Here is a 72,089-nt window from a genome sequence, read left to right as displayed (position 1 = left end):
TAGAAGATCCGCAGCGTTCCTTGGCATTCCATGCAAACTAGTGTTTCCAGACCATTTCTATGGCATTTGGATGGCAACGAGGCGTTCTGCAGCTTTTCATGGCATTCCATGGAAACTAGAAATTCCAGAGCGTTCCATACCAATCAAGAGCAAGTAGTAGTTAAAGAGCTTTTTATGGTGTTAGGTGGCAACCAGTAGTTCCAGAGCCTTGCTATGGAATTCCATTGCAACTAGGAGTTCCGGAGCGTTCCATAGCATTCCATAGCAACTAGTAATTACAGAGCGTTTCTATGGCATTACATGGCAACTATTATTTGCGAAGTGTTTCCATGACATTCCATGGCAACTAGAAGATCTGCAGCGTTCTGTGACACTCCATGCCAACTAGTATTTCCAGAGTATTTCTATGGCATTTGGATGGCAACGAGGAGTTCCGCAGCGTTCCATGTCATTCCATGGGAACTAGAAGTTCCAGAGCGTTCCATAGCCTTCCATGGAAACTAGTAGTTCCAGAGCGTTTCTATGGCACTCCGTGGCAACTAGGAGATCCAGAGCGTTCCATGGCGTTCCATGGCATTCCATGGGAAGTAGAAGTTCCAGAGTGTTTCTATGGCATTCCATGGCAACTCTTATTTGCGATGTGTTTCCATGACATTCCATTAGATTTAGAAGTTCTGGATCGTTCCAGTGCATTCCATGGTAAGTCGGAGTTGCAAAGCATTACATGGCATTACATTGCATTTAGAATTTCTGCAGCATTCCATGGCATTCCATGGGAACTAGTACTTCCAGAGAGTTTCTATGGCATTCCATGGCAACTAGGAGTTCCAGAGCGATTCTATCGCATACCATGGTAACTAGAAGTTTTGAAGCATTCCATTCATTCCAAGGCAACTAGAAATTCCAGAGCCTTGCATACCATTTCAATGGCAAGTAGACGTTTCAGATCTTTCTATGGTACTAGGTGGCAACTAGAAATTCCAGAAAGTTTCCATTGCGTTCCATGGCAACTACAATTTCCAGTGCCTTCCATAGCATTCCATGGCAACTTGTAGCTCCAGAGCATTTCTATGGCATTGAATGGCACCTAGTAGTTCCAGAGCGTTTCTATGGCATTCCATGGCAAATAGGACTTTCAATGCGTTTCTAACGCATACCATGGTAACTAGAATTCCAGAGCGTTCCGTTGCATTCCATGGCAACTATAAATTCCAGAGCGTTCAATACCAATGAAGGGCAAGCAGTAGTTCCAGAGCTTTTTATAATATTAGGTGGCAACTAGAAGTTCCAGAGAGTTTCTATATGGCGTTCCATGGCAACTAGAAGTTCCGGAGCGTTCCAATGCATTCCATGGCACCTAGAAGTTCCAGTGTCTTCCATAGCGTTCCATGGCAACTTGTATTTCCAGAGCGTTTGTATGGCATTCCATGGTAACTAGAATTTGCAGAGAATTCCACAGCGTTTCCTGGCAACTTGTAGTTCCAGAGCGTTTCTATGGCATTCCATGGCAACTCTTATTTGAGATGTGTTTCCAAGACATTCCATTAGAATTAGAAGTTCTGGATCATTCCTTTGCATTCTGTGGTAAGTAGGAGTTCCAAAGCATTACATGGCATTCGATGGCAACTGCCATTTTGAGAGGGTTTCTGTGTCATTCATCAGCAACTATTATTTTCGATGCTTTTCGTGGCATTCCATGGCAACGAGTAGTTCTAGAGAATTTATATGGCCTTCCATGGCTACTAGAATTTCCAGAGGGTTCCGTGGCAAGTAGAAGTTCCAGTGTATTCCATAGCATTCCATGGCAACTAGTAGTTCCAGAGACTTTCTATGGCATTCCATGGCAACTAGTAGTTTCAGAGCGTTTCTATCGCATTCCATGGCAACTAGAAGATCCAGAGCGTTCCATGGCATTGTATGGCAAATAGTAGTTATGGACAGTTTATATGGCATTCCATGGCTTCTAGGAATTCCAGAGGGTTCCGTGGCAAGTAGAAGTTCCATTGTGTTCCATAGCATTTTATGGCAACTAGTAGTTCCAGAGCGTTTCTATGGCTCTCCATGGCAACCAGGAGCTCCAGAGCGTTCCATGGCATTCCATGACAACTAGAAGTTCTGGAGCGCTCCATTGATTCCATGGCAAATAGTAGTTCGGAGACTTTCTATGGCATTCCATGGCAACTAGGAGTTCCAGTGCACTTCTATCGCATACTATAGGAAGTAGAAGTTTTGGAGCGTTCCATTGCATTCCATGGCAACTAGAAATGCCAGAGCGTTCCATACCAATCCAGGGCAAGCAGTAGTTCCAGAGCTTGGGATGGTATTACGTGGCAAGTAGAAGTTCCAGAGAGTTTCTATGGCACTCCATGGAAACCAGGTGTTCCAGAACATTCCATGGCATTCCATGGCAACTAGAAGTTCCAGAGCGTTCCATAGCCTTCCATTGAAACTAGTAGTTCCAGAGCGTTTCTATGGCACTCCATTGCAAATAGAAGTTCCAGAGCGTTCCATGGCATTCCATGGCAATTAGAAGATCCGCAGCATTCCGTGGCATTCCACGCCAACTAGTATTTCCAGAGCATTTCTATGGCATTTTGATGGCAATGAGGAATTCCGCAGCGTTTCATGTCATTCCATGGCAACTAGAATTTCCAGAGAGTTGCATAGCCTTCCATATAAACTAGTAGTTCCAGAGCATTTCATGGCATTGCATGGCAACTTGTAGCTCTCGACAGTTTATATGGCATTCCATGGCTTCTAGAAATGCCAGAGGGTTGCGTGGCAATTAGATGTTCCAGTGTGTTCCATAGCATTCCATGGCAACTAGTAGTTCCAGAGCATTTCTATGGCACTCCATGGCAACCAGGAGTTCCAGAGCGTTCCATGGCATTCCATGGCAACTAGAAGTTCTCGAGCGTTCCATTGCATTCCATGGCAAATAATAGTTCCAGAGCGTTTCTATGGCATTCCATGGCAACTAGGAATTCCAGAGCGTTCCATACCAATCAAGGGCAAGAAGTAGTTCCAGAGCTTTTGATGGTATTAGGTGGCAACTAGAAGTTCCAGAGAGTTTCTATGGCGTTCCATGGCAAGTAGAAGTTCCAAAGCATTCCATAGCGTTTCAAGGCAACTTGTAGTTCCAAAGCGTTTCTATGGCTTTTGATGGCAACTAGAAGTTCTGGAGCATTCCATAGGCTTCCGTGGCAACTTGCAGTTCCAGAGCGTTTCTATGTGATTATACGGCAACTAGGAGTTCCAGAGCCTTTCTACGGCACTCCATAGGAACCAGATGTTCCAGAGCGTTTCTATGGCATTCCATGGCACCTCTTATTTGCGATGTGTTTCCATGACATTCCATTAGAATTAGAAGTTCTGGATCGTTCCATTGCATTCCATGGTAAGTAGGAGTTCCAAAGGATGACATGTCATTCCATGGCAACTACAATTTTGAGAGCGTTTCTGTGTCATTTATCGACAACTATTATTTTCGATGTGTTTCATGGCATTCCATGGCAACGAGTAGTTCCAGAGCCTTTCTATGACATTGCATGGTAACTAGTAACTACAGAGCGGTTTTATGGCATTCCATAGCAACTATTATTTGCCATGTGCTTCCATGACATTCCATGGCAACTAGAAGATCCACCGCATTCCGTGGCATTCCACGCCAACTAGTATTTCCAGAGCATTTCTATGGCATTTTGATGGCAATGAGGAATTCCGCAGCGTTTCATGTCATTCCATGGCAACTAGAATTTCCAGAGCGTTCCATAGCCTTCCATATAAACTAGTAGTTCCAGAGCGTTTCTATGGCATTCCATGGCAACTAGAATTTTCAGAGCATTCCATGGCATTGCATGGCAACTTGTACTTCTCGACAGTTTATATGGCATTCCATGGCTTCTAGAAATGCCAGAGGGTTCCATGGCAACTAGAATTTCCAGTGCCTTCCATAGCATTCCATGGCAACTAGTAGTTCCAGAGCGTTTCTATGGCACTCCATGGCAACCAGGAGTTCCAGTGCACTTCTATCGCACACCATGGGAACTAGAAGTTCCGGAGCGTTCCATTGCATTCCATGGCAACAGAACTTCCAGAGCTTTTCTATGGCATTCCATGTCAACTCTTATTTGCGATGTGTTTCCATGATATTCCATTAGAATTAGAAGTTCTGAATCGTTCCATTCCATTCCATGGTAAGTAGGAGTTCCAAAGCATTACGTGGCATTCCAAGGCAACTACAATTTTGAGAGGGTTTCTGTGGCATTCATCAGCAACTATTATTTGCGATGTGTTTCATAGCACTCCATGGCAACTAGTAATTCCAGAGACTTTCTATAACATTCCATGGCAACTAGTAGTTCCAGAGCGTTTCTACGGTATTACACGGTAACTATTATTTGCCATGTGTTTCCATGACATTCCGTGGCAACTAGAAGATCCGCAGCGTTCCTTGGCATTCCATGCAAACTAGTGTTTCCAGACCATTTCTATGGCATTTGGATGGCAACGAGGCGTTCTGCAGCTTTTCATGGCATTCCATGGAAACTAGAAATTCCAGAGCGTTCCATACCAATCAAGAGCAAGTAGTAGTTAAAGAGCTTTTTATGGTGTTAGGTGGCAACCAGTAGTTCCAGAGCCTTGCTATGGAATTCCATTGCAACTAGGAGTTCCGGAGCGTTCCATAGCATTCCATAGCAACTAGTAATTACAGAGCGTTTCTATGGCATTACATGGCAACTATTATTTGCGAAGTGTTTCCATGACATTCCATGGCAACTAGAAGATCTGCAGCGTTCTGTGACACTCCATGCCAACTAGTATTTCCAGAGTATTTCTATGGCATTTGGATGGCAACGAGGAGTTCCGCAGCGTTCCATGTCATTCCATGGGAACTAGAAGTTCCAGAGCGTTCCATAGCCTTCCATGGAAACTAGTAGTTCCAGAGCGTTTTTATGGCACTCCGTGGCAACTAGGAGATCCAGAGCGTTCCATGGCGTTCCATGGCATTCCATGGGAAGTAGAAGTTCCAGAGTGTTTCTATGGCATTCCATGGCAACTCTTATTTGCGATGTGTTTCCATGACATTCCATTAGATTTAGAAGTTCTGGATCGTTCCAGTTCATTCCATGGTAAGTCGGAGTTCCAAAGCATTACATGGCATTACATTGCATTTAGAATTTCTGCAGCATTCCATGGCATTCCATGGGAACTAGTACTTCCAGAGAGTTTCTATGGCATTCCATGGCAACTAGGAGTTCCAGAGCGATTCTATCGCATACCATGGTAACTAGAAGTTTTGAAGCATTCCATTCATTCCAAGGCAACTAGAAATTCCAGAGCCTTGCATACCATTTCAATGGCAAGTAGACGTTTCAGATCTTTCTATGGTACTAGGTGGCAACTAGAAATTCCAGAAAGTTTCCATTGCGTTCCATGGCAACTACAATTTCCAGTGCCTTCCATAGCATTCCATGGCAACTTGTAGCTCCAGAGCATTTCTATGGCATTGAATGGCACCTAGTAGTTCCAGAGCGTTTCTATGGCATTCCATGGCAACTAGGACTTTCAATGCGTTTCTAACGCATACCGTGGTAACTAGAATTCCAGAGCGTTCCGTTGCATTCCATGGCAACTATAAATTCCAGAGCGTTCAATACCAATGAAGGGCAAGCAGTAGTTCCAGAGCTTTTTATAATATTAGGTGGCAACTAGAAGTTCCAGAGAGTTTCTATATGGCGTTCCATGGCAACTAGAAGTTCCGGAGCGTTCCAATGCATTCCATGGCACCTAGAAGTTCCAGTGTCTTCCATAGCGTTCCATGGCAACTTGTATTTCCAGAGCGTTTGTATGGCATTCCATGGTAACTAGAATTTGCAGAGAATTCCACAGCGTTTCCTGGCAACTAGTAGTTCCAGAGCGTTTCTATGGCATTCCATGGCAACTCTTATTTGAGATGTGTTTCCAAGACATTCCATTAGAATTAGAAGTTCTGGATCATTCCTTTGCATTCTATGGTAAGTAGGAGTTCCAAAGCATTACATGGCATTCGATGGCAACTGCCATTTTGAGAGGGTTTCTGTGTCATTCATCAGCAACTATTATTTTCGATGCTTTTCATGGCATTCCATGGCAACGAGTAGTTCTAGAGAATTTATATGGCCTTCCATGGCTACTAGAATTTCCAGAGGGTTCCGTGGCAAGTAGAAGTTCCAGTGTATTCCATAGCATTCCATGGCAACTAGTAGTTCCAGAGACTTTCTATGGCATTCCATGGCAACTAGTAGTTTCAGAGCGTTTCTATCACATTCCATGGCAACTAGAAGATCCAGAGCGTTCCATGGCATTGTATGGCAAATAGTAGTTATGGACAGTTTATATGGCATTCCATGGCTTCTAGGAATTCCAGAGGGTTCCGTGGCAAGTAGAAGTTCCATTGTGTTCCATAGCATTTTATGGCAACTAGTAGTTCCAGAGCGTTTCTATGGCACTCCATGGCAACCAGGAGCTCCAGAGCGTTCCATGGCATTCCATGACAACTAGAAGTTCTGGAGCGCTCCATTGATTCCATGGCAAATAGTAGTTCGGAGACTTTCTATGGCATTCCATGGCAACTAGGAGTTCCAGTGCACTTCTATCGCATACTATAGGAAGTAGAAGTTTTGGAGCGTTCCATTGCATTCCATGGCAACTAGAAATGCCAGAGCGTTCCATACCAATCCAGGGCAAGCAGTAGTTCCAGAGCTTGGGATGGTATTACATGGCAAGTAGAAGTTCCAGAGAGTTTCTATGGCACTCCATGGAAACCAGGTGTTCCAGAACATTCCATGGCATTCCATGGCAACTAGAAGTTCCAGAGCGTTCCATAGCCTTCCATTGAAACTAGTAGTTCCAGAGCGTTTCTATGGCACTCCATTACAAATAGAAGTTCCAGAGCGTTCCATGGCATTCCATGGCAACTAGAAGATCCGCAGCATTCCGTGGCATTCCACGCCAACTAGTATTTCCAGAGCATTTCTATGGCATTTTGATGGCAATGAGGAATTCCACAGCGTTTCATGTCATTCCATGGCAACTAGAATTTCCAGAGAGTTGCATAGCCTTCCATATAAACTAGTAGTTCCAGAGCGTTTCATGGCATTGCATGGCAACTTGTAGCTCTCGACAGTTTATATGGCATTCCATGGCTTCTAGAAATGCCAGAGGGTTGCGTGGCAATTAGAAGTTCCAGTGTGTTCCATAGCATTCCATGGCAACTAGTAGTTCCAGAGCGTTTCTATGGCTCTCCATGGCAACCAGGAGTTCCAGAGCGTTCCATGGCATTCCATGGCAACTAGAAGTTCTTGAGCGTTCCATTGCATTCCATGGCAAATAATAGTTCCAGAGCGTTTCTATGGCATTCCATGGCAACTAGGAATTCCAGAGCGTTCCATACCAATCAAGGGCAAGAAGTAGTTCCAGAGCTTTTGATGGTATTAGGTGGCAACTAGAAGTTCCAGAGAGTTTCTATGGCGTTCCATGGCAAGTAGAAGTTCCAAAGCATTCCATAGCGTTTCAAGGCAACTTGTAGTTCCAAAGCGTTTCTATGGCTTTTGATGGCAACTAGAAGTTCTGGAGCATTCCATAGGCTTCCGTGGCAACTTGCAGTTCCAGAGCGTTTCTATGTGATTATACGGCAACTAGGAGTTCCAGAGCCTTTCTACGGCACTCCATAGGAACCAGATGTTTCAGAGTGTTCCATGGCATTCCATGGCAACTAGAATTCCAGAGCGTTTCTATGGCATTCCATAGCAACTACTAGTTCCAGAGCGTTTCTATTGCATTTCATGGTAACTCGTAGTTCTAGACAGTTTATATGGCATTCCATGTCTACTAGAAATTCCAGAGGGTTCCATGGCAAGTAGAAGTTCCATTTTGTTCCTTTGCATTCCATGGCAACTAGTAGTTCCAGGGCCTTTCTATGGCATTCCATGGCAACTAGGAGTTCATTGCACTTCTATCGCATACCATCGGAACGAGAGTTTCCGGAGCATTCCATTGCATTCCATAGCAACTTGAAATTCCAGAGTGTTCCATACCAATCAAGGGCAAGGAGTAACTCCAGATCTTTTTATGGTATTAGGTGGCAACGTCAAGTTCCAAAAGGTTTCTATGACATTCCATGGCAACTTAAATTTCCAGAGCATTCCATTGCATTCCATGGCAACTAGTAGTTCCCGAGCGTTTTTATGGCATTCCATGGTAACTAGAAATTTCAGAGCGTTCCATACAAATCAAGGGCAAGTAGTAGTTCCAGAGCTTTTGAATGTATGAGCTGGCAACCAGACGTTTCATAGAGTTTCATGGCATTCCATGGCAACTAGAAGTTCCAGAGCATTCTAAAGCGTTTTGTGGAAACTTGTAGTTCCAGAGCTTTTCTATGTCATTCCACGGCAACCAGGAGTTCCAGAGTGTTTCTATGGCACTCCATGGCAACCAGTAGTTCCGGAGCGTTCCATTGCATTCAATTGCAACTAGAAATTCCAGAGCGTTCCATACTAATCAAGGGCAAGAAGTAGTTCCAGAGCTTTTGATGCTATTAGGAGGCAACTACCAGTTCCAGAGCATTTCTATGGCACTCCATCCAACCAGGAGTTCCAGAGCATTCCATGGCTTTCCATGGCAACTAGAAGTTCCAGAGTGTTTCTATGGCATTCCATGGCAACTCTTATTTGCGATGTGTTTCCATGACATTCCATTAGAATTAGAAGTTCTGGATCGTTCCATTGCATTCCATGGTAAGTAGGAGTTCCAAAGCGTTACATGGCATTCCATGGAAAGTACAATTTTGAGAGGGTTCTGTGGCATTTATCGGCAACTGTTATTTGCAATGTGTTTCAATGGCATTCCATGGATACTAGCAGTTCTGCAGCGTTCCATGGCATTCTATGGCAACTAGTACTTCCAGAGCGTTTCTGTGGCATTCCATTACAACTGGTAGTTCAAAGGTTTTATTTAGCATTCCATAGTGACTAGAATTACCAGAGCATTCCATAGTATTCCATGTCAACCTGAAGTTCCGGAGCATTCTATTGCATTCCATGGAAACTAGAAATTCCAGAGCGTTCCATAACAATCCAGGGCAAGTAGTAGTTCCAGACCTTTTGATGGTATGAGGTGGCAACTAGAAGTTCCAGAGAGTTTCTATGGCACTCCATGGCAACCAGGTGTTCCAGAGCGTTCCATGGCATTCCATGGGAACTAGAATTTCCAGAGCATTTCTACGGCATTCCATGGCAACTATTATTTGTGATGTGTTTCCGTGACATTCCATGGCAACTGGAAGATCCGCAGCATTCCGTGGCATTCCATGACAACTACTGTTTCCAGACCCTTTCTATGGCATTTTGATGGCTACGAGGGGTTCCGCAGCATTTCATGGCATTCCATGGCAACTAGAAGTTCCAGAGCGTTGCATAGCCTTCCATGGAAACGAATACTTCCAGAGAGTTTCTATGGCATTCCATAGCAACTCCTTGTTCTAGACAGTTTATATGGCATTCCATGGCTACTAGAAATGCCAGAAGGTTCTATGGCAAGTAGAAGTTCCAGTGTTTTCCATAGCATTCCATGGCAACTAGTAATTACAGAGTGTTGCTATGGCATTCCATGGCAACTATTATTTGCAATGTGTTTCCATGACATTGCATAGCAACTAGAAGATCTGCAGCGTTCCTTGGCATTCCATGCTAACCTGTATTTCCAGAGCATTTCTATGGCATTTTGATGGCAAAGAAAAGTTCCGCAGTGTTTCATGGCATTCCATGGACACTAAAAGTTCCAGAGCGTTTCTATGGCTTTCAATGGCAACTAGAATTTCTGCAACATCCCATGGCATTCCATGGCAAGTCTAATTTGCGATGTGTTTCCATGACATTCCATTAAAATTAGAAGTTCTCGATCGTTCCTTTGCATTCCATGGCAATCAGGAGTTCCAAAGCATTACACGGCATTCCATAGCAACTAGAATTTTGAGAGGGTTTCTGTGGCATTCAACGGCAACTTTTTTTTCCGATGTGTTTCCATGGCATTCCATGGCAAGTAGAAGTTCTGCAGCATTCCATGGCATTTCATGGCAACTAGAAGTTCCGGAATGTTCCATTGCGTTCCATGGCAACTAGTAGTTCCAGAGGGTTTCTATGGCATTCCATGGCAACTAGGAGTTCCAGTGTGTTTCTATCACATACCATAGCAACTAGAAGTTTCGTAACGTTCCTTTGAATTCCATGGCAACTAAAATTTCCAGACCGTTCCATACCATTCAATGGCAAGTAGTAGTTCCAAAGGTTTTTATGGTGTTAGGTTGCAACTAGAAGTTTCACAGAGTTTCTATTGCATTCCATGGCAACTAGAAGTTCCAGTGTCTTCCATAGAGTTGCGTGGCAACTTGTAGTTCCAGAGCGTTTCTATGGCATTCCATTGCTACTATGATTTGTGATGTGTTTCCATGACATTCCATGGCAACTAGGAGTTCCAGAGCATTTCTATGGCATATCATGGCAACTATTATTTGCGATGTGTTTTCGTGACATTCCATGGCAACTAGGAGTTCCAGAGCATTCCATTGCATTCCGTGGCTACTAGTAGTTCCAGAGCGTTTCTATGCCATTCCATGGCAACCGGTAATTCCAGGCGATTTATTTGGCATTCGATGGCAACTATTATTTGCCATGTGTTTCCATGAAATTCCATTGCACCTAGGATTTCCAGTGCCTTTCTATCGAATACCACGGCAACTAGAAATTCCAGAGCGTTCCATACCAATCAAGAGCAAGTAGTAGTTACAGAGTTTATTATGGCATTAGGAGGCCAATATAAGTTCCAGAGACTTTCTATGGCGTTCCATGGCAAGTAGAAGTTCCAGTGTCTTCCATAGCGTTCCATGGCAATTAGTAGTTCCAGAGCATTTCTATGGCCTTCCATGGCAACTCTTATTTGCGATGGGTTTCCATGACATTGCATTAGAATTAGAAGTTCTGGATTGTTCCATTGCATTCCATGGTAAGTAGGAGTTCATAAGCATTACATGGCATTCCATGGCAACTACAATTTTGAGAGGCTTTCTGTGGCATTCTTCGGCAACTATTATTTGCAATGTGTTTCAATGGCATTCCATGGCATTCCATGGCAACTAGCAGCTCTGCAGCATTCCATGGCATTCTATGGAAACGAGTAGTTCCAGACAGTTTCTATTCCATTCCATGGCAACTAGGAGTTCCAGTGTGTTTCTGTCACATTCCATGGCAACTAGAATTTCAGGATCGTTCCATTGCATTCCTTGACAACTCGATATTCCAGAGCATTCCATACCAATCAAGGGCAAGTAGTAGTTCCAGAGCTTTTTATGGTATTAGGTAGCAACTAGTGGTTCCAGAGCCTTGCTATGGCATTCCATGGCAACTGGAGTTCCGGACCGTTCCATGCCAATCCATGGCAACTAGAAGTTCCAGAGCACTTCTATGGCATTTCATGGCAACTCTTATTTGCGATGGGTTTCCATGACATTGCATTAGAATTAGAAGTTCTGGATTGTTCCATTGCATTCCATGGTAAGTAGGAGTTCCAAGGCATTACATGGCATTGCATGGCAACTACAATTTGGAGAGGGTTTCTGTGGCATTCATCAGCAAATATTATTTTCGATGTGTTTCATGGCATTCCTTTGCAACTAGCATTTCCAGTGCATTTCTTTCACATACCATGAGAACTAGAAGTTCCGGAGCGTTCTATTGCAGTCCGTGGCAACTAGAAATTCCAGAGCATTCCATACCAATCAGGGACAAGTAATAGTTCCGTAGCTTTTTATGGTATTAGGTGGGAACTAGATGTTGCAGAGAGTTTCTATGGCATTCCACGCAAATACAAATTCCGGAGCATTCCGTTGGATTCCATGGTAACTAGAAATTCTGGACCGTTCCATAGCGTTCAATGGCAAGTAGTAGTTCCAGAGCTTTTTATGGTATTAGGCTGCAACTAGAAGTTCCAGAGAGTTTCCATTGCATTCCATGGCAACTAAAAGTTCCAGTGTCTTCCATAACGTTCCATGGCAACTTGTAGTTCCAGAGCGTTTCGAAGGCATTACACGGCAACTATTATTTGCAATGTTTTTCCGTGAAAGTCCATTTCAAGTAGAAGATCCTCAGCGTTCCGTGACATTTCATGCCAACTAGTATTTCCAGAGCATTTCTATGACATTTTGAGTGCAATGAGGAGGTCCAAAGCATTCCATGGCATTCCATGGTAAATAGAATTTCTTCAGCATCCCGTGGCATTCCATGGCAACTAGTAGTTCCAGGGAGTTTCTATGGCATTCCATGGCAACTCTTATTTGTGATGTGTTTCCATGACATTCCATTAGAATTAGAAGATCTGGATACTTCCATTGCATTCCATGGTAAGTAGGAGTTCCAAAGAATTACATGGCATTCCATGGCAAATAGAATTTTGAGAAAGTTTCTCTGGCATTCATCAGCAACTATTATTTGCGATGTGTTTTCATGGCATTCCGTGGCTACTAGAAGTTCCAGAGCCTTTCTATGGCATTCCATGGTAACTAGGAGTTCCGGAGCGTTCCGCAGCATTCCATGGCAACTAGTAATTAAGGGGCGTTTCTATGGCATTCCATGACAACTAGAAGTTCCAGAGCGTTCCATGGCATTCCATGGCAACTAGTATTTTCAGAGGGTTTATTTGGCATTCAATAGGTGCTAGAATTTGCAGAGTGCTCCATGGCATTCCATGGCAACTTGTGTATCTAGAGCGTTTCTATGGCATTCCATGGGAACTAATAGTTTCAGAGGGTTTATTTGGCATTCCATGGCAACTAAAAGTTCAAGAGCGTTCCATTCCATTCCATATCAACCAGTAGTGCCAAAGCGTTTCTATGGCACTACCTGGAAACTAGTAGTTCCAAAGTGTTTTTATGGCATTCTGTGGAAACTAGGACTTCCAGAGCGTTCCATGGCATTCCATGACAACTAGTAGTTCCAGAACATTTCTATGGCATTCCATGGCAACTAGAAGTTCCAGATCGATCCATGGCATTCCAAGCCAACTACAAGTTCCAGAGTGTTCCATGCCATTCCATGGCAACTAGTACTTACAGAGCGTTTCTATGGCATTCCTGGCAAATAGAATTTCCAGAGTGTTTCTACGTCATTCCATTTCAACTCTGAGTTCTGGAGGGTTCCATGGTATTTTAGGCCAACTAGAATTTTGAGAGCCTTTCTATGACGTTTAACAGCAGGTATTGTTTGCGATGTGTTTCCATGACATTCCGCAGCATCTAGAGGTTCTGAAGCGTTCCATGGCATTCCATGGCGACTAGAAGTTCCAGAGCGTTTTATAGAATTCCATGGCAACTAGTTGTTCCAGAGCCTTTATTTGGTATTCCATGGCAATTAGAAGTTTTATAGCGTTCGATAGCATTCCATGGCAACTAGTATTTCCAGAGCATTTTTACGATATTCCATGGCAACTAATATTTTCAGAGGGTTTATTTGGCATTCCATGGCAACTGGTATTTCCAGAGCATTTCTATGGGGTTCCATGGCAACTAGTATTTCCAGAGCGTTTCTATGGCATTCCATGGCAACTAGGAATTCCGGAGTGTCCCATGCATTCCATGGCAACTAGGAGTTCCAGAGCATTCCATGGCATTCCATGGCAACAAGAAGTTGCAGAGCATTTCTATGGCATTCCATGGCAACTATTATTTGCGATGTGTTTCCATGACATTCCATGGCAACTAGAAGATCCGCAGCGTTCCGTGGCATTCCATGCCAACTAGTATTTCCAGAGCATTTCTATGGCATTTTGATGGCAACGAGGAGTTCCGCAGTGTTCCATGGCATTCCACAGCAACTAGAAGTTCCAGAGGATTCCATAGCATTCCATGGACACTAGAAGTTCCAGAGTGTTTCTACGTTATTAAGTGGTAACTAGGAGTTTTGGAGGGTTCCACTGCATTCCATGGCAACTAGAATTTTGAGAGCGTTTCTATGTCATTCAATGCAACTATTATTTGCCATGTGTTTCCATGACTTTCCATGGCAACTAGGAGTTCCTGAGGGTTCCATGTCATTTCTTGGCAACTATTAATTCCAGAGCGTTTTTATGGTATTATATGACAACTAGAAGTTTTGCACCGTTTTATGGCATTGCATGGCAACTAGAAGTTCCAGTGTGTTCCATAAAATTACATGGTAACTAGTAGTTCCAGAGCGTTTCTATGGCATTCCATGGCAACTATTATTTGAGATGTGTTGCCATGATATTCCATTTCAACTAAAAGTTCTGCAGCATTTCATGATATTCAATGGCAACTAGAAATTCCATTGTGTTCCATGGCATTCCATGGAAACTCGATATTCCAGAACGTTCCATAGCATTACATGGTCAGTAGTAGTTCCAATGCGTTTCTATGCCATTCCGTGGCAACTACTATTTGTGGTGTGTTTCCATGACATTCCATTGCATCTACAAGTTCCACAGCCTTCCACTACATTCCATGGAAACTAGAATTTCCAGAGCGTTCCTGAGCATTCCATGGCAACTAATATTTCCGGAGTGTTTCTACGGCACTACCTCATAACTAGTACTTCCAGAGAGTTTCTATGACATTCCATGGCAACTAGAAGCTTCAGAGCGTTCCATAGCATTCCATGGCAACTAGAAGTTCCAGAGTGTTTCTCCGTCATTCCATGGCTACTAGGAGTTACGGAGGGTTCCATGGCATTTAACTGCAACTAGAATTTTCAGAGCGTTTCTATGGCATTTAACAGCAAGTATTACTTGCGATGTGTTTCCATGACATTCCATAGCATCTAGAAGTTCAAGAGCATACCATGGCATTGCATGGCAAATAGAAGTTCTGCACCGTTCTATGGAATGCCACGGCAACTATAGTTCCAGTGCGTTTCTAGGGCACTCCATGGCAAATAGGATTTCCAGAGCGTTCCATGGCATTCCATGGCACCTGCAATTTTGAGAACGTTTCCATGGTAAACAACGGCAACTATTATTTGCGACATGTTTCCATGGCAGTTACATTGTCAACCCAGCTTCATTTCTTAGTGGGAAGACTGGAGAACCAGTGGACCACGACTGCATCGAGACGATTGAGGCCACGTACTCTAGCCGCATCGACCTCAAAGATGCCCCCATGGATGGGGTAGAGCACTGCTTCACAGATATGAGCAACTATGTTCTGGGCAGAAAACAACATTCTGGCTACGCAATCATCATTACGGAAAAGGTAATAGAATCTGGACTACTACTGGCTGACACCTCAGCGCAAAAGGCCGAGATCATAGCCCTCACTCGGGCCCTGGAGAGGGCCGAAGGAAAGGCTGTGAATATTTGGACTGATTCTAAATACACCTTTGGAGTGATAGATGCCCACAGAGCAATTTAGAAGGAGCGAGGACTGTTGAACTCCCAAGGAAAGACTATCAAGCACGTGAAGGAAATTTTAAGACTTTTAAATGCAGTCCAACTTCCTGAAAAGGTGGCAATTATGCACATCAGGGCACACCAGAAAGTGAGCACCGAATTGGAAAGAGGAAATGAACTGGCGGACAGAGAGGCAAAACAGGCAGCTAAAGAAATGGTAAAGGTGGGGAGGGAGCACTAGTCCCAGATGGACAGATAACCCTAGAAGGTAAGCCAGAATACACTAAGGAGGATCAAAAGTTAATCACAGATTTGGAAGGAACATCCAATGAGGATGGGTGGGCTGTAACATCACATGGGAAACTCATAGTCCCCTCTTATATGGTTTGGCCATTGGTCCGGGAGGAACACAAGAAGGGACACTGGTGGGCGGAGGCATTACACAAATACCTTATCAGACACGTGACGGCTCGAAATTTATACACCACTGTCAGACAAGTGACTCAGCAATGCGACCTTTGCCTCCAGACTAATCCAAAAATTGTCCCCAAACCAGAAATGGGCCAAATTGGGAAAGGGAATTGTCCGGGACAACACTGGCAAACTGATTTTGCGGAACTTCCTAGAAAAGGAGGGTGTAAATACTTGCTTGTACTAACTGATACCTTTTCAGGCTGGCCAGAAGCCTTCCCATGCAGAACAGCCAAAGCTCGAGAGGTGACCAAGGTGTTGCTACAAGAAATCATATCCAGGTTTGGAGTCCCAGCAGTGACGTCCTCAGATAGAGGGCCGCACTTTATCTCCAAAATAGTGCAACAAATAAGCCACCATCTAGGGACAGACTGGCAGCTACACACTCCATACTGGCCACAATCCAGTGGCCAGGTGGAGAAAATGAATCACTTGATTAAACAACAGATTGTTAAATTAGGACAAGAAACCAATTGGGCCTGGCCACAATCTCTGCCCCTAGCAATGCTATGGATACGAACTAGACCCCGAGCTAAGGAAGGACTAAGCCCATTTGAAATTCGATATGGACGACCCTATGCGGTACAAAAGGGAACCTCTTCACAAATTGGTGAAGAACTGATGACTTCCTATATGGTGCCATTAGGGAAACAGCTTTGTAAAACTGGGGAACCACTGTTTGGAACCCGATGCAGGGGTTTGGATGGGCCAGTGCCTAACATACAGCCTGGAGACTATGAGTGTGTTAAGTTTCTTACAGAGAAAACTTTGGAGCCACAGTGGGAAGGACCATATCAAGTGCTCCTCACCTCTTTCACGGCAATTAGGATCAGAGAACAAAGCGCCTGGATTCACTACACCTGTGTGAAGAAAGCACCTCCTGGGATTTTTCTAAGGTGTGGGAAAAGCTAACCTCTTGGTTGTCAAATCTAACATGGTTAAAGCAATTGTTTGTCACAATGATAACAATTATCCTTTTGTTTATAGTCCTTTGTATAACAGTCTGATGTAGTTTATGGTGTTTTCAAAAGACAGGGGATTCCTACAATGAATTGAAAAAGAACCAATTACGACGGAAGCTTGAGTCTAATACGTATTTTTAAAATGTTAGATAGAGGAACATTATGTTCGGCTGTAGTAAAAGAATTCACTTAACAGAAAAGGGGGGAATTGATAGGGGGCCATATAGAAAATATATTTTATAACCAAAGATATATCGAAAATATTAATAGGGAGCTACATAGAAAAAGCTAAAACTATTAAAACTTGCTTCCCAGAACTAACATACAGGCAAGTAAGCAATTAGTCACTAACTCCTGCAAATTGCTTGAGAAAGAAGCTGATAAGGGAAATAGAAAGGACAGAAACAAGGACCCAATTCATGGTTCAAAAGCGTCAAAGGCAGGAGGAGCTAAGGGCTAAGGAGGGCTCGCTAACATCCATCTCTAACCAAGAACAAAGAGGAGATAGCCAGGTGTGCACACAGGGACAGACCAGGCTGAAACCGGTCTGGGACTGCAAGCTCAGCCAAATTAGAGATTCCAGGGGAGAGGCGAGGAGTACAGAGCGAGGAAGACCTACGGCCTTCATCCCTGAAGACCCCTGCCCACGACCACCAGGAGGAACTGTGCAAGCTCCACGAGGAGGAGTCCGAGGCGGAGATTATGGAAATGGTGTGACCAGAAGGAACTGCCTTTTCGGGGATAGATCACAAATATGTACAGGCGTTTCGAAATAGGTGATGTTTTAACTGTATAAATCCTGGACAAGCGGTCACGGTGGGTATGCCCGTGTGTGGTGGAGCGATCCCCCGTGCATCTGCGCGCAATAAACACACCTACTGTGTAACCTTGCAGGTTGTAGAGTCTTTTTCGCACGTCATGTGTCACTTTCCTTATTATCATTTAAAAAAACCCAAACCCAAACAGGACTTGCTTATTGGTGATCATGAAAGGGACTTAGCCCGGCATTGGCTACGAGCTGCCGTTCAGGACTGCCAGGAACTGCCCCCCCCCCCCCCCCCAAGCCCCTCCCAGCTGTGAGTGAGCGCAGGTCTCACTGCTGCAAGCTGGGGTGCCCCTGGGGTAACAATGCACGGGCCCAGTGAGGGCAGAGCTCGCTTGCCCCGAGGAGGAGCAGGACAAGGGGAAGGAAGCCAGTGCCTTCTGCCGGGTGAGAGGGTGGCATTTCCCAGCACCCACTGCACTGGAGAGCTGGAGCAGACACTGGCAGCAGCACTGAGCTTGTAGGTACTGCAGGAGTTCAGAAGACAGGTCAGCTTCAAAGTGCCCGTGAGGTGGAAGAAGGGTCTGAGCTGAGCTGTGCTGTGCTTCCTCCCCCGTTGCTGAGAAGCTCGGAGCATGAACCTGTCCCCCCGTCTCCCCTGTCCTGGCTCATGAACATAGAAGAGCGGTTGGCAGAGCAGACTTTGGGGGCTGCTAATGCTGCTGCCTCTGAACTTCGAGGGGGAGAGAAAATCAGATGAGGAGGGAAGAAGAATGGCCTGAGGCGAACTGCAGAGGAAGTCAAGCACCAAGTAAACCGACAGCCCCACTCTTAAAGCCAGCCCTCTGCTGTGTTTCACCACGGCAGGGATTCCAAAAGCACAACCTTTTACCTTGAAGACACTTTTTTCTTAGATGACTAAAATAAGGTAATCTACCTCAGCTGTTTGATGGATTTTTCACTGACAGCTGAGGATTTGAAACCCCCCTCTAAACTACAGAGCACTGAACTAATAAACTGCTGCTTGAAAGTGGAAATGGGAAAAAGATTAGAAAAGGCTCCGATCGATTAACACTGTGTTGTAGCGCGGTGCTCGACTGCCTTGAGTCACCCATGCCAAGGTGTGAGGCAATGGATGAAGGTTCACAAAGCCTGAATGCTGCCTACAGCAAGGAATCACAGAACTAATTCAGCTCTTTACAAGGTGCTTGTGCCTGGGGCAGCGACAGCCCCAGCCGAGCGCTCGCTTGGTGGGGGGGGGGGGGGCAGGAGTTTGGGGAGCACAAGGGGGACCCAGCATTCCCATGTCCTGGAGGTACCTACAAACCGGACGGAGCAGCCGCTCAGAACGGGGATTTATTCCCACCCCACGCAGCCAGCACTCCACCAGTGCAGTACAGCTCGGGGTCGGCTGGGAATATCACACTCCGCGGCTTGGCCCAAGAATGCCCAAGTTTCACCATCGATCCTTTCGGCACGATGACCCCACTCACAGAGGGGGAACTGGCCCACGCCCGGTGCCCCGACCCTGCAACCACTCACCGACGGGCGAGGGCTTGCTCACGGACAGAATCTGCGGGGTCTCCACTCACCCAAGGCCCCCGGGGGGTGAGGGCCCTCAGCCCCGGGCAGCGTCCTCGGGCACATCCCAGCCCCCGGGAGAGTCCCTGGCCGCAGCCCTGCTGCTCCCCGGAGGCCCGGAGTGGCTCCCAGCACCTCTTGGTTGGGCTCCGGCTGCGCCCCCTCGGCTCGGGCTGGGGTCAGCTCTCATGTGCTGGGGCCAAGTGCCAAAACCGTGAGGTAAACGCCATGATGAGATCTTACCGGCCGAACTCCGATCGTTGTCTTTGGCAAGTCCCTGTCAATGTTGGCTCTTTGCCAGGGCGGGTGCATCTGCCACAACCCACCCATGACCACAGCCATTACTCAACTGGTTTCCTGGGAGCGGTCGTGCAGCCACCTCTTGCCTCTAGCGTTAAAAGCGAGCGTGACCTCGGGGAGCTTTCGTGCTCGCTGTGGATCATCATTCCTCAATTATCCTTCTGTCCAACACGGACAGAACAAGTTTCAAGGGGGTGCACTCTACCGTTAACAGGTTTCAGTACTGCACGCCTACTCTGGCTTATTACAATACAAATTACAATAATCATAACTGCAGTCACCTAGTAAAATCCAAACATTCCAAAACTTTCCCCGACCCATTAGTCCCTGGTACAGCAACAACTGCCTCCCAGCCTTTTACCTCTTTCTTCATTTCGTTGCTCTGATCCCGAGGTGGCATCGACACATCTCGGATGTGGATGCAGCCCTGTTCCACACACTCCTTCTCCTTTGGTCACACAGCATTGTGTTCCACTGAGCACCACACTCGGCTGTTGCCCTGGGAATGTTGAAACGCAGGGTAGTGCCATTCCAGTCCCCACCCCACGGTGTCATGAGCAGGTAGGAAGGAATAAGTTCATCGCTCAGGTGAATCCCACTGGCATTTTTGCCACCACATGGTCATCCAGGTCCTGGTTGTCACCATGGCCAGCAGGGACACCAGGGCAATCGCTGTCCCTGTAAGACAACACGGCTGGCCTCAGCTTGGAAACTGGGCTTCAGGGTTAGAAGTCAGGGATTATCCACCGGCACCAATACGGTGGATTTCCCACTCCCATCCAGGGCTTCCCAGGCAAATATGCCTCTGGGCTTCGCCAGGGTCATGGGCACAATGCCGAGGGAGGGCAGCCTCACCATTACAGGTTGGCCCACGTATGTCCACAGTGTCCCTTTTATCATCTGGTACAGGGGCGATGCCCATTAATGGTCCCATAGGACAAAACGCTCAAATTTTGGGGTTTCCATGACGCCCCCAGCGGTTCTTGTCAATAAAGACCGCCTGTGGTGGCTGTACATCCCAGTTACGGTGTCAGACATCGGCACATCTTTCAATCAAACCACGGGTTCATTCGACTGCATGGTCAGCCTGAGTATGAGACCGTGGATGAACACCCACCTGATGCCCTCCCCTCGAGCCCAGTGCTGCACCGCTGTGGCCATAAAGTGTGGCCCATTGTCACTTTGGATGCACTCAGGAGTGGGTAAAATACCGTGCCTTGCCGGGCACATTCGATTGCGGCAGCGCAGGAGCGAGCTGCAGGGGCCTGATCCACCCCCAGTTCCCGAAACCCCAATGCTGAGAAAAAATGTGGATTAGAAGGAGAGATGTTAATGCCATGTGCGGAGGAAAAGGAGAAAAAGGAAAAGAAACATCTGCCTGGATGTTGGGGGGTGACAAACAAGAGGATGGGCAGTTGCGAGTCCCTTCTTCCCCTCCCCCGTGTGACCCCGGTCCAAAGGGGAAGGGAGGCAGGAAAACCCAGACAGAGCAGAAAGGACAGAGAAGAAATGGGGAGTTCGGGACTGTTTCAAGCGGCACTAGAGGGCACTCAGCACACACCCCCCCCCCCTCCACACACACACAGGTGCCGCTGAGCCAGGCTGTCGGGGTGGATGCTGTGGCATTTTTGTTTCTCCCATCCCTGCACCCCCAAATCTGGTTATATTCCCACCTGCACCCCCAAGTCCAGTTAAATCCCCCACCCTGCACCCCTAAATATGGTTAACTCCACAACTTGCACCCCCAAACCAGGGTGTATCTCTCATCCTGCACCCCCACGTCCATGGGTGCCTTGGTGCTGGGGGACCACCCAGGCAGGGTGAGACACAAAAGATGACGCGGAGGCCACGGCCTCACAGGACGCAGCGTTTATTTTTGGCAGGGGAAACTGAGGCACGGGGATGCAGACAGACCTGTGTCCCACCCCCTGCCACCCCAGCCCGGGGAATGCACTCGTGCCTCAGCAGGCAGGGCCACTGCCCCCTTGGGTTAAATAGCTTAAAAAACAAACAACCAAACCAAAACAAGCCCAAAGAGAAAAAAAAAAAAAAAGGAGATTTTAAGGGAAATAAAAGGGTGAGAAGCCCCAGAGCTCAGTGGGGACCAAGGCCGGGGCTCCCAGGAGCCTCGCAGGGGAAACTGAGGCACGTGGCGGTGTCACGGCCAGCACCCCAAGGGATGCGGTACCACACCTTCCCTGAGAGCCTGTTTAGTGTTAAACTGGGCAGACCGGAGGCTGCTGGCTGGACCTCCTCAGAACTAGCCCTTGGGGTGGGGTCTGCCCCACGGTCAAGGGGAAACTGAGGCACGGGGTGGGAGGAAAAGTCAGTCCCTCATCCCTGCAAATGGGATCCTACTTTGCTGTCAGCAGGGGAAACTGAGGCACGGACTCATCCTCCACCTCTCCAAGGTGCCCCAAACCAGCTCCCAACTGGAGAAACTGAGGCACGGACCCACTGGTGCTCCCCCTCCCAAAACCCCAGCCCTGCTCAGCAGGGGAAACCAAGTCACGGATCCACCTCCCCCTCACCTCCCCGCCCCCTCCCCCAACAACTCCAGCAGCCCCACTTCTCCCAGTCGCGCCTTGGAGTGCTCCCCCCAGCCCCGGCTGGTTTCGGGGCTTGGGCAGGGATGACCCCTCGCCGCGGAGGGCCGGGCCGGCGGCTGCCACTCGCCGTAACGCCCCCGCCCGCCCCCCGAACACCCCCGGCCCGGCCGCGTTGGGCGGGGGCAGGTTCGGGCCGCGGAGGCGAGCGGAGAGGCGGGGCGGGGGCCGCAGAAGGGGCGGTGCCGGCGGCGGGGGCGGTGGTCGCGGCAGAGGGTCTGGGCAGGGCGGGGCAGGGCCCGCACCGGGCGCTCGGGGGCGGCTTCTTCGCCCCGCGACGGCCCGCGGCCACCTCCGCGCGTGCCAGGCGCCGCCGGAGGGCACCGGCGGGACCGGGGGGGGGGCGGGGGGGCTGGTGGTCGCCCCCCCGGGCGCGGTTTCTCCTCCCTCACGAGCGGGGGGCAAGTGCCAAACGGGCTACTGAGCCCTGCGATCAGGCTTTTGCAGCCGAGGCCGGTTGGTGGGGGGTTGGCCGCGCTGGGATGACCTGATCTCTGCCACACTTTGGCAACCCCTGGCCGCTGCCGGGGCTTTTCAGGGCAGGGCCACGAGCCACAGCGGGGGATCGGTGAAACCCCCCACTCGATCGCTCTTCCCTTCCGACCAAAGCTCCGGTCATACCGCCGGGTGGGGGGCTGCTCCAGGCGCAGTGATTTGCCACAGGAGAGTAAAATCATTTTGGACGTTGATACAACGGGGAGGAGTCGGTGCAGCTCGGCAGTCAGGAGCGCTGACCAGGATGATGCTGGACTCCCAGTTCATGGGCAGCGTGTGAGCAACCACGCTCAGCTCAGTGTGGGCACTTGCATCATTTAAAGGTCAGGCTCGCTGAAACACTTCCCTGAACCGAAGCCGCACTGGGTTGTGCCCTAAAAACCCCCGGGACGGCCCCGCTGCACCAACCCCAGGCGTCTCCACCGGCGCGCCGTTCCTTGCAGGCTGGCCCGCTCCTGCCAGCGCAAGCCCCGATCCCTGCTGGCTCCTCGGGACGAGGCGGGTCACCCCGCTGCCGCCAGCAGCACCTGCCCCAGCAGCGGGGCCGTGTGCCCAAACCTGGTGTTTCCCTGGCCATGGAAGTGCAGCTGGAGTGAGGGCCGAGGGCCAGCGGGGACAGCCAGCGCTCACGACACCCCTCTCGTCCGAAGGGTCTTTGCTGGGGCAGTGCTGAGGGACAGGCTCTATTTAGACCATGCACAAGGTGTATTTATTTTTAATCAACTTCCTTGCTGACAGGTGCACATTTCAGTGAGAAAAGATCATTAAACAGCTTTCTGTACCACGGAAGTCTAACCATGCAAAAGAAAGATTATTCTGTTTTTCCCGGAAGAAAACATAAACTCCGAAAACAAGTCTCAGCACTGAAAGCAAATTATTAATTTAATAGCACTGTAAAACCAGATCACAAAACCACACATGCAAGACATACGATTAGGATGTCTAACTTGGAGCCTCTTTCCCTTGAGAATCAAGACAAAACCGATTTCACTAGAACGGATGGGTTATTTCTGTTACAGCAGCAGTATTTGGACAAGGCAGGTGTTACCATTCTTACAGCTACAAAAGCAGGGCCCTTCAGGCTTGACAGCTCCCCACTACTGTTAAGGCCAGAGGACAAGTTCATAGAAACCTCTAAATTGGGCATTACAAGAATTAAAAACCCTCAGATGTGTGATTTTCCCCCTATGCCTAGGCAGAAGAATTAAAGCCCAGACAACGACCATCAGAAACAGCAACCGCATTAAAACAAGATTTCGTGAGGAATTTGTGAAGTAAAATTTTTCATCTTTTTTTTTTTTTTCTTTTGGCAGTATACAAAGAGCCAAGCCAAACCAAACCCCAACAGACTTATTTTGAGACCTGACTCTAAGATCTTAAAGTAAAATCAATTATTTTTTCCATTCTCTTTTTTTTTCTTCTTTATTTTAATTTTGCAAGCAAAGGCCTGTAACGTTACACGAACAATCCCTTTTCGATGTGACATCACGTGGCTATGTACTTCCCAGACTAATGCTCAGGAGCAACCACAGCTCAAACACCACCCCGGGGTTTTGTTGGGTTGGTTTGTTTTCAAAAACATTTTATATTCCTCTCCGGTAAGAAAACAACAACAACTTGCCTGGGGTCCTGTGATCAAAACCCCCAAAATTCTGCCAGTGACACAGGGCTCGGAGCCAGGTATTCATCTGATGGCTGTTCCTGTCTCTTCCCTCGTCACTCCCTGCAACTGGAAGGAAAGGAGAACACTACTTGTGTTCCTGATCCCTTCACCACTCCTCCCAAGACCCTGAAGTCTCTCTTGATTGCCCTTGGACTTCTGGTTACAACTTCATCGCTGCCTACCTGGAAAATCAATCCCGGATAATGTACAGGGTACTAACGGATAGGCACACCCTAGGCCATCCCCCCCGCCCCCCCCAAATACTTATAGTCACGCGAATTGGTGGGGTGAATTTCTGTTAGGCCATGGTGCTGAATTTAAAGCAATCACTTAGACATAAAATACAACTGTAACAGGCAGAAAATGTTCACCTCACTCTACAATGTTCCAGTAATTTAACCTTTGAAGGACAAGGAAGAGATAAATCACCATTGTTCCACCAAGTGAAAATCCAATGACCTATTTTCTGATGATACAAGGTAAGCACCAGACTGCAGTACTGTAATTCTTAAAGTTACCTTTTCAGGGAAACGGTCAGTATTTCTCCGCCCTCACTGAAGAGGGTATTTCAAGCAAGAGTTCATGCAGACAGCTGCAGTGCACAACCATCTGCATCAACAACTCAGCAGCCTTTTGCCACCTTACCCACTGTTTTCTATCACCTAAAACTGTTAGCTGTCCCGCCCTTTTCACCAGCAGGGCGGGACTGCAACATTTCCTGACTGCAACAGATCCAAGATGTTCACAAAACGTACCTCCTCAGGGGACACCACGTGGGTGACTCTGACAGGAAAGGGATCTCCTGGACCAGGTAGCGGTGGCAACAGGTACGAAGGCAAACCAGGAACGTCTTCTTCGAGTAGCTCCTAGACCAAGAGAGGTTTTGGTCAGGCATCATGTTTAGTAACAAAATGGAAACTAGCTTTGGTACGATTCCTGGCACAAAGGAGTTATCTGAGAATGTAACCAGCATGTCTTTGACGAAAAAGATATTAATCAACATTTCCAACAAAAACTTAAGCTAAAAGATAACAGAAGAGAACTAGTTAATTAACACTTTTAAAATAGAAAGCATCTATCTTTGAAATGGTCCTAACACACTGACTTGCTAACTTGGCTGCTGTTAATTCAAAAGAATATGGCATTCCCTTTAAAGAGAGAAAATATTTAGAAAGAAAAACGAAGATAACAGCAATTTACCTGCACGGATTAACCCGAATGCCGTGCCCAAGGCTACTGCAGTTTGCCAGAGCAAGCTATCCCTTACGAGAAAGGCAAAGGATAATTTGACTCCTTAGCCGCCAGCATCATCCCACGTTCAAAACAGATCACAGACTTTGCAGGGTACAGATACCCATTGTCTGGGCAGCACAGCACGCTCCGGTCTGTCGTCTTCTAGACCCTCATATTGTACAGGTTCAGCTCTACGTGCCGTGCGCTCACTTGGCTCAGGACAAAATCAACCTTGGCACATTCCATTATGCCTTTAAAGTAAGGATGGATAGCACATAGCTCAGCTGGACCATAGCTCCGGGGTACAGCTCCTGTCCTCTCTCGTACTTTAATGTCATACGTAACAAAAGGCACAATTTCTCTGAAATAATTTATTTTTCAAACATCTACTTCTGCCCAAAACAAAAAGTGGAAGCAATCAGATACCGATAACTGCAAAATAAAACAGCTTAAAAAACCCAACAAACCCATCTTGATAAATACCGGTAAAGAAAGGACATCTAACTAGATCACAGACACACACAAAGTGCCAGATTTCTGCCAAACCACCAGGAATATTGTGACGGGCCACCTGACTGCACCTGGCTCTGACGATTCCTCTGAAATTCCTGCTTGTTCCCAACAGAGCACTGCACATCGCCCAGCCGGGCACCTTGGTCACCTCTCGTGCGCGTCTTTGAAAGAAAAACTGCCCTCGCAGCTCTGCTGTTGTGTTACCAGCCCTTCCTCGCTGCCAGCAGGGTGCTTACTGCCAGATCTGCCACACCGGGGCGTGGACAGCCCAGTTGCAAACACTGACCCTAAAAAGGTGTCCTGCCAAGACCTCTCAAGGAGCTACCCGTTTCAAACGGCTGTCCCTCTGCCTTTCCGCCTTTGTGCCTGTTCTTGAAACACCTGAAAAGGCCTCACATTCCTTAATGCATCTTTGAAGCCACAGCCAAACCCTGAATGTTTAATAGATAATTCACACATCACCTAACACTGCACACTTAATAAGGCAACACAGGAGCGCTTTTCAGCACGAGGAATTCAATCCAAAGAAAGCAAAGGGCAGGCTGCAGGGCAGCGTGTCACCTCGTACCTCCTTCACCACACGCAAAGCTTTGGCCATGAGCAGCCTACATGAGCCCAGCCAGTAGGCTGAGGCATTAAAGACGTCTTTAGGGTGAGGAAGATCGAAGTGACAGTCCGGCAAGTCTCAGATTCTGTACTTCCCCGACACGGACAGGTTACCGTAGACTTCCCTCTCCTGTTGACAAAAGGGAAGCAGAAAGGGCTTTCTACCCAGGTGTTTGCAGAACGCCTTTCCACTGGACTTGTTGCGAACATCAGCCACAGAACAGGTCTTCTTGGTGTCACAGATGGCGGGACCCACGACCCACACAGCTGGCCTTCAGCATACGGCCACAGTCACGTGACAGCCCCGTCCTTCATCCAGGCCTGGCCTGATAAATTTCTAACAAGGAAACAACAGCTCAGGGGATCGGGCAGGTCTTTCAGTCGTACAGATCACCGGTTCCAGAGGGAATTAACTGCCTGTGTAAAAGTGGGGAACAGAGACAGGAGGAATAAGCCTTCCTGCAAGCCGCAGGGCCCAACCACCTTGCAGTCCCAGTGCTGGGATCTGCAACGCTGCCGGCAGTGCTGCAACACCAACTGCAGCATCTGCTCTCCTACCGTGGAAGCCCACGTGGAATCAGAGGAGAAGGAACCAGCCCTTCGCACGCTGCTGCTTCTGCCTAAAGGGTTCTCCCTCTGCCTGAGGAGACGCTGGTCCCTCCTAGAACGGCTGGTGGCTGAACAGCTCCTGGTGAGGCTGGAAGCGCTCAGACGACTACAAGTCAGTCCCATCACAAACGGCTGTGCGTCAAGTCTGTTCAGCACGGCCTTGGCTGTCATTCAGAAGGCAGGGGCTCACTGAATGAACGTGCCCAGGGTGTCAACAGCAGTTTGAAGCGCAGCTCTCCTCCGACCCGAGCTGACGGACTGTTCCAAAAGCCAGCATTGCCATTTCCAGGGGCAGATTACAAGGGACCAGGCTGGCCAAGGGCTCGCTCAGATCATGAGCTTAAAACCTGCAGACCTCAAGTACCTCCCTACGGAGGGGCTGACAGGCAGCGCGGTTAAATACAAAAACAGGCCGTAGGAGGAACTGGGGACTTATTTTGGCTCAGACGCTTGGAAAGGGTTTGTTGTCAACTGCTGTAGAAAAAGTAATTCTAGAAATGACGGTTAGTTAAACCTCAGCTCAGAACAGAGATTAAAAACTCGTCTGTCAAATGAAGCAAGGTCACAGTCCCCCAGGCCTGAATCTAGGAGCACAAGGCAGCACCTGCACCTACGCGTATGCACACGAAGACACGTTCACGTGCACACGTTCACCGAGAATGAGACTCGCTGCCGTGAGCTCACCACGCCTGGGGTTCTGGGGTCCTCTCCAACACCCTACTGCCTGCCAGGGAATCTCCTGGCTAATGACTAAGCTGGGATGGTGCTACGGTAACAAAGACCAGCTCCTGAACTCGCCTGTCAGCTCAGCAGAAGCGCATCTCGCAGACAGGAACACACTCTGAAGCAAGACACCGGTGTAGCGGGCTCTGCATAAGCAGCTCATTACCACTGTTAACAGCACGACAACACTCCCAGAACAGACCACAGTCCTTACCAGGTTACCTACCCGAACACACGCATGTGAAGCAAGGAAGTAAAGTTACTATAAAATAATAACATGGGTAATGGCTGTACTTTACATAGTAACGGTATCCTTCAGCCAACGCAGCGTAGCAGCTGGCTTGTGAGGATGGAGGGCTGCTGAGCCTCTCTGCAGCTAAACCCAGAGCTGATCGCGGCTGAACGTTCTCAGAGCTGCAGGCTTCCCCCTTCTGCTGTTCCCGAGGCTCGGCTCCCGGAACCAGCTCGAGCTCTGGACGCCTTGCTCCTTTTCTGGTCCACAAATGAACACCTCCAACACTCATTTTCTTACACATTCTTCTGAACCGCTTATTTCTGGATCGGGTCTGCTTAATGCTACATGCCTTGCGGAGAGCATTCCGGGCTTTCCGAACGCTCCTTGCTTACAACCGCCTTACGCAGCTTGGTGTCTGTTTTCCAAATTTCATTTTTGTTCTAAGGGTACAATCCCATTTCAAGACAGTTTGCAGAAAGTCGCGTGTCACGTGCTGACTTTACCAAAACGCAACAAGAGACTGATTCACCATTGGGGTTTCACCGTTACTCAGTTCTAACGCACGCTGAGAGATTCTTCTAACTGCATCACTGCCATGCACGCCACGATTACATCAGCAGTGACAGCAGCGTCCTCTGAAGGGGAAAACGATCCTCTGAAGCAGAGACGAGCAACTGAGCAGTCTTTTTAATGTCAGAGGGACAGCAGCAAGAGACACACCTACACACACAAAAAAGCTCACCAGCTTTGTTATGTCCTGACCCTCTTCAGCAACACAGAACTTCTGACGTGCCATGAAGGAAGAAAGCGACGTTCCACCAAAACACAGGCTGACAGACAATTTGCCCCACGGGTTATCTGGTAATTCCTACTTAGACAGGACAAAATAAGATTAGAACAGGCACAGTGTGACTGAGGTTTTAGAAACAGCGACCCGCAAGTTCCAACCTGTCAGTCCTACGCGCGCCCCACTCATTCGTCAACAGGACGAAACCCCCAAGGATGGTCGTTAACGTCAGGTAACGACACAAATGGGAACGTGCCCGTCCCTGGAACGGCAGCCCCGACCACTCGGTCCAACACTGAAACACCATCCCACGTTCGCTCACTCAGCGATAAACCCTTCTCTTCCACAATATACCATTAGAAATTAAATTATCTGAAATTGCAGGTTTTCAGACAATACAGATTATCTGTTTCCCTGTAGTGTCATACATTAATTTAAGCATGTCCATACTCGATTACGCCCAATTTTAATAACTTAAAATTGAATTTACAAGAATTTATGCTGTTGGTAGGTAGGTTGCTTGTCAGAATGACAACACAGAATACAAACAGCACCAAAAAGCATTTTTGACCTCTAAAGGACGCGTTTCGGGCCTGAAAACTATAACAAAGGTAAAGTCACGGGAGAAAACTTTAGTTTGGGATTTTGATCTTTCTACGCAACACATTTACTGCTGTACTCCTTCACCTATTATTCCTGATGCAAGTTAAAAGGAAATTAAAGCAAGATAACAGAAAGTAAGCCTCATTCCACACCCGTGAATACATTAAGCTACCTGAACATGGATTTCAACCTCCTCATGTGTAAGTAGTTCTTGAAGGCAATCCACTGCACCTTGCTGCCAAAAACTGCTGATCTGTTGGGTGAAAGCAAGAAATCGCCACACGTTAAGACACTGACACTAAGCCCCACACCATCCTCAACACAGGGGCATGAAAATAGGCGACTATCATTGAAAAACTTGGTTGAAAACACCCATCACTGGTTTGAGTTGTCTACAACAGTTTAAACGTTACCTGCTCTTTGGGACACTAAAACTTTCCGTGTGACAAAGCCCACCAGCCAGTTCAGATGTTGAAGCGGCTTAGAAAGAGACGCTGCTTGCCAAGGCTGACCTTTACCCCAGGCCTAACAAGGTCTGTGCGCACAATCACCCAAAGCAGAACCCAAAGACACAGAATTACACTCGGAGATAACAGACAACAGGAAACACAGGACACTTTAAAGACTTCTGTGTTTCCCTGCAATATCTGTCTGCGTCCCAACCCGCAGGCCGATAAGCCTGTCTGTCTGAATCTATCCGTTGAACTGCTCCCAGCAATAAAAAGGTTTTCTTTAAGAACAAGTTCAAAAGTGACCCAGTCGTTTCAGTAATTCACTTTACTAAATGCACCATTCAAATGGGACTAAGGTGTGATGACACCCGAGAACATTGTTTACATACCAATTACCGACTAACAAAACCCCTAAACCACTCACTCCCATGAGCTGAGCAGCGGTAACAGAGGGTTTCCCTCACAGCTACCTGCAGAATGACAGAAACGCTTTTGCAGGACTTGAAGACTGACAATTTTCTGGCTATTTTGCATTAAGAAATCCAGGCCCCCCTTCTTCTCGCTGCTACTGCAAAACAAACTACCACTCCTGAGTATCATCCTGCCAACTACCGCAGCGTCCCCTCTCACAAAGATTTAATTCCAAGGACAGCTGCTTCTGAAGCACGGTCACTTCATAAAGCAATCCAGCAGCTCCTGGTAAAAGCCTCCCTTGCTGAAACCATCCTCCAGCTGCTCTCCCCATCCTCGCAGGCAAGAAAACATGCCAGCAACTAGCCTCAACCTTGGTGGGACTCAACAGCGTACCAGTTTGAGTAACTACCAGCTAAAACCTCTTCCAAGTCACTGTTGCTCACCGGTACTGTCTTGTGGAGCTCACAGGGTATGCAAAACGCAGGAACACCAGCATACAGTGCGGCTGGATACAGAAGACACGGAATAACCCTCTCCATGTAACCATGGTCTATGTACTGTACCTATAGGAAAAGAAAAGCTTTCCTGAAATAATTCAGTCAAGTTTACTCAGAGAACGCGTTCATTGACAGCATTCACTTCTCTGGGGGAAAAAATAACGGTCTGCTGAGAGCAGGTGATGTGATGAGGTGGAAATGAAGGAAAGGATTAAAAAACCGCTATGGCAGGTCAGAAGTTCACTTTCCAAACTTGTCTTGCAAGAGACCCCACGTGTTGTGCAATAACCCACAGCAGTTTAGAAGTGAAAGACATAAAGAATGCGTGAACCAGGCTGGAGTCAGACTTGCAAATCTACGTTGAAAGAGCGCAAGCAGACTCAAGAGTTTAGGTAGGATTAACTGCTCATTCGAAAAAGGAGCTCTGTACCTGTGCAGCAGAAAGCATTCAAAACACACAGCCAGCCCCGACTCTCTGGGGGGGGGGAAGCTAAACCCAAGTATTTTCAAAGCGTTCCACACATGGTAACAACAACAGCAAAAGAAGAAAAAACCTGCAAGGGATTACTTACAGGGGATCAAGGGGAGCTTTTTACTTAAGAACATTTATCATCACCAGGAAAACTACGGGAAAGATTGTGACAACTGAGATAGGTACGTAGAATTCATCTTTAACAGAAACGTTAACATCCGGACAGTTACCACACTTTTAAGCAGAATGAGCATCTGGAAAGTCAGGTCAGCTGAATGAAAAAAAGGTGTGATCATAAACTGACAGCAGACGACTGGATTATTTCCCTTTTTTTTTTTTTTTTAACATACACGTGCGCCTGTTCATACGCACATGCCCCCTCCCCCCATATAATCAAACTTACCTGGAGATAGGCACTGCTGAGTCCTACAACTCTACCTCGATACCACATGGCATCTGGTCCTCTTACAACACAAGCTTCTCCCTTTGCCCAGCAGTAGGGTTGCAGAAGACCAAGGCACTGGAAGTTACTTTGTATGTCAGTCATCAATTGGTTTAGTGCCGTTTCTGGGGGTGGGGGGAGGAGTAAAAAAAATCAATTCAAAACAGTCTATAACATAGTAGTGCAAATGATTTCAATCACCAAATCCCAGCAGATTCAGGTGAAGACCTGTATAAACAGAAACCACACGTGCTGCTCCAAAGAATATTTTCCAACACTGATACAATCTGTATGTTCGACGTCCAGCATATGCAAACACGCTACTGCTCAAAACAAAAAGCAAACTGCATTTCCAATTGGGAAGCCATTAGTATTTCTGGACTCTCATCTCAGAGAAGGAGAGTCTGTAAATTTTGCAATCGACACCTTGACAGCACTAGTACAAGAGCCTCTCCATGACCAATGCAACAGATTGCCAGAGACAGCAGCAGAACACCATGAACCACCACCAAACACACATCCAGACGACCCTCTGGAAACCGGGAAACTGGGTACTGAGCTCACACGGAAAGGGGAAAGTCCAGCAGTAGCTGAGAACCAGGCTAACTCCCAAGCATCTTTAGGCCTGCACCTTCCTCAACAGCGGCAAAAGGTACCACCAGCTCCGCGTTCCAAAGCCAAGCACTCGTGGCTGCACCCCAGACTGCCCAGAGAAACATTGTCAAACACATTTGACATTTTTGTCTGCTGCCTGAGCAGCAGTTGCTGATCCTGGGAAGGGAATGCCAGGCCTGTGAGGTCATTGTGCCCCGGACAGAGCAAGGACGAGAGCTGAGCAACTTGTTCATCTGGCAGAAAACAGCAAAAGGATAAGAGATGCTGGTATCTGCTTCTCCCTTCTAGAAACCTTGTGGGGGGAGATAACAGCCAAAGGAGGGAGCCTTGCCGGAGGCAAGAGGGCTCTGTTTTGTCTCACGAGTGCTGTGCTGTTCTCCGGTGCCAGGGACGAGCCTGAGAACCGTAATCAAGAAGGATCGATCAGCATCGATGGAGCCAAGAAGAGGCGGAGATACAGAGGAGGAGCAAGGGCTGCTGCTGGGCATAAAAAAGGGCTCCTCAGCACCCGAACTTTGGAAGCTCCCCCCACCAAGGGTCATGACGATCGTTAGGACCGGCAGGATGCTGCCTGGACCTGGGACCATAGGGACGCCTTGGACCCGTGGGGGTAGCTATCCATCTCTGTCCTCTTTTCACTTTACTTTCTCCTTTCCTTTCACCCTCTTTCCCTATTACACACTACTTTATGGGCAAACAATAAAGTATGCTGGTGACTGGCTAATTATTTGAAAGAGCTCCAGGCCATATTTATTACTTCCTTACCAAGCAGCCAGCAGACACCTCATATAAAACGAGAACAACAGAAAGCAGGTCAGGGAGTTTCATCTCCCGAACCAGGACTCTTTGTCTAGGAAAACATTCTGCTCTACAGGCAGACGAAGAATGACGTGTTACACACAGATAATTACTGTTTGATCCCCAAACTGCACAAGTAAAACACAGTTGAATTATTGATGAAATGAGCCTTCAGGGTACATGAAAGCATAAAGCGTAAATATTGCCTGAACTGCCAGAAGTTCAGCTGTCTGAGAAATATCAAAAAACATGGGGAAATGGGAGACTGAAACCCCCCCCCCTTCTGTCTGCTCGTAATGCAGCAAAAGAGAAACCACAAGATCAAGTTGATGTTCAGCTGCTCGGCCAACAGGAAGGGAAAGTGCCTGTCACAGAGCCCTGATATCGTCGCCTTGACAAAAGATACTCCACTGGGTGACACTGGGGTATCATCTCTAATCTGGTACAGTCAGTCAAGAAGGGCTCTGAGAGATGCACGGCCAGATTGGAATGCATCCTGTCTGACAGAGAGGAAAATGAAATATGAAGACAATTCTTTCATTTACAGCCCGAGCAAGGAAACCCACCAACTCACATTAAATGCTGGTAACACCAGCAAGGATACAGTCACAATTATAATCTCAGCCATAAACAAACATACTGTCATTCAAAATTTCTTAGCTACGTACAATTACAAATAACATGTTATAATGACCCATGAGATTTCCAATCAACAGAATCGCTGTTAAGCTCCATCAGAGAGGCCACACAGAGTAACTCATTGTATCTTTCCATTTTGCATAGTTAAGACCAGAATGAACTACAACTGTTAAAAGAGAACAACAATCATTTATTAACATACAGCCGAATAATACCAGTCCAGTGTTGAAAACAGGGAGTACATTTATGTGACATTCTAAGTTATTCTGAAGCAACAGGGAAAACCGGCCTCACCACAAGAATGGGACAGCCCTACACACATGGACATACAGAGTTGATTTTTTTTTTTATCAGAACAGAGTCTAATTCTGTGTTTAATTAAAAATACCTATTGATGTGCATAGGTATATGTGTGTGCATGCACACACCCACAGGGTAGACTTTTATCATCTCTATTGTGTAGCAGAAAATGGTGCTATTCACACCTGCCCCTGGTTTCCAATGACACCCAAGGGTTCTCAGTACCTCTGAAAAGATGCTAAAGTCTCCAGGGAATTCAAGTTTGTGAGAAAAGATGAACCACTTACTTCCCTAAGCTTTCAACCTGTCCCAGGCAGGCTGAAAACCAGTAGCTCTGCGCTATCCCACCGGAGGGCTCTAATGGCTGGAAGGCTCACACGAGAACAGCACTGCCGCAGGAGCGGGATTCTGGCTCCGGTACTGAGGGAGCACGTTGCAGGGCTTTCCCTTGAGCTTGCTGCTGGATGCTGGGTGTCCCAGGAACACAATTCGTTGGCTTTGCAATACGCAGCACCAGGGACTCCACACGATACTGCACAACAGGTTGGATACAGTCACTGTAATTTCAGAAATGCAGAGTAAACACGGCTGTATCCAACTGTGCGAGTACACACTCACATTTCCTGAACTTAAAGTACGGACAACCAGTTTTCCAAAATAAACAGCCAGACTCTCACTTTTAAGGTACATTTTCTATCACACAGAGTGGATCTTTTCCATGTGTTTCCTCATCATTTAGCCCTAATAACTGAAAATGAAGCACTTCTAATTTTTACCTATGGAAAAATAAACATCCAACAGGCTGCAACAACATGTGCGGATGGCCATGCTGCAGTCAGGGAACAAGCGTTTACTAAACTGTATTTTTGCTGGACTTGCAGAACACTGAAGAAAACACAGTATAACATGCAGCTGGTGAGCATTTTCCCGGTCATCATTCCAGGAATGAGGCACTGCATTATTATTTCAACATCTGGGAAAACAGAGAAATGACACGGGAGCTGTGTCAGCTGGTAATTGTGCCTCCAAGCTTTTAACCGTGAGGAGTAACTAGAACGTCCTTTGCAGCAAGAGAACTAAGGGAAGAATCCAAGTTAGCCCAGTTCAAAAGTCTGCTGCTTTGCTCTGGGTATCGTGCTTTCTGCCTGAGGATGCCACAAGTAGTACAGGAAGCATAAAACCCCAAAAGTTTAAGAACTGTCACCTTGTTCGAGACATCACAAGATGTTGCATGTGGAGGTAGCAACATGAGAAAAACCAGTCCTATTTATTTATTACTCAATGCTTTAGTAAGGCTTTAAAAGCACTGATAGCCAGGTATTCACTGTGTCCACTCACAATAAAAGCAAAAATAGCTGAAAATTACACACATGGGTGGCAAAGGACTGAAAATCCCAAAATATCAAAGAACAGCCTCATGTAATCCTGATTCTGTTCTTTGTAAGCAACTCAATCACTGCTCAAAAGCCCTCTGCCTGACGCACTACACATTCAAGTATTGTACTGAATGGCTTCGGTCTAATTTCTTTAACTCTGACGTTATCAATGAACTCAGAGAACCAACAGCTTTAACCAGACCCTGCTACCTCACAAACAGGTTGGGGTTTGAAAGTGTAGCTCTGCAGCAGCATGAGCTGCTGCTGCTGCCTTGCACTAAGCTGTGTCCAGTGCTGAGCTCAGGTGTGTGATGAGGTGCTCAGGGACTGGATCTGGCAAGAGCGAGGGGTTTGGGTTGGTTTTGTTTTCTTTTTTCTAGTGTTCAGCAAGTTCTTCAGTCATCTGACTAATAATCCCTAGGTCTATGACCATCTCCCTCTTAGATTTGTTTAGTCTACTATGGAATATTCAAGACAGCTTAATAAAATAAAAGAAAAAAACACCTTTGAAAAAGGTCTTGTAAAACTTTCAACACTGAGGAAGAGCTGAAAACTTGTTTTTAGCTTTGATTCCATTAATTTCTACTACGTGGAAATGACTCAGCTATTCCTTCTTGTCATTGAAGACAACAGAATGAGTTAAAAAATTTCAACAAAACAAGGAACAAAATCTGAAATACAAACTAGTTGGACAAACCTCTTTTAATGCAGGTTTATTAAATGCAATTCTTCTGTCACAGAACAGATTGACAGAACAGTCGAGGTTGGAAGGAGCTTCTGGAGACCATCTAGTCCAACCTCCCTGCTCAAAGCCTATGACCTCGTCTAGTCTTTCAGTTGGCTTTGGATTTTTTTAATTTGACTCCAGTTTCTACACAAAGGTATGTTTCACAAATTCATTTTCACAAACGTATGATTTTTGTGTATAGGAACTGATGTGTTTTGCTAACCCGTTGGAGCACGGGTGGAAGGAGCCATCCCCCGTGCTGCCCGGCACCGTAATACAGAATCCCTGCTTAATAACACTGAGTTGTCAGTGAGTTTTCTTTGAGTCAGTTACAGCACTGCTTCAGCAAATGCTTCCCAGGCTCTGGAGGTGAAGTGGCCTCACGAAAAACTCAGTTTGGGTAAACGTCAAGATTTTAACTATGCAGAGGCAAATTAAGCTTCAAAACACACATTTAAAGAGATATACGGACGCACAAGTCAGCAGAGTGTGTGATTCTGTGATTTTTCTGAACACAAATGGCACTAAACACATGACTAAAACTTTCTTAAAACATACACTTAAACCAAAAAATGGCCCAAGTTTCAGATGTTCAAATGCCTACAACTTCTACAGCCTAAACTTAAGAACATAATAGGTGTAGAACAAGGCTTGAATTTTCCAAATTTGCCAGAAATAGGGAGGTACTGAGAAGCTACTATAAGCTGTCTTAAAACAAGAATTTTCACCATAGTGAAAAAAACCTCACTGAAACGCAAAATCCAAACCAGTTTGGGTTTTTGTATGGGGGTTTTTTGGTTGGTTGGTTGGTTTTGGTTGTGGTTTTTGGGTTTGGTTCATTTGTTGGCTGCATTTTTAAATGACAATCAAGTTGAGGACATCAATACCAAGTACAAAAAAAGCCCCGCAAACCACTCCCTCTCCCCACTCCCTCTCCCGTAAGTAGGATGAGTTACCTCCTCTTGTTGTCCCACAAATCCAACTCTTCTGCAATCCTTTCCTCCCTATATCTAAGGTATAAAACGAGCTCAATCTTGTTTAAAAAGCAGTGACCATCAAGACAGAACACAAAGGCTTACAGCACCGTCAAGACTCAATGGTTGAAACCGTTTCCTCAGCTGCAAGTCGTGCCATCCCCTTACCACTATGTACCTCACAGAAACAGTACTTTCCCCTTCTCTCACAGAGGAAAATAAATTCTAGATTGGAAGGTAAAAAAGAACGGGGGGCGGGGGGGGGGTGTTTGAAGCGGGTAAGCAGAAGCCTCAGCTCTGACCACGGAGGCGAACATGAGGTTTATCACTCACGACGCTGCTCCTGGATCCCACGCTGCCACCGGGAAGGCGAACTCACCCGGGAAAGTCGAGTTTCAGATTGATTTCTGCCCGAGGGAAGGAACCGCAGGGAGATCCTGCCTACGTCAGCTCCCCAGCCACATCCCCCACGGCGCCACACGAGCCTCCCCAGCTCGCGCGCTCCGTTTTGAGATGAAAAACAGCTAAAAAGGAGCTACAAGGCGCTGGCCCAAGGGCACCTCCTACCTGCCAGCTCTGCAGCCTCGTCAGAGGGGGGGGTCAGGCCCCAAGCCCCGGCGGTGGCCGATGACCCTGTGCCCGATCGCGGCTTTGTCTCGGAGCCGCGCGTGCCTCCCGCCCGCCGCCCCGCGAGCGCGTTCATCGCCGCAGCGGGGACCGAAGGCGGAAGCAACCGGCGGGACGCTCGCAGCCCCGGGACCGTTGTCCCGCAGGCGCCGGCACGGCGGGAGACGCGGCCCGGACGCGCCCGCCCTCCCCCGGGCAGCGGAGGGGCCGCCCCGGCCCCGCCCCCGCCCCCCCCCGCCCCGGGCCGCCCTCCCCGCGCCGCGCCGGCGCCTGCGCTCTTGCGCCGCTCGCACTTGCGGTGAGAGCCCGGGGGAAGAGGCGCTGCCGGGGCCGCCTCGCCGTCCGGCGGCGGGGCCGGCGCTGCGGCTGCCGCGACACCAGCCCCGGCCCGGGCCGAGGGAGCTGCAGCCCCGCGGCCGGGAGGCCTCTCCCGGCGGGAGCGCCGCTGCGGGGCCCCGGAGGGGAGCGAGGTAACGCGGCGTCCGCCCGCGGGGCCTCCGGTCCCGCTCTCTGCGTCCCTGCCGCCGGGCCCGCTCCCCTTCCCTGGCTGCCCCGTGCCTTCGGAGAGCCGCCTGCCGGGGACGGCCGCGGCGGGGTGGAGGTGAGAGGGTTTCATCTCGGCGCTGCCGGGGGGGGAGGCAGGGAGGGAGGGAGGGAGGGAGGGAAGTGCTTGACGGCCCTTGCCGTAACTGCAGACCGTGGGGGCTGGGAGCTGAACTGGGAAGCCGCAGCTTTCGGGACTTGTCACCTTGGCCGTGACGCCGTACTCGAGGTCACCTCGCCGGGAAGCGAGGGAGGGCAGAGCTGAATCGTTGGACTCGGAGATGCGGTTGTGTTTAACTGAAGCAAAATGACAATCAATGCCCCTGGTTGTGCTTTCTTACAGCACACAGTGGGTTTTCCTTAGGAGAACCCTCGCTGTTGAAAGCTGTGGGAACGGAGCCGATGGTTTTGCATTCAGGTGGCCTCTTAAGTGGCAAATAAGTATGTTCCATGGGAAGATAATGTTCTAGCTTTTGGCTTTGTAGGTGAGGTAAAAATTTCAGCTGTTGAGCTGCAGCAGGCACAGTTCTCTGTAGCTTCAGTAATGCCAGTGTCAGTAACCCTTGCTGCTTGTCGGCGTGGGTTTTGAGGGGAGATGGTATTTTACTTGGTATGAAGGACTCAACACTGTTTTACTGTCTGCAGTCACAATTTGATGCTCTGTTGACCATTCGCAGTGTGTTCAGAAGCGTTCTTAGCCTCACCTTCCTTCAGAGAAGTCCTCTCTGATGTCTCTGGTGTACCTACTGTTCTACGGTTTCCCAAACCTCAACCCAAATCAAAAGGCAGTACCTAGGAATCGTTCCCTTTTGGGTGGAGTTTCTAAACAGTTTTGTGTAGGTGCCTCCAGCAAAGAAGATAAAAATAGTCATTTCAGTTTCTAGGTGCTTTGCCTGAAGTTTCTGCAAAGCTTTAAGCTCGCTCACGTAAATCGGTGAGGCTTTAGAATTATCTCTTGTTTTATTTTGTTTTGTGGTTTTGTTTGGATTTTTTTAAACACAACTTTTCCTGTGTCCCTTGAAACAACTCTCCTGGTAGAGGTGGAGGGAGAAGGACTGGCAAGAGTCATGGCTCAGGGGTGACGTAGCCAGGCACGCTGCTGGATGCAAACTCTAACGGACTGGGGCCCGTGGACTGCAATTAGACAGCCCAAACTGCTACAGCCCCCAAAGGTGTTCCTGGTGCTTCTGAGTGTGGCTGTGCTCGAGGCAGGAGTGTTCAGCCTTCCTGTGAACCGCCAGTTGAGCCCTGTGTTTGAGGGTGCTGTAACAGTGGGTAGTATGATGACTTGGGGAACTTTTCTGCCCAGTTAGAATCCCACAACTTTGCAAAGGCAGTAACTTTTGTATTTACGTCTTTTTTTATGAGGTGCTTGGTGGACGAGGAGAAGCTGAGCCTGGAGAGCTATGGCTGAGCAACCCCGAGGCGATACTTACGGACTGTCCCACGTGTGGGATTGGAGAGACGGGAGCAGGTCAGTTAACAAACACCTCCATCTCGGGGGGACATGAAACAAGCTTTTTTGGCAATGAAGGGGGAGGGAAATGGCTAGCTTCATCTAACTAGAGACAGGCTGATTCCAAGTGTGAAAGTCTCCTCGAAAACAAAGAACCCTGAAGTAGTGGAGAACTTGCTGTGCTTCAGAAGGTTTGGTTAAAATTTAGGCACTCACGAATAAGAACCTCTAAATACCTGTAGCCTGTGCACGTAAATACAACGTAGGCAGAGAAGTTTCTTGGAAAAGCTTTAGACCTCTACCGTGCTTTACCAGTTCAGCAGTGTCAGCAACTGGGGATTTTAAAAGCTCTGATTCTCAGATCAGAGTTCACGGTACAGGTTTCTGGGTGTGCGCTGTGTGTTTTATTCTGGCAGAAGAACAGGCCTGTATGCTGTGACCCCTGCGGTACCTTGTGGGTGTAGCTATCAGTACACCTTCAAGGTGAAGAGTGTGTGTATGTCCAGAGAACCCAGTTATTTCCAGGCCCACCCACTTTCCTGGAGGATGGTGAGGACTGTGCAAGGACTGAGCTGTGAACGGAAGGAGTTTGCCATCAGCTGAAGTAAAGGTCTGTGGGGTTGTTTTGTGATTAGGAAAGATAATTGGCTGCTGGTCTTCCAGTTCCTCGAGCCCCTTGCTTCTGTCAGGAAAAAGGGCAGCTGTCTGGTACAAGACCAGTTGTGCTGGTGGGTTGCTGGGGAGGTGTTCAAACCAGGGCTCGCTTGCCAAGGGCAACGTCAGGTGGTGAAGAGGGAGACCCCCGGGTCCGAGTTGCCGGGGCCAGGAGCAGCAGTCGGTCTCTGCCCAGACTTCTGGAATGCCGTGGGGACAGGTTTGCTCGTGCCAGGCTGGGGTCTGTTAGATACAGCCTGCGCTCAGCCACGGGGAGTGGAATTTCGGGGTGGGATTACTGTGCAGCACAGGGGGGCACAAATTCCTGTGTTTTCATCTCCCCCTTTAGCGTAAGACTTGTTTTTATACGGTGCTGACTCAGCAGCCTATTTCAGCAGCTTAGGATTAGGAAAGGCTGTTTCACAATTAAAGCCACTGAATTTCGTGCTGCTAGTCAGAAGCTGGAGATGTGAAGTAATTCGAATTCAGATGTTTCATGTGGCTGTAAATGATTCCTGGGTTGTCACCTGGGGGGTCAGTCTGTGGGCGCGGGGGTGGAGGCGGCACAGCAGGAGGTGTGTTCCTGCGGGGCGGGTGGCGAAGGGGTGAGCGTGCGAGGGGAAGCCTCTGGGCGTAGTCACAAGGGAGACTTGTGCAGGACTTGCAAAGTGGGGGTTTTATGGTGGTCCTACGCTAGCGTGGTACAAACTGCCTACAACGGCGGGCACTGGTGCTGCGCTGCAGAAGGGAACGTCCTAACCCCTGGCCCGTGTTGCCCCCGAGACTTCCTCATGTCACATCCCACTTCTTCGTTGCCCCTTCTCCATGGGCTCAGGGTTACAGTCTTCCCATGTCTTAAGTGTGTTTCTGACCATCAGAACAAATTTCTAACGAGTTTAATATTTAGGAAAATGAATGTAATACTTATTGTAGTTTACTCATGCATTAATTACCGAGTTGGAAAAAAAGCCGTGTTCTTTGAGGTGTGAGCCATGTTCAGCGTCCTTGCTGTGATCCATTTTATACTCACGTTGTGTAATGCTGACCTTGGGGATGAAGGTATTTCTGCGTGTTTTATTGACTTAGATCTTGAAAGTGAGGTGTTGATATGTACGTTAGATGTTAGGCAAGACAAAAACATAATAAAAAAGAACAGTAATGGTATCTTTCCTCTCACCCAGTTATTATGGTAGAGCAAGTTTTTTTTGTTGGGGCTTTTGGTGGTGGTGGTGGTGGGTTGGGTTTTTTTGTATTTAGAATGGTCTGTCTGTTCCTGTTTAGACACAGAGGCATGTGAGATGTTAAAGCTGTTGTGACCTGATGCATCTACAGCTCCAAATTAAGTGGATGAGTGGGTTAATTGATACAATATTGAAACAGAGGAGCCTATTTTATTGTAGTTCTGATTTTGCATACATACGAGATATGATGTAATAATATTTATGCAATGCATGAGTAACTATTCATTATTAAAAACTGTAGAGCCTGAGGTGGTCTGGCAGGTATCAGGCTTTCTGTGTGTGAGGTTAACTCCTTCAGGCTCATTTTCTTTTAAGAAAATGTTTAGGCTCTGCCATATCACGAATGCGGCATCACAAAGTAAACAGTGAAGTAGTTTAGTTGTCCAGCTGTTAGAAACACAGTAGGAAATCCCTGGCTTCTCAAGCCGTAAACTGTGATATGAGTTTGCATAATACAGGCGTTTCTAATTTGTCTTGGTTAGAGAAGACACTTCACTATAGTCTGCAAAGGAAGTGTGATTTGGCCATTTTCTATCTGTTTCCATGTCAAACTTTTCAATGGCTTTTTTTGCTTTCTATACCTTTAGTGATGATTGCTAATAAGCTTCAAGAACTTCTTATTACATCTGTGGTTTGTTTTTTTTTTTTAAAAAAAGGAGATAAATGTAATTCTGTCTCTTTTCAGGGGTGTTGGACCCACGCAGTTGTTGTCAGAAGTCCTGTAGGTGACTTCAGAGAGGCACCTATCCAATTATTTGCTTGAGAGTTGAAATACAGAACGAAATCAAGTGTAATCGCCTGTGTCTACGCTGACATTTTCTTTGAGGAGAAAGAAATAGCAGAAACAACTTCTAACCTGCTGTACAAGAGAGCGGAGTGTCCTTCCTGTTTGGCTCGCAGGCAGCGCGATGCTTGTCTTCCCTGGAGTTGGTAGGGATCAGAACGCCCCTTTCTCACGGGGTCTGACGTGCGTGTCTTGCCTGCAGGAAGGCGCTCAGCTGCCGGGCTGCCTGCCTGCCAGCCACCCACCCTGCCTGTACAGGCTGCTGCTCCTGTGGCGTGGGGAGCTCTGCACCAGCCTCCGTCTGTGTCAGGCTGGGTGTCCAGGCTGGGCAGCTGCTGGGGAGTCAGGGTCAGCCCAGGCTCCTCGTTCCACCTGCGCAGTGAAGGGGCGGATGGGCACGTGGAAGCGGCTGATGCGGATGTTCAGAAGCCGAACGTCCAGCAGCGCTGCAGCTCGTGGCTAGTGCCAGCTGTGGGCGCTGGCTCTGAAGCTGCCTACCTAGTCTTTCTGCCTCTTCTTCTGGAGGGGTTGTGCTCAGCGAGGTGTATGAACAAGGCCTGCCAGTGTTCTTCTCTCTGAGGGCTTTTGTGTGCTCCTGTGCTCAGCCATCGGTTTGTAAAGGTTTGCTGGTACAATCTAGGAAGTTCAAGTGGTTTGTGCTGTGGTGGTTGGGGGAAGTGAAACCCTGACTTTTAATTGAAAATGGTGGAAGGATCAGCTCCTCGAATGGACTGTGCTGGCACTAAGGTTTGACAACTTCTGTAGGTCTTCTGAAGGAGAAATCTCGTTGCATTTGGCAAGACTATGGGCGTCATCTCTTGATGTCCTGCATCTTTACGTAGTAAGAGCTTGAAAGGCAAGGCATCAAACTTTTGTTTGAACCCAAAAATCCGCCTACGATTTTCTGTTGTTCTGTAAAATACAGAGAGTAAAATTTTGACTACAGTAGCAAAGTGAAGTGAAGCACCACTAGAATTCATGTTTGAATGCATCTTAGCTGGTTGAGCCGTTTTATTCCATTTTAGCCCTTCGGTGCTTGGAGCAGACTGGCTTGTCTGTTGACACAGTGAGTTGGACAAAAGTGTAATTTCAGAAATGCTGTAACGCTGCCGTGGTGGTAATACAATGAAAGCAGAGTTAAATTCATGCTTTGAGGTGTAAGGTTGTCGGTATTATTTGATGCGGTAGTCTTTGTATCTCTAAAGGAGTCTCACAATGTTGCTGCTTATATATAGAAACAATAGCTTGTAATTCACTAGGCAATGCTGAACTATGAAACAAAATTTCGTTACCTTCTAAGGCAGTATTTCCTTTCAACACACAAAAAAAACCCTTTGAGAAATTGCAAGGCCTGTTTATTAGAGTAAAATCATAATGAAAATGGGGTTTTCCGTTTACATACGGCCTTTTGTTTAATTAGTGATTCTTGAATTGTTCTTGTTGCTAACTTGGGGTGTATGGAGGTATCAAAGTTTTGATTTATTTCCTGCCAGCTCTTGGCCATTTCAAGCTCTTGAGTCTTTCCTCAAGATTTCCGTGACTGCTTCAAAATGAGTATGTGACTGTTCAGTTGGGCGTTTCTGTCAGGTGCTTATTCAGCTGCAGGAAGACTGAACCAAGCTGTAAATCCAGCTGTAAAGAAATCAGGGGGAGACTAGATGTCATGTTAGGGGAGACATTAACAAACGAGCCGACGTTGCTAAATTACTGCTTTGCTTAACAAGCCTGAGTGCAAAGCAGCTGAGGACACTGAGAGTAAACAGCATACAAGATACCTGTTGGGGTGTGTTGAGTGTTGTAAAACAGATAGGTGAAGTGTTTTTAAAAATCAGAATTCTGATTTGAGGCTGCTACATGACAAATTTTACAGAAATAGGTACACGTTTTAAAATTGCATTTGAAGGGTGTTAGCCTGAGAAATGTGTGTTCAGTTGACAGGAGGGCCTTTGGAGAAGGCAGATTAGGAAGTTACCTAAGAGAAAGCAACGTGTAATTTGAGGAATATTGTAACTGCTGTCCTCAACTGCCACCTTATGTATTTGTCTCTTTTTGAAGGGTTTTTTGTTTTACATTATGAAATCACTGATCCAAGAATGAATCTTACTTCAGGGCAGCACAAACACTCAGCCAAAGAGGAGGATGTTCTGAAGTCACTCTTGCGTGCTTTTGATGGCGAGTTTTTCTGAGGCTAGGCGTGATTCAGAGTAGGGGTTTGCAGTCAGCAAAATCTGAATGCATTTCAGGTAGGGGTCTAAGTTTGGTGGCTTCTCCTTGGTTTTCTGAGAGGGGAAAAAAGCAGAGGCAAGTGCTCCAGCTCTAGTCTGGCTCCCTTCTAGCAGCAGTAGCTCTGGTCTGGCTCAGTGAGGGGGCCTGCTTCTCTTCTTTCCTCTGTTCTTCCCTTCCCTCCCCTGGCTGGGCTGTGTATCTGATGCCATCCAAGTGTCTGTCTCTCCTCCACTGCTGCTCACTTGAGAAGGAACGAGCTCATGGCAGGAACTCGCTGCTTTCTACACTCAGCTCGGGATTAACTTTTCATTTCCCGCAGTGCTCCTGCCCTGTAGCCTCCTTGGTTCACTGTCCCAATGCTCACAGCCCAGCATCGTTCCAGTTGCCGTCACTTCCCGTGTTCCGTTTTTCAGAAGTGGGCACTTCTTGTCCACAGCCTTCCAGTCCCTTCTGCAGTTTCATAGGGAGGGGCTGAGGCTGCAAAGCGGATACAGGCATTGTGGTGCGGCTTATGCCTCTGCCTTCCTTTCTCACACCCTCTCCCAAACTACCCCAGCGTCCAGCTCCGGACAGGGGGTTATTCTGCGGGCTGCAGCGTGGCCTCGCAGATTGTCGGCATCGTACAGTGTAGCTCCGCTTCCAGCACACCATTTCTGCGCCTCGCACGGGCAGGCTTCTCGTGCTTCTGAAGAGCTCTTTGGAAAATAGCCTCCTGTCCTTTTGTTTCTTTTTTTTCTCCAGAGGTTTATAGCTTCTGTGAGCTGTGAATAGGGCTGGAGTAGGACTGAGGAATTGGAGACCGTGTAGTTATTCTGAGATTGTTTTCAGTGTTGGAATTTTGTCAGTGATGAGATGGGAGGTCATTAGCCTCTACCTTCCCTGGTTCTTAAAAGGATGTGTTGTCTGGTGTGTCGTGGGGGTGTTTTTGAAGAACCTTCTCCGTTTTGGGGGCGTTTGTTCCATACTTTGTATAGATTGCCTGCTGAGTTGTTTGAGCAATGAGAGGCTGCCTGAATAGACTGCGAGATTCAGCTCTGCTGGCATGAAACTCGTTCAGTAGCAAATTTAGTACCCATCTATGGTACCGTATATACAGCTTGCTTTAGTTCTGTTTCTTGAATAAACCTTAAAATACTGTGACAAAATCGGTGTTCTAGAATGCAGATATTGCTTTCATAACCGTTCTTCGGTTTGCCACTGTGGGTCACCTCTTGATCAAGTCACTGAATATATTCGTGCTTTTGTAATTCGATCAAACAAATACGCGTATAGCTGACACTGCATGCTTACAACTCCATCAGCTGGAGGCTTCAAAGTGTTCCACAAAGTAGCTGCATCTATACTGGGTCTAATATATAACTTAGGACTGATTTTTACGATCAGTGTCCCTGGAAGCAGGCTAACAGCTTATGTCTCTCAGCTACAACTTCCAGTTCTGTCACATACTTCTTAAGGGTGCTCTTTGGCTGCTTGTTGAAATATCTTCTTTTTCAGGGTGTAAAGTGAACCTCCTCAAAATAACATGCTGGCCTGAAAACAGTTGTCTGTCTTATGTTGTCTCTCTCTGTACAGCCTGTTTGTGTGTCCGGGTGAACACAGTCGCATCCAAATGGTGTGGAAAGGTTGCCAAGTAGCTGTCTTGAAGTTGATGACCCTGCAGCTGTAAAAGTTACTGGCAGGTTTTGGCGCTGTTAGTGAAAACTGATTTAGATTTGGAAAGCAGAAGAAAAGAAAGAGATTAACTCCAGAGCCCATGTCAGCTTGGGTTTGTTCCTCAGTGACAGGTTCTTTTCCTGAAACTTGCAGAGAAAGTAGGAGCAGACCCTGCTTATTTCCATCCCAGTTGTGCCTCTGTGCTGTTTGCTGCCTAAACCAGTGTGTGCTACAGCAAGGCTGTATGTCCTGTTTCAGGTGCAATATCAGTACGCGGTACCCAGTGGGAATGTTGAAAGGGCTGTGGGATGTTGCAGCTAATCCATAATGCTTGGCATTGCTCCTCAGGGGAGGTTTGCAATACAAGTTTTCTGAGTTGTGTATGATGAGATGTACAATGAGTCTTTCCTTTTGTGTTTGAAACTGCCGAGGTGGGTTTCTGTGTAGCACAGTTCTGGTTAAGCAGTGGGAACTGGAAACTGATTGGGGCCTCACTTCTGCGGGTCCTGCCTTCAGATCAGTAATGAACACGTTTTTATTGCTGCCACCCCTATTATATTTGTCATCCAGTGGAGGAGGTTGTTTTCTGGAGTTCTCGATACAGCAGCTTTTGTATTTCCTTTTAAAAAGCTGTATATTTAACCTAGCTAAAATGTTACAAAAGACTTTCATCACAGATGAATCTTCCTTCATGTTCTTGTGTGGTTTTATCCATTGACCTTTAAGCAAACGGTTTTCTGGCACTCACATTTGTAAGCAGTGAAACCCAGTGTAGTGTCTGTAGGAAACTGAGAGAGATTACAGGCAGTTTCTTACATTGAGGCAAAATGAAACTGGTTTTATAAATACTTGGTATCAACTATTTTGACTTTTGGGCTGTTTGAATTAGCTTTGTAATACTGAGGCTTAATCATCTTTACTGTTAGATGTAAACAGCAGCAGGAAAACCAACCCAGTTCTGCTGCGAGTATTATCTCCTCCTCTGTTTCCTACCACAGAAGTGGGTTTTTTACCCTCAGATTAATGTTCAGGTTGGAAGGGACCTCTAGAGATCGTTTAGTTAGTCCAAGCGCCCTGCTCCCATCAGGGTCACCTAGACCAGCTCCAGGGATGGAAACGCCACAACCTGTCTGGGTAAGTTCCAGTGTTTGACCACCCTCATAGAAAAACAAAACAAACAGCAAGGAGCGGGGGGGAAGAAAGAAACCAAACCCACCCCAAACTTCCTTTTTAAGTTTCTTGTGTTTCCAGTTGTGCCTGTTGCCTCTTGTCCATTCACTGGGCACCACTTGGGTGAGTCAGACCCACTCTTTTTTACTGCTTCCCATCAGGTTTTTATACGCATCGATAAGATTCTTTCCCGCCGCCCCCAGTCCTTCTTGAGGCTACAAAATCCTGGCTCACACAGCCTTCCCTTGGATGTCCGATGCTCCAAGCCCTTCATCGGGCTCCAGTATGTCCGTGTTTGCCTTGTACTGGGGAGCCTAGACCTGGGCCCAGCACTCCAGATGTGTCTCACCAGTGCTGAGCAGAGGGAAAGGGTCACGTCCCCCGACCTGCTGGTGCTCTTCCTAATGCAGCCCGGGACACTGTTGGCCGCCTTTGTGGCCGAGGCGCGTTGCTGGCTGCTTCACCCAGGACCCCGGGTCCTGTTCTGCAGAGCTGCTTTCCAGACAGTCTGCCTCCAGCCCGCAGTGAGGGACGGGGTTATTCCTCCCCGCGTGAGGACTTTGCATTTCCCCTTGTAGGGCTTCAGGAGATTCCTCTCTGCCCGTTTCTCCGGCCTGCCGAGGTCCTGCTGAATGTCAGCACAACCCTCTGGTGTGTAAGGCACTCCTCCAAATGTTATCATCTGCAGACCTGCTGAGGGTACACCTGTTCGCTGTCCAGGCCGTTAATGAAGGTGTTCAGCAATATTGGCCTCAGTGTTGACCTCTGGAGCACCACTAGTGACTGGCCTCTGTGTTGCATTACCACAAGGCTGCTTCTCCTTGCTTCAGTTTCATTTCTCTCTCCGCTGCATAACAGCCAAATCTGGTTTAGAGCTCTCCAGGGTGTGTTTTGTTGTTACCTCTTCCTTTTTTTAACATGCTGTCCTCTGGGGTGAACGTGTACGCGCTGCATTTCATTTCTGATTACAGCAAGGCTTGTTCTGTAGCTTTTAGAAAACTTTTATGTAGATATCTTGGGTATGGTATGACTAAAGTAATAGTGACAAATCCTGAGTCTGTATTTTCTGATTTTTGATGGTATGTATTACCTGAACAGAAAACACAGGAATGATCTAAAATAACTGAATATAAGTCGTCATTTGACTAAGAAGGTGTTCTGTACCAGAAATACAGTTTTAAATTGTCCCATGTTTTCTTTACTTCAGAAGAGTGGCATATGTTGTGCATAAAGTAATTTAACTTGCCATGGTAATTCAGGTCATTCTTTATTATGTTCTTTTTTAATGGATGGTTCTTAAGGAATTTGTGCATTCACATGTATGTTTGTGAACCTGCAATGCCCGTGCAGAGATGGATTTAGTACCTTTACAGTCTAGATTTCTGGTTTGAGTCTGATGCCTGAAACACCCCCAAAACCCACCAACAAAACCACCCACCATAGGATAGGTGGGAAGAACAGACTAAAGCTCTGCTAAGCATTTAGAGGTTGTGCCAGCATGTCAGGTTTTGGTGAGCTTGTGTTCTTATGCCAGCAGTTGGAAACCTAATCAAGGAAATACATAGTCGTTTTTAACCACGGCTATATTAAAGATGAAAGACTTAAGAACAGAAACCAGTTGTTTTAGACAGTGTAATGGTGGATAGTCCTCACTCCAAAAGAATTCTGTTCTCTATAAAAGGAGGAGTTAAAAGGTGTAGGAAGAGTGATATGTTACGAAAACAGATGGCATGGCAATATTGTTAGTCGTCATTTTGAAGTGGGATTTTGTAGGAGGGATTGCCCGAGTGGACAAACAGGAGGAGGGGAGGATGTGTTGAAAGGAAGGCTGGGAGCGGAAAGGGAGATGCAGAGCATGTGAGGTGAGGTGGGGGGGAGGGTGGGGGTGGCTGGAGGAAGAGAGTGCTGAGAGCCAGGGCTGCAGAAAATGCTGACGTGGGAGTTGCAACAACAGGGACCAGTGATCCAAGGTGCTCCCTTTTGGTTTCGCTTGCTTTGGTTCACGGGGCTGACTCATCCCCTGGAATTTCTTATCTCCAGACTTGTGGAAGTAGATGAAGTGTTAGGTGAGGTTGATTGCTCTGTGCAGTGGGAGAGGAGAGAAGGAGAACAAAGTCCCCCTGGCTGAGAAGTGTCCAAGAGGTGTTGAACATAGTGGAGAACTACAGTGTTCTCGTGAGCACTGTGCAGTTTGTGAGCACGTTTTGTGTTGCCTGCTTTCGTGAAAATTTGGGTGGTTATATTTAGGTTAAGGGATGTGAAAATGTAAATAAAATGGATTCCAAATATCTAGTGTTCATCTTGCCCGTGTATCAGCAGAAATAAACTAAAACCAGCCAGACTTCAAGCCTGACTGCAGGGTGATGCGTGCACAAGAAAATACTTTTGCTGGCAGAGAAAGCTTGGTGGAGCTGCCTAATCTAGGTGCCTATGTGGCAGATTTAAAAAACAGAACAAAACACAAACACAGTGAGAAACAGGTCACTTCTTCAACTGATCATCTCTTCTTTAGGCTCAGGGGGCTTTCTGTAGCCTGTTTGTTTGTCATGTTCTTCAGTTGCTTCCATAAATACCTTACTTGTTTTGTGGGAGCTTGAGTTGTTGAAAGAAAACCTTAGCAACATCTGATTCTTTCCAAGATAGTCTTTGGCTTTTTCAGAATGTCATTCTCTTGTGGAAACCACTAGCAATGCGATATTTTAATTTTATTAATAATCTGGTTTCTGTCAATAGTCATCTGTCTCGTAGTAAACCATTTAATTTCACTGGATGTTTGAATTCTGTAGTTTTTAATGGTTGAGCGGTTCCATTTTTTTACTTGTAGTACCCTCATGACCAGGGACTTGGTATTTTGATAGCAGAACATTGACGGCGAGAGGCCGAAGCTTATACATTTGACAATAAAATTGTGGAGATAAAATGGTGATGGAAAAGTAACAGTAGATCAGAGTGGCGTTGGCCGAAGAGCCTTTAGTAAGAAGTTGGTTTAGGAGAAACCTTGGCAACTAAGATTGCAGCGTAATGCTTTTATTATCTGAAGATAGATAATTTGGTGTAGAAGGGTCAGGAGAAGCACAAGTAATGCTTAAAACTGAGTAGTACAAAACTTTGGCCGTTTTTACAGCTGCTTTGCAGCAGCCATCAGTTGAAACTGGAAGCTTGATCATGCAGTTGAATCTGCACCTGCCTCGAAGGTGGATGGCTGAGTTTTCAAATCCAGTAGCTTGCATTATTTTTCTTTTATGTTTCGTTAATAATCCTAGATGTTTCGTGGTGTGCAATAGTGAACAGGAGTTTCCTAGTGCGAGGGTTTGATGCAGCAGCCGTCACACGGCGTAAATGTTGCTTTCTGAAGCCGTCTGATTTGATTGGGCTTGTTTGGACAAAGGCACGGTGTGGCTATTTGTGAGTGCCTTTAGACTAGAAAGTCACTTAGAATTGTGGGGCAGGGGGAAGCAGAGGGGAAAGCCTGATGCGATTTATTTGCTGAGCTGAGGAGGGCTGGGGGGTGTTTTGGTTCGGGTTTTTTCTTCGGGAGGTCGACTCAGTCTGTTGTCCTCAAATGACTGAGTTCTTTGTTAGCACTAATGGAGGTTTGAGCTGTTCTGGAGCTGAAAGTAGTTTACTGTTTCAGAGTATTTTGTGAGCTGCCTGTGGATGCTGCGATGAGTAACTAAAGAAGGGCAGGGGATTTTCTACCAGTTGTGTGCCCTGAAATGCTGCACACACTGAAGCTCTGCAGAGGAATTCTGCTGTTTCAGCTCCTCAAACCAGGGTACTGCTAGCACTAGAGGTAGTGTATTCATGTGAGGATTATGTTCTGGAGTTGTCTGTGTTAACAGAGACCTTGATCCCTGGCTATTGACCAGTAGCAGCCACAATAACAGGATGAATGTGTCAAAAATGTCACCTTTAAATATTTTTGTTAGCTTGCCGTTGTTGTAGGAAATCATGTATTAGATCTATCTTTTTGTTTTAAGACAGTTTCTTAATAGTTGAGACATGATTAAAATTTCAAGGGGCAATCCTTCCGTTGGGTGCGAGGAAGTTTGTCAGGAGATGATCTGCCTGGTCTGGCTCCGTAACATCGAGAACGTGGTTTTTCAAAAGTATAGAATGATCACAATTCCTATAAAATCAGTGTATGTCTGGCTGCCTCCAGGAGTTCCACCCTTAATCCTTTTTTCCTAGAAATACGCTACAACTGTTTTTAGTTAGAAACAATAATTGGAGCCCTGCATTTTTCTAATGCATAATTGTCAAGGAGAGTTACTTATTTGTAGGAGAGAAGCAGCAGAACCCACGGTCTCATTTGTGAGTCGTGTATGGGCTTAAGTTTTTGGTTCTTCAGGATGGTAACTTTGAAGTGATTGCTGTTGTTCATGCAGTCATAACTTCAGGGTTTTGTCTCCCCCACAACTCCCCAGTTCATGTCCTGAACAGAGTTTTGTACCTCAAGACCTGAAAACCTCCTAATAGCAAGAGTAATCAAAAGGCTTGCCGTGTCAAACCACTGCCCTTTTAAGCAATATCTCTGTTGTTGGGTGCTTTTACTGGAGTTATTTGAAATTGGATTAAACTCTCGCCAGAGGATGATTCCTTCACGTTGGCCTTTCCAGACTGTGTTCAGATTGAAAGCTGAGAATTGTGTGCAGAACCTTTGCAAAGGCTCTTGATTTTTTTCTTGCTTTTAATTCTACTCCTGCAAAGAAATTGTTTTCAGTGTTTATCGCACATACAGACTGCCTGACTGCATTTGTGTCTGAGTGCCACGTATGCAGTTAGCAAATGATTTAAAAAAATTTAAAATATTTGAGCAATTCTTAATTTGGTATTTTAGATGTGGAATATAGAGCGAGGGATTGGATGACCTGTACAGGGTCGCGAGGGATTTGAAGGGGGGTTCGTCCTCCTTTTCTTGCCTTTAGGTGCCTTAATCACAAGACCATCATTTAAGATAACAGTGTGCAGCAGTGCTTCTAAGAAACCCTCACCAGATCTGTGCCTTTGTGCTGTAACGCTGTGTGCAGATTTGTACAGCTAAACTGATGGGCAATAGACTGGAAACAGGCGCTGTAGAATTGCATTGAAAAGTCATCAAACCAAAGGTGTTATTAAAAGGTTGTATTTTGAGGGGAGCCAAAGATGTCTGTGCTCATCAATTTCAGCTTGATTTCATTAAAGTTTATGCTTTTTTCATCATGTGTTAAGAACAACTTTGAGTATTCTGTACTGGTAAATGATTTCCAAGACTCACAGCATAGCATTTTGGTTTTTGAAGACTAAAGTTTTGACTGTGCTGTGTCTTGTAATGGTTTTGAACCATATTCAGATACAAGTCTGCATACGTGCTGGTGCACTTCCACTTTCTGCAAGAACTGTTGGAAGGAGAGTCCCTGACACAGCTTAGCTCACACAGTTCCTTTTTTTTAAAAAAAAAAAAAGCCAAACAAAGCCAAGCCAAACCCTGGACAGGGAAACTTGGCAGACAGTCATACTGGAAAATAATAAACAGGCCTCTGCCAGGAGTGTTTGAATTTGTTACGTTTGTCTGGTCGGGACTCGTAGCTGCTTAGAAATCTCTGAATAGCAACAGAGGAGGCAGAGGAACAATTTTTCTACAGGCATAGGGTTGAAATGATTCTTATTTGGAAGTCTGCCTTTGTCATCAAAGAGCTAGAAATATAGTGGGTTTTTCTCTTAAAGGTTGGTTTTTGTTTTGTTTTGGGTTTTTTTTCTGAAGAAATGAATATGAAGTTTGCTGGAGCATTCATTTTAGAAGAGGACAGTGCAGAAACACCCCGGTGACACTGATGAATGAGTTTCTGACCAAAGCCACGACAAAATAAATAGCCTGACCTGTGGTTTTAGATCTCAAGGTCTTCTGGTGGTTTTGATGGCAATTCTTTTATGCTTTTCCTAGAAATAAAGGAATTCTTTGTCTCTTAAAGGGCTAGAGCCCCAGGGATTTGAATGGTTAGCTTCTCTGTAGAGTTGCACAAGCCTTAGTCTTACTTTCTGTCAATAGGAGGTTTTCAGATGGTTGTCCCAGCCCCAGCCATCGCTATTAATACTATGCTGTGGCGGTCACCTGTGTGAGAAGTTCCCGTTGGTTTGTGCTTTGCTCTCAATGCACTTTGTGTTTATTTTACTTTTGATATACTCAAGTTAATTGGCCAGGACTTGCAATAATCAGTCAAGTGTTGGCCTTAACTATGCAAAATACTTTTAAAGCACAGATTTTTATTCCTGGTTACAGTCTGTTTATTTCAGTTGTCCCAAGTGTTGGAATGACCACTGGAAGAGTAAGTGTTGACTGAAGAGCAGTCTGATGGTTAGGGTGTGAGAGTTCAGATTTTGGTTTTTCCATCAATTTCTACTGAGGCTTTGGAAAATGCTTCTAATATCGATACAAATGTCAAATGAAGTAAAGTCCTAATTTATAATTTGGCACAGTGCTGCACTGGTAATCTGATCTGAATGATTTGAATCTACTTTATAGCATTTTCCCTTCTTGGTCTAATTACAAATGAAAAATAGATCCTTTTCTTCATCGTCCTGAACTTTGCTCTCAACACTTCCAGGTTCTTTTGTTCTGGATGCCTGAACAAGTTTGTGTGTGTCAGTTCTTTCTTAAACTCATTGTTAGTAACCTCATCGTTATTGTTCAAAGGATTGAATGAAACCTTTCTCTCAAAAGGACCGGGAGCCAGGACAGCAAAATAATAAAATTGTCTAGAACAAAAGTGATGCCATTAGTACTGGAAATAAAATGCAAACACTTCCAAATCTGAAACACGAGAACGGGAATAGTTGTGTTCTGTGATACTGGTGTTCACAGAGAGTTTTCCAGTCTCAAACTAGAGCCTCTAGTTAAGTAGTACTCTGACTGCTTTACAAAACTGAGTGCGTCCTGACAACCTTTTTATTTTGAGTGAGAGACAGTTGCAACTTTATAGTTCAACAGCCCCAAAACATTTTACTAGTTAGTGATCTTTGTGGACTGTGAGTTCACTGCAGCGATAACTCTCCAACCGACCTCGGGGACAAAAAACTTGGAGGTATGATTTGTCAGTGTACTTCTGAACTTGTACAACTTCTTGATCTGTCTCCTGACACTGGATGATTAGCATGAAGTTGTTGCACGGCTTCAGAAAGACAGCCTGTCTTTTCAGTTCTTGGAAATGTCAGTGACAGTTTCTGAGGAAGACTTAAGTGCTCTTTTGAGGTGTGTCTTCACTAAGCAATGAGCAGTAGGGCTGTTGCAAAGTGTATCACACCGTTGTCGTTAACACCCTGCGTGCTTTCGGATCTGGTCACGTCCAGTGACTTTAGGAAAAGTCATAGCTTGGCGTTCAAGTGCATTCCTTACTCAAGCTTGTCATGACGGGGCACGTAAGCTGACATAATGTGCTGGTAAAAGCTCTTAGAGCATCTCACTACAAAAAGTAGAATATACCACTAGAGGCACATGGCTGAACAAAACCAATATGGAAGGTGCAGAATCACTGAATGGTGTTTTACAAGGTTCACCTGGGTCTTCAGATTTGGTTGTTAATCTTTGGAGTTCTCCATAGGGTAACCAGCTGCAAGGGTATCTAAACACACGGGTATAAAGCAAAGTCTGTTTTGAAAGAGATCGAGACAATCACTTCTCTGACAATGAACAGGAAAATATATTCAGTAGCTTCTAGTCCTCTCTTTTTTTCTTTTAGGGCTAGCTTCTACTATGCCAGTAGCTGTAGCATGGGAAAACAATGGTTTGGGCAGATTACCATGTGTGTATTCTGCCATCAGCGGAAAAAAAAGACCTAATTAATGCTTATTTCTGTAAGCCCTTGGGTAAAAAGCAATAAAACCACTACAGAAAACCAACTAGTAGGGAATAAACTGGCTTCAAATGTTTACTTTGTAATAGCTTCATCAAAAGTTATATTCATATGCATAAAATGCATAAAACTACCTCTCATGGCTAATCTATAGTGTTATCCCCAAGTTTTACCTGCTGCTGTGATAAGGAGACTTTATCCTGTTCACTTACAAAGTGTACAGTGTCCTGGGAGTTAAACGGATTGTATTTTGTTTAGTTTTATCCCCTCTCCATTGCACCTTCCTTTGGCAACTATTTAGTCCAAAAAGTCTCCAGTGTGCTTTATGGGTTTTGTTTTTTTCCAGATCTGTACTACCCCGGCTTTTGTACAGAAACCCTTAGTCCCCATGGACCTTTGAGTAACGCAGTGAGATGTCTGTGTTTTGTTTGGATGTTGTTATTTCAGGTGTCAGGTTGTACTGAGGAGCTTAAGGAAGTCCTCTGGGTATCTTAAATGTGGGAAGTCCTCTGTTCTTTATTAAAGCTCTGTTATTAAATATGGAGCCTTTAAACAGATAACAGATAAAAAGCGAGGACTTACTTTGATCCGACTAAATGATGATGATGGTGGTTATTATTTTTTTTCTCAGTGCATTGGAAATGCAAGTTCTCTTCCATTCTTTAAGCAGTCCTGTTGCTTTTGATGATCCATTCCACTCAAAGGCTTAATACAGTAAGATTTGAAATATTTGTAGTGAACTTGTGTAGCTATTTGATTCCTTTTTCTGAACATGGTGATCAGTAGCCATAAATTTTCACAACCTGAATCAATGAAGTTCTGTTGGTGGAACTTTGTGTGCAGATTTGTGTAATACATGCTGTTCCTTGCCATCTTCAATTTAAGCAGGATTTTGTGTAAAGCCAAACTTCTTAGAATAATAGCAGCAATCCCAGGGGACATGAAAGAAAGTGTCTTGGGGATAGAGGTAGACCTGTGTTTTTGATTTTGTTTTCAAATGAAAACCAGTTCTGTAGTTGTAGTTGCCAGGAAACATTCAACACCAAAACCAAGTCAATCCAGTAACACACTGTCTGCTTGAGCTGTCAGAGAGCTTAAAACAATAGCTCTGAGGTATGAACTGACCCATTCTTAAAACTGTGCCAGTAGTCATCATAGAATCATGGAATCATTAGGCTGGAGTAGACCTCTAAGATCATCAAGTCCAACCGTTGACCTAACACCACCATGCGCACTAAACCATGTCTAGAAGCACTACATCAACACGTTTTTTGAACACCTCCAAGGCTGGTGACTCCACCACTTCCCTCGGCAGCCTGTCCCAATGCTGGATAACCCTTTCGGTAAAGAAATTTATCCTGATGTCCAATCTAAACCTCCCTGGCGCAACATAGAAGAATCATTTTGGTTGGAAAAGACCTTTAAGATCATCAGGTCCAACCGTTATCCTAACACTACCAAGCCCACCACTAAACCAGGACCCTGAGCACCACGTGGGTACGTCTTTGAACACCTCCAGGGATGGTGACTCCACCACCTCCCTGGGCAGCCTGTTCCAATGTCTGACCACTCTTTCAGTAAAGAAAATTTTCCTCATGTCCAATCTAAACCTCCCCTGGCACAACTTGAGGACATTTCCTCTTGTCCTATGGCTTGTCACTTGGGACAAGAGACCGACCCCACCTCACTCCAGCCTCCTTTCAGGCAGTTGCAGAGAGCAGTAAGGTCTCCCCTCAGCCTCCTCTTCTCCAGACTAAACCACCCCAGCTCCCTCAGCTGCTCCCCATCAGACCTGCTCTCCAGAGCCCTCACCAGCTTCGCTGCCCTTCTCTGGACACGCTCCAGCACCTCCGTGTCTGTCTTGTCCTGAGGGGCCCAAAACCGCACGCAGCATTCGAGGGGCGGCCTCACCAGTGCCCAGTACAGGGGCACGATCACCTCCCTGCTCCTGCTGGCCACCCCATGGCTGACACAGGCCAGGATGCTGTTGGCCGCCTTGCCCACCTGGGCACACTGCCGGCTCACGTTCAGCTGCCTGTCGACCAGCACCCCCAGGTCCCTCTCTGCCAGGCAGCTTCCCAGCCACTCCTCCCCAGCCTGTAGCGCTGCTGGGGGTTGTTGTGGCCGAAGTGCAGGACCCGGCACTTGACCTTGTTGCAACTCGTGGAACTGGCCTTGGCCCAGCAATCCAGCCTGTCCAGATCCCTCTGTAGAGCTTCCCTGCCCTCCAGCAGATCGACACTCCCACCCAACGTGGTGTCATCTGCAAGCTCCCTGCGGGAGCACTTGATCCCCTCATCCAGCTCATCCATCAAGATGTGACACCAGAGCGGTCCCAATGCTGAGCCCTGGGGGACACCCCTTGTGACCGGCCGCCAGCTGGATTGAACTCCCTTCACCACCACTCTCTGTGCTTGGCCATCCAGCCAGTTTTTAGCCCAGCTTGGAGTGATGATCGGAAATGTCCGAGTACTTTACTGTGTCACTGTTCATTGAGATAGAAAGTAGGACCATATCTATATACATCTTGCATTCTGAAAAATGTAGAGCCCTGACAGGCTGATAGAGTCAATAAAATGAGTAAAAGAACAGGTGTAGGTGGTTATTAAACTAAACAGCTGCAAAGTCTTAGGTTTGGAATTGCTTTTTCTGAAGTAAGTATTGTAAAACTTTAGACTTACTGCTATAATTATTGTCAATTCAGGATGCTTCAGTTGCAGGGTGTACACATGTTAATTGGTGATGTTTAATAGTATTTATTGCCTTGAAGAAAAACTGCCTTCACTTACCTTTTCTTTTGCTTCTTTGTTGTTGGGCTTAAGGTTAACTGTGATTGGATGGCTTGAACACTTGTCAGAATACCTTTGTGTAGAAACTGGAGTCAAATAAAAAAATCCAAAGCCAACTGAAAGACTAGACGAGGTCATAGGCTTTGAGCAGGGAGGTTGGACTAGATGGTCTCCAGAAGTTCCTTCCAACCTCGACTGTTCTGTCAATCTGTTCTGTGACAGAAGAATTGCATTTAATAAACCTGCATTAAAATAGGTTTATCCAACTAGTTTGTATTTCAGATTTTGTTCCTTGTTTTGTTGAAATTTTTTAACTCGTTCTGTTGTCTTCAATGACAAGAAGGAATACCTGAGTCATTTCCACGTAGTAGAAATTAATGGAATCAAAACTAAACCCAAGTTTTCAGCTCTTCCTCAGTGTTGAATGAATATCATTGATCTGTTTGACAAAACCAAAATGAAGTTACTTGTTCTGCACCTGCTTGGGAGAGATGGTCTCTGTCACAAGCTGGATTTAGAAAAACTCTGTAATTCTAGGCTGCTTGCTTTTCCATTTCCATGGTTTGATTTTCTTTACGAAGGTTTGTGTTAGACATGGTTTCCTTAACATTTAAAAGCATTTAATTGGAATGATGTTAATGGCTTACAGCAAACATAAACCTCAGTGTAAGTTGTTACACGTTCAAATTGGATCATTAAGAGGTTTACTTTAAAAGGAAAGGGTTTGTTTGCAAGTTGCTGAAGTGGAAACAGTTTAGGTTTATGGCTGTCTCCTAATATGACCCTATCAAAAAGTTTTACTCGTTTTGTGGTGTTTAGTTGCTGAGGGTTTTTTGGTATCCGTTTTCCAAGAGGGAAATGGTGACAGTTAAGTGTTGGGATAAAGGACCGGGATTTTACCTGGGTGAAATTCAGGGATAAATTCAGTACAGCTGACAGAGCTGCACTCGGGTTGCTCCTGCTGATGGACTGCAGCTGCTGCCCTCAGGCATTACAGCCTGCTAAGAACTGTCTGAGTGTGAGGAGAGACATACTATTAAGTCAGTAAGTGATGAAATAATCTTCAGCCATAGAAGAAAGGGAAACAGGCACCGCTTAGTTGCATAGTTCGGGTTGAGTTACATTTTATTACGGGCGTTTCACAGCTCACTTAGCATGCAGAGTATCCCTGCAGCAGGGTTACGATTGTCAGGTCTGGTGATTGCAGTGAGCACCAAAGAATTCTAAACTAGGAATGCTTCAACACAAGTGAAAATTAAAAATAAATATATATAAAAAAAAAAAAAATCTGAGTTTGACAGTGCTCTTTTATTCCTGCAGGTGAAACTTTTTAGAATGCAGACGTTTCAACTGGAGTGCTCCTTGTTTGAACGCACACCCCCACGGGCTGTAACCAACATACATCTGGATAAAATGTACGTAGTTACAGATGTTATCGGTTTTAATATACAATGTGTCTTGTGTCCAATTTGAGGGGTTTTGAGCTCTGTGATACAAATTAATTCTTGCATGCTTTTGCACATGTGTTTTTGGTATTGTTATTGATGCATTTTTTTATGTTTGTATTCTTCTACTGTTTGTTTTATAGCAGCTTTATTGTTCTTTAGCCATGTGCCATGAAGTATAAGCATACTGGCTCTTTCTGGCTTGGTGAACAACAGTATTCGTTCTAGCTGTAATAAAATTAATGAAAGTAATTTATTGAGAGTAGGGGACACAGAAGAGCTGCTTGGTGATTTTTTTTTTTTTTTTTTTTTTTTTTTTTTTTTAAATCCTGAGGGCAATGTACAGAATTCAAAGTAGAAGTTTTCTGATAACTCGGAGCATGTCTTTCACTTATGTGCTTTCACTTGTTTTGAGTTATGTGGCTGCAGAGTAAGAGCTGGAGTTTGATTTTTAGAAAAGTTTAATGACTTTTGGTTTTTCATCCCTTTAAAGAACATAAATATTTCACATGAGAAGCTACGGGTTATAATATTTCTTTATAATTGACGGTGAAATTAGTTTGTATCGGTAATGTATAATGTTGATAGAATTCACCATTATAGCAAGGCAGAGAGCTGCAGAAAGTCAAACAGTGCAGCAGTCATCCATAGGTATGTAAATCACTTGACAGAGTTTGGGTATTCGGACAAAGGGGGATGTTGTTTGTGAGAACAAAGAATGTAAGCAGTGTCCCTGGGACAGAAAACAGTGACTGTGAAAAGAATTTGGGGACGTTGCAGACAAGCAGCTCAATGAATATCAGAGTGATGCTGAAAGAGCTGATGTCGTTTCTGGTTACATTAATAACAGGCAAATGCTGAGGAGGTTGAAGGTAGCGTTTGTGAAACAGATGGGATCAGCGCTGTGTCCGACTCCTGCTCCAATGTATTTTAAATTATTTTGAAAAAATAGAGAAGGCTCAGAAGAGAGCCCAAAGATGCACTTTGCTCCTCTGGAGGATAATAAGATATATTTTTGTTAGGTTGTGTTAGGAGCTTGTGAAGAAGTGATGAGAAGTTGTAGTCTACTGAAGAAAACCGTGGAAAGAACAAACAACAGCTCAAACAAATATTTAAGCAAAGAAGAGTTTTGGAGAGGGGGTCTGAAGTGGTTTTGAACTGCCTGTTAAAGTGGTAGCCTCCTCCTACAGCCAGCCATGGATCTTTCTAGAATGACTGCTTTGGTCATGTGAGCTGCTGGACGACCAGGTTGACTTCCAGGCCTGTAACATCCTGGAGGGCAGGTAAACTGATCAGATCTTTCCCCATAACCTAAAAGTACATTAAATATCAACCGACGGCATCAACCTGATTCAGGCCTGTATCGGTGCGGGGTGATGTCTGGGTGGCAAGTACTGCTTCTAGCTCAGTCTCAGCAGCGCGGAGCACTGACCCTACTTGTGAAGCAGAAAGATTTGAGTACCAGTTCCCTGTTAGGCTCCTTGTGTCATCTCAGAGCTTACTGACTTGTGCTGATCTGCGCTGTATACAAATAGCTGACCCTGTTATAGTCAAACTAAGAGTCAATCAATACAGGAATAACTTATTCATTTCCGATTGATTAAGGTAGGAAAGCAAAGCAGCGCTGGGCGGCCGAGGGAAGTCGCAGCTTCACCTACGGCTCACAAATTCAGGCGAGCTGAGGGGCCCCTTTCCTCTTTGTGGCGGCTGATTCTCAAGGCTTATTGAAACCTCCAGCTTCTTCTGTCTACGTGACCCCTCCAGGCTTGTTCAAACTTGTAGTTAGCTGTACTCTTGCGATAACATAGGAACATAACAGTGAGGTTTAACGTTTCACAATATCTTCCTCTACATACAAAGAGCTTGTTCTTCTCGGTCAACTGCCTTTGATCAACGAACTATCAGTAGTTACCCATTACAACCCCAAGTACTGGGGATTTAGGTAAAATCTGTGGGGAGGATTGTGCTTTCTGTCTCTTGGAGCTCTTAGGAGAGCTCACTGGCTTTGCAGCACCACTCTAATGGTGTTACCCTGGAATAAAGTGAGACAATCAATGCCGAGTATTTCTACAGAAGGACCTCTTCTCTGTTGTTGTTGCTGTTGTGTTGTTGTAGGTACAATCACACACACACAGAGAAAATTTTGAAATACCAATGGGATTCTGGTTTTGCGTGTTTTCTGCATTCTTAAATTCCTTGTGTGTGCCGCTGCTGTGTGTGTCCTGTATCCATGAACCGAGACTGATTTTCGGAAGTCATGTGTGTTAGGTTTTGTGTGTTGGAGGTGCTTCTGCTACCAAACCTTCTCTTGCTTCTCCTTGGGTTCAGCCATATGTAGATGTCGTTCAGGGTGCCTGCTATAAACATTACTTGTGGTTTCTCTGTCTGGGATACGAGGACATGAAGATGCTGCTGAGCAGCCCTCGTCCTGGTCAGCAGCTTTGCAATAAAATCCTTACTTTCAATAGCCACGCTTGTACTGTGGGCAAATTTTACTGGCCCAAGTGCCGCTGCGTTCCTCCAGCATTCAGAAAAAGCTCTGTTTGGGTTTTTTCTTGAAAACATGGGGAAAGCGATCTAGGAGAGTGCTAAGCCTAGTGTCTGTACTTAGCCAATCAACAGAAGCTCTCACTCTGAAGAACGTAGTTAGTGAACAGCTAGATAAATGTGTTGCACCTGAGAAGATTCAAGATGACTTTGTAAAATTAAAAACTGTCACAAAAATTTTTTTGTAGCTTTTTTCAGTCATGAAGATGATGGTGATGAGGGAGATAGGATTTTAAAAATCAAAACAACTGAAAAAGCTGCTTTTGTCAGGGCTCTTGCCAAAGATCTGTACAGAAACTAAGCAGCCATGAAATAAGAAGTGCTTTCCTGTGAGCCTGCTAAAAACTTGGTCCTGTTACTCTGTAATGGTTGAGAAAGAAAATTAAATGTTAGGAATTACGGAGCAAGGAAAATATAAGCCAATAAATGTAAATGTAAAAATCTGTAGTGTGCTCGCACCTCAAGTAACTGCAGCTCTAGCCTCTTCATAACCTTTCCCCCATCAAAATGGATATAGGAGAACTGGTAAAGGTGACACGGGTAATCCAAATGTGTCTGGTAAGTTAGGATTCCAGAGCAGACAAAACTGGGTAAGGAAGGTAAAAGCCTGGGAAATCTTGAGGGATTTAAAGGGAAATATGCATTGGCTGTTCCAATGCAAGCGCCAGAACTCATCAAATGAAGGCAGCAAATGGCAGCTACCGAATAGGAGCTGATTTTTCACCCACGGGTTGTTGAACTGCGGAGTTCCTTGCCACAAGACAGTACAAATGCTTAAAGTGTGTGTTGCTTTAAGAGGAGTTAAAGTCTTTGAAGAAAAATCCATTGGGAACTATTAAATTTGTCAGAATCATGCCTGGCCCAGGAAGCTGCAAGTGCTTAGAAGCTGGGAGAGTTCTAGAGAGATTATCAATGGCTGCTTACCCTGTTGTTGAAGCATCGGCTTTTGGGTACTTGATGGAACCCGATACGGGGGTAGTTGCATCTTTGGGCTTCCCCAGCAGAGCAACAGCATCTCTTCTGTTGGCATCCTGCGTGCCTGGCCAGGAGAACACGGTGTTTCAGAAGAGCTGTGTTCACACACTCCTTCCTTGAGGTTTGAACATCTGTGCACTCTTTTGATGCCTTCAGAATTTTTTCGTGCTTTTGACACCTGTGACCTGTTCAGAAAAGGTCTGACTTGTAGACTTCTCCCAAGGACAGAAAACCATGAGAACGGATTTGCATCTTCAGTTGAAAGTTGTTGTCAACTGGACTTTGGTGAATTTTTAAATGTTTAATATATGAAAACAGGAACACATGGCAGTTTAAATACGAATTGGCATCAAAGGTCACAAATTTCCTCCAGCACAAAGGTCTCCAATTTGTTCTTCAGGAATAATAACTGACTGCATGAACCTTGTTATTACCTTCCCCTGATGGCTCAAATGGAGATGATGCACTGATTGCAATAGTAGTGCCTCTGGTACAGTCTTCAGAGGTATTGAAGGCTGTTCGGAAAAAGTTGTGACCCCTCTGTCCTGGTTTGGATTAAATCAGAACTAATTCTGTTTTAGTGCTTTTAACTTTTCAGTTAAGTCTCCTCTATCTAACAGCATTTTCTGAAACAGCAGCCTGTTTTTCCAGACAGTGACTGCTTCTAGCAGTGATAAGGCCTGGTGTTTATAGTTCGTACCAAGGAATGGGATGCAGAGAGGCCCTTGCTTATACTTGTTCTTATGGCGACCAAGGTCACTGCTAAATCTTGTACTGCGTGTTGGGGTGCCAGGAGTGAAAAGGGTCGCACCTACAGGGAGGAGCGAACTGGACAGGTGACCCAAACCTGACCAACAGAGTATTCCATCCCATAGGTGTCATATTCAGTATAAAGCTGAGAGATCACGAGGGTCTCGTGCTCTTCGTCTCTTCCTCTCTTCTTCGATGGCCGACATCTGAGGAGGACTGATCCGTGCATCCCTGAATCCAGTGCCTGAGTCCAGCTCCTGTATCCCATCCCTGTCTGCTGCTGAGTCCAGCCTGGGACTGCCCCAGTGCCAGCCCTGCAGTGTGGTGGTGACGTATTGTCATCAGGGTGGGGGGAGTTGGGTTCGGTATTGGTTTTGTATATATTTGTACATATTGTATATATTTCATTTTTCCTTATTCTTATTATTATCTTTTCTTTTATTGTTATTGTTCCATTAAAGCTGTTTTAGTTTTCTTTGCCAAACCGTAAAGTCTCTCTCCCTTGTTCTCTCTCCTTTTCCCTTTTGGGAGGGGAGAGGGGTTAGTAGAGAGCGTCTGTCATTCGTTAGTGTCCGGCCCAGCCTCAAGCCGTGACACCCCTCACACTTCAAGATTTGCCTTTTCTTTGGTAAGAGAAATGGTAAGTGTTGCAGTCAAAAGTTTCTTAGCCCTCCAGTGACCACCAAGGTTTCCTGCTCTGCTGTAGAAGTACGGCTGAGCAATCTCTTCCGTTTGGGACAGGTAACTGATGTGTCTCTGCTTTGGTTCTCAAAGGCTGAGTCGCAGCTCGTGCCTTGCAGGACAGCTGTGTCTGCACTGCAGTTGATGCGTTTAGTTCCATCAGCAAAGCTCTCCATAGTACCCGCCTTTGTGACAGAAGCCGTTGTTCAAGATGCTGGAATTGGGGTGCAGATGAAGAGTTCCTCAAAGAAGAAAGGTCACTTCTCTGGGAGCTGCACGGTTCTTAACGGCGATGTCCCTGTGTGTTTCACAGCTGGGCTTCCTTCCCTGCAGTTGTGAAGTCCCACACAACGTGGGTTCAGTTCTAGCGAAGGGAACCAGGGTTGTAGCCCTTAACATCTTTGGACATAAAATTGGAGTGGGCCTGCAGGACGTAGGTGTGATCTCCACAGCCCTGGTATTCATAGGACCGGTGTTCTTGTGACAGGAGGTAGATGCACACCCAGAAGTGGAATGTGTAACACTTAAAATGTTTCTAAGAACTCGTGTTCTTGTAAGGTCAGTATTCTTTTCTGCCTGAGCTGCAGGAGGAAGATAAGGAAATGTTGACACTGAGGAGCTCCTCTCAAAAATGTCATGCGCTAAGTGTGAGCTTGCTTTCCGTCTGGGCTATCCAGAACTCACTTTACAAGTAAAGCCTTGAGTTAGAAATCCTTCAGGGCAGAAATAACTTTTTTTTTATGTTGTGCACTCATGTGCATGCAGGTAGCTTTCAAGTAACATTGGGCATTGCTTAACCAATATATTTGCTATGGAAAATATATTGCCATGGACACCATTTCAATGAAAACGAAGGAAGCGTTATCTTGGATATGCAAGAGCAGGAAAACCTGGGGGAGTGTTATAGTGTTATTTGGAGATCGTGTGGAAGACTGGTAAATACACAATCTTGTTCAATCGGTGACAGTCTTTATGAATTCTTATTTTTCTAGAGAGCTCAGATTGGAAGAGAGATAGCTTGATCTGGTCTTGACTGTCCTGTAACTTGCCTAAATCTGTTCTCTTTTAATGTCTTTAGATGAAAAGAGAACCGATTTGCGGCTGAGCTGGATGAATTTGGGTCAGATACAGTGAGTGAAATCAATGTTGTTGGGCGAATTATCTTAAATGTTTGGAGAACGATGAGAAATGAGGTAAAGTTTCAAAAGGTTAATGTATTTGACTGGCTGGGGTTTTTTTAATTGTAGTAGATTTTGTTGAACGTTTCATGTAACTTGTGTAACTGTCTGTTCTCTGTTAATACACCTTTTCAAACAGAGCATTCTACCACTGGGTCAGACTGGGTTTTGCGTGTCACTGGGATGTAAAATACTGAAGCCCTTACCTTTCAGTCATGTTACGTGATGATGTTCCTTTTCACTCCTTTCTGGGTTTTGAGAACAACTTACCCGATTTCACAACTTGTCAAGTGTGGTGCTTTTACGAAATTAACTACTTGAACTTCCTTTAAGCTGTCAGACTTACTCATTGCTTTGCTGTTTAAGACCTTACATTTAATACTCAGATGGTTCAGTCCTTAGAAGTCCTGTTCTGACCAAATTCAGACCCGACCTTTGTGATTTACTTAGTTCCACCTATTCTTTTCAACTGATGAGGGATATTCTTTCCTGACTTGTAAATAGTTCGGGACTTGTAAGTGTGTACGTTTACCATTTTAGCAAAGAATCCTAATACAAAGTTAATAAATTGAGTTGTCACAGTTTTTAAAAAGTAGGGATTTCTCTGACGATGAAAGACATGACGCAGGTTAACGCAGCCTCTGTGTTTTTCTAGGTGCATCTAATGAATTACCCTTTCGAAAACGTGGGCTTTCATGTTCTTCATCACCGTTTTCCTTTATTTACTCTCCGAGTGCTGTCTGATTGGTTTGATAATAAGGCAGATGTCTACGGGTGGAGCTATTGATCCAGTTTGTTTGTTCCTTTTAAGGCCAGATCCTTAACATGGGAATAGGTGTGAGCTCAAGTCAGCATAGGGAGAAATAATCAGTTTAGCTCAGGTACTGGAACAGTCTGTATGCAGCAACATGAGCTTATTTACTCTGCTGTTGTGCTGTGCTCTGTTGTGTAGTTGTACCCTCAATATTTCATCTCTCTGTATGTTTCTGTTTAAAGTACACAAAACCAAAGCAAATGCTCAGTCCCAGTTCCACCGTATCTGAATAGATCGACCATATTGAAGTTCTGGAAGGTTTTTATTTTGTATGTACTATTCCTCAGAAAGACTTTTAATGAACTGCCAGGTTTCTGTTTTACTTCACGGTGCGTGCCAACAAAGCTAGGCTCCAAAGGAGAACAAAACAGTGTGCGAGATGTTAAGGCAGTAACTACAGCGGCTTAAAAACAGCCTTTATATGACATGTATCACACTGGGCTTCACTCTTCGCTGGAGTGATTTGGTGTTGTGTGGTGTGAACAGCTCATAAAGCTGAGTGCTGATCTGAGCGTCATTCATGACATACAGATGATTTCTGTTCAAGTTAAATACTTTGCAACTAGGTGGAAACTTGGTTTAGTGCTGAAATTATAAATCTATGTGCAGCTGAGATAGGTGTTGTTAATACAGAAGGTGTTATATTAACAGTTGTTTGGATTGTTAATATTGAAGGGGTTTGTTCCACCAAAGTCCACTCAGTTAAAAACCCTGTAAACAGGGGAAGAGCAACTGGAGTTTCTGTTTCAGTAGTCCTTTGGGGGAGTGGGGAAAACAGTACAAAGTGTGTCATTGAGATAGGCCTTAACAGCAGTTTGCTGTAGCACAGTCTGTGTCTCTCTTTAGAATACATAAGTGTTTATTTGTGTGTGCCACGTTTTTGAAAGAGCCGTGTGAGAATGTCCGGGGGGGAATTTTGTTTGCTGGTTTGTAACAAGCTGTCATAAAACCACGTTGTTACTAGTAGAAAGAGCAACACTGTCCTGATGGTTTATAACGAGGCGTTGCCTTTCACACATGGAAAGCGGTTGATCATTCTGTTGGCTGGGTCCGTGGGGATCTCCAGTTGTCAGACAAACTGGATTGGATTGAGGGAACGCGTGAGATGGCGAGACTTTTTGGCATTCAGTTCTTACACGTATGAACAAGGGGCTCCCAGGTAAGATCTGGATTTCCTTACACTTCACAAAAGCAAAACAGTCTTTATACAATCATTCTCCAGTATCTTTTCAGTTAGTGTGTGTATTTTCATAAGGTCACAGAAAACTGTTTTGCATGACATGAAATGTAAAGGAAGGGCATTCAAAAGCGGTACTAATGGACTGAATGGTTAGTCTCAGAGGTTAAAAATAGCTGTTTATTTTTAACAATGAGTGCCCCGGAGGTAATCACGCCAGTGAGTCTCTTCTTCTGACTGAGTCTGAGAATGAATGCTTTTTAAAACAATAACCAGTAAATTTAGAACGCCTTAGAAAGATGGGATGGTTTTCTTCCAGGGCAGGCAAAGCTGCATCGAGTGTGTGCTGAGTGACATGTGCTGTGAAGCAGACCTCTGGGTGAGGTCTGATGGTAAGACAAGGAGGGCTCTGGCTTTATTAAGGACATGTGTCATGCAAGTTGTGTGTGGTTCTGTTATTTCGATACCAGCATCAGAGGGAGCGGGAGCAGGACAGAGGGATACTTACACTGCTCTTCCTTTGAGACCCCAGCAGTTTCCAGCAATACCAAGGGCTTTCCTTGCCCAGATTCCGAGGGACTGGACTAACTAGACTGTTTTCATGGCTTCGCATGAGCCCTGAACAGCGCCTGAAACGAGAGACAACTACTCTCACTCATGTGGTCTGCGCTGCTGTTGTCTTCTTTCCTGCCCTCCTTCTTCTTTCCTGCCCTCCTTCTGCTTTCTGTCTTAACAGACTGTAGCTGAGCTGACCAGGACTGATTATTTTGCCAACTTCTGTGGACAAAAAGACAACTTGGAAACTGCTGTCCTGAGCCGACCAGCGTTGTCCTGAGCCAGCCCGAAACGGGAGTGTCTGAAGCTGCCGGTCCTTAACACTCCAACCCAACTCAAGAGCGTTGCCATCTTTCCCCTTGGACTGCAGTTGCCTGGGTCACCTCGTGCCCCAGTGCAGGTTCTTGTTGGTCTTGCTGGTGCTGGCCCTGTGTTTTGGGCGGGGGGCAGCCCTGGCCGCAGAACCCCGGTGGTGTTCAGTTGGTATTTGCCAGTTCAGCTCCCTGACCCGGTTCACCACGTTCCCCGAAAAGTGCCGCTGTTGGAGCGAGGGAGGAGAAACGCAGAGCTAGGGCCAGGGAGGGGGGGCTGGCGTGCTGCCGACGTAGGGGTGCTTGAGCGGTCACGGCTGCAGCCCGCAGAGCCTGTCCTGCCTGTCATTTTCTCAGATGGCCGTGCGTGGGGGTGAGCACAGAAACAGGCTGCATGTTCTGTCCTGACTGCTCTTTGCTCTTTCCTTCTGTGCACTCAGGTTTTGTTCCCACTAAAACTTTCCAGATCACATCAACAGCAGTTGCAGCAATTCCCAGTCACCTCAAACAATTTTTTTTCTCTCAGAAGAATCATCGCTGCCATTTATGTAGATACTTCTTTTCTCCTTAGCTGGAAAAGGTGTGAAACGGAATAGCACTAAGAACAGATTTCAGATATTTTGTTTTCCATATTTTTGTATCTCATATGAAGTTTTACAAGACCTTTTTTAAAGGTGGATTTTTCTTTTATTAAGCTATCATGACTGTTCCATAGTAGACTAAACAAATCTAACAGGGAGATGGTCATAGACCTAGGGATTATTAGTCAGATGACTGAAGAACTTGCTCAACACTAGAAAAAAGAAAACAAAACCAACCCAAACCCCTCGCTCTTGCCAGATCCAGTCCCTGAGCACCTCATCCCACACCTGAGCTCAGCACTGGACACAACTTAGTGCAAGGCAGCAGCAGCAGCAGCTCATGCTGCTGCAGAGCTACACTTTCAAACCCCAACCTGTTTGTGAGGTAGCAGGGTCTGGTTAAAGCTGCTGATTCTCTGAGTTCATTGATAACGTCAGAGTTAAAGAAATTAGACCGAAGCCATTCAGTACAATACTTGAATGTGTAGTGCGTCAGGCAGAGGGCTTTTGAGCCGTGATTGAGTTGCTTACAAAGAACAGAATCAGGATTACCTGGGGCTGTTCTTTGATATTTTGGGATTTTCAGTCCTTTGCCACCCATGTGTGTAATTTTCAGCTATTTTGGCTTTTATTGTGAATGGACACAGTGAATACCTGGCTATCAGTGCTTTTAAAGCCTTACTAAAGCATTGAGTAATAAATAAATAGGGCTGGCTTTTTCTCATGTTGCTACCTCCACATGCAACATTTTGTGATGTCTCGAACAAGGTGACAGTTCTTAAACTTTTGGGGGGTTTATGCTTCCTATACTACTTGTGGCATCCTCAGGCAGAAAGCACGATACCCAGAGCAAAGCAGCAGACTTTTGAACTGGGCTAACTTGGATTCTTCCCTTAGTTCTCTTGCTGCAAAGCACGTTCTAGTTACTCCTCACGGTTAAAAGCTTGGAGGCACAATTACCAGCTGACACAGCTCCCGTGTCATTTCTCTGTTTTCCCAGATGTTGAAATAATAATGCAGTGCCTCATTCCTGGAATGATGACCGGGAAAATGCTCACCAGCTGCATGTTATACTGTGTTTTCTTCAGTGTTCTGCAAGTCCAACAAAAATACAGTTTAGTAAACGCTTGTTCCCTGACTGCAGCATGGCCATCCGCACATGTTGTTGCAGCCTGTTGGGTGTTTATTTTTCCATAGGTAAAAATTAGAAGTACTGGATTTTCAGTTATTAGGGCTAAATGATGAGGAAACACATGGAAAAATTCCACTGTATGTGATAGAAAATGTACCTTAAAAGCAAGAGCGTGGCTGTTTATTTTGGAAAACTGGTTGTCCGTACTTTAAGTTCAGGAAATGTGAGTGTGTACTCGCACAGTTGGATACAGCCGTGTTTACTCTGCATTTCTGAAATTACAGTGACTGTATCCAACCTGTTGTGCAGTATCGTGTGGAGTCCCTGGTGCTGCGTATTGCAAAGCCAACGAATTGTGTTCCTGGGACACCCAGCATCCAGCAGCGAGCTCAAGGGAAAGCCCTGCAACGTGCTCCCTCAGTACCGGAGCCAGAATCCCGCTCCTGCGGCAGTGCTGTTCTCGTGTGAGCCTTCCAGCCGTTAGAGCCTTCCGCTGGGATAGCGCACAGCTACTGGTTTTCAGCCTGCCTGGGACAGGTTGAAAGCTTAGGGAAGTGAGTGGTTCATCTTTTCTCACAAACTTGAATTCCCTGGAGACTTTAGCATCTTTTCAGAGGTACTGAGAACCCTTGGGTTTCATTGGAAACCAGGGGCAGGTGTGAATAGCACCATTTTCTGCTACACAATAGAGATGATAAAAATCTACCCTGTGGGTGTGTGCATGCACACACATATACCTATGCACATCAATAGGTATTTTTAATTAAACACAGAATTAGAGTCTGTTCTGTTTAAAAAAAAAAATCAGCTCTGTATGTCCATGTGTGTACAGCTGTCCCATTCTTGTGGTGAGGCCGGTTTTTCCTGTTGCTTCAGAAATAGTTAGAATGTCACATAAATGTACTCCCTGTTTTCCAAACTGGACTGGTATTATTTGGCTGTATGTTAATAAATGATTGTTGTTCTCTTTTAACAGTTGTAGTTCATTCTGGTCTTAACTATGCAAAATGGAAAGATACAATGAGTTACTCTGTGTGGCCTCTCTTATGGAGCTTAACAGCGATTCTGTTGATTGGAAATCTCATGGGTCATTATAACATGTTATTTGTAATTGTACGTCGCTAAGAAATGTTGAATGAGAGTATGTTTGTTTATGGCTGAGATTATAATTGTGACTGTATCCTTGCTGGTGTTACCAGCATTTAATGTGAGTTGGTGGGTTTCCTTGCTCGGGCTGTAAATGAATGAGTTGTCTTCATATTTCATTTTCCTTTTTATCAGACAGGATGCATTCCAATCTGGCTGTGCATCTCTCAGAGCACTTCCTGACTGACTTTACCAGATTAGAGATGATACCCCAGTGTCACCCAGTGGAGGAGCTTTTGTCAAGGTGACGCTATCAGGGCTCTGTGACAGGCACTTTCCCTTCCTGTTGGCCGAGCAGCTGAACATCAACTTGATCTTCTGGTTTCTCTTTTGCTGCATTATGAGCAGACAGAAGGGGGGGAGGTTCAGTCTCCCATTTCCCCATGTTTTTTGATATTTGTCAGACGGCTGAACTTCTGGCAGTTCAGGAAATATTTACACTTTATGCTTTCATGTACCCTGAAGGCTCATTTCATCAATAATTCAACTGTATTTTACTTGTGCAGTTTGGGGATCAAACAGTAATTATCTGTGTGT

The sequence above is a fragment of the Leptosomus discolor genome, chromosome 12 (assembly GCF_034619465.1).
Source record: "Leptosomus discolor isolate bLepDis1 chromosome 12, bLepDis1.hap2, whole genome shotgun sequence".
Taxonomy (NCBI): Eukaryota; Metazoa; Chordata; class Aves; order Leptosomiformes; family Leptosomidae; genus Leptosomus; species Leptosomus discolor.
This window is presented reverse-complemented; position numbering follows the sequence as displayed.